At 35.8% G+C, this 72089-nt stretch overlaps 1 protein-coding gene across 2 annotated transcripts; it reads left to right on the top strand.

The window, feature by feature from the left end:
- Positions 1–22662: 22662 nt before the first annotated feature.
- On the top strand, positions 22663–25771 carry run (segmentation protein runt). 2 transcript variants are annotated; one of them, XM_073973435.1, is made up of 2 exons: positions 22663–23704; positions 23893–25771. In XM_073973435.1, the coding sequence occupies exons 1-2, from the start codon at positions 23140–23142 to the stop codon at positions 24840–24842; spliced, it is 1515 nt and encodes a 504-aa protein (XP_073829536.1). In that variant the 5' UTR covers positions 22663–23139; the 3' UTR covers positions 24843–25771. The 2 variants fall into 2 exon arrangements, with proteins under 2 accessions (XP_073829536.1, XP_073829537.1); XM_073973436.1 differs by having other exon boundaries at positions 22700–23695.
- Positions 25772–72089: the final 46318 nt, after the last annotated feature.

The following is a 72089-nucleotide window of genomic DNA, read 5'->3' as shown; positions in this document are numbered from 1 at the left end:
ATTTTATGAGCGCCAATATTTTTTTCTGTGGTTCTAGAAAAAATATTCTGAGTTGTGGGAAAATCTCCACAAATTGAGCAAAAGTTTGATTAATTGATACGCAATTCTGTTTTTAAGAGAATTTTCCGAAGGCTTTTGCTCTACTTTTGTGTCAGATGACAATTTTTGTTTGCATTACAATGATTTTGACAATTACAATATGTTACACGATATTTCTTCAAGCTTCGTTACATTAATACCTACTTTAGACGGAAAACGGGAAGATATTGAAAAGAATAATCGATGGTATAACTGAGTTTTGGATTATAAGTCAACTGAACTAACTTTGAATGAAAGGAGCTTAGACCAGAGAAGCTTTTGCGGATTCTGAAACTACAATGTTCATAAATGAGAAAAAACAAAAAACATATCGCGGCCAAAGTTCACATTTGTAGGGTTTTTTATCACAATGGGGCTATCTCAAAAATGATAAAACCTAGACAAAAATCATAAACGTCAATCTTGCCGAGAATTTTCACAGCTACAAATCCCATTTCGATAAGAGTTGCCATTTTCAAGCAAAATTCTGAAACCTAAAAAACCTACGAATGTGAAGTTTGACCGCAATTTATTAAAAAATTCCTCCGTCGTTTTTTCATTGTTTGTTTTTCATCAAAGAACATTGTAGTTTCAGAATCCACAAAAAATTTCCCAGGTATAAGCTCCGTTCATTTAAAGTTAGTTCCGGCGCACCGTGGGGACCGTAGGACAGTATTTAAAAGATGGAACCTAAAACTTTTTTAATTACGAAAAAATTGAATAACTAGACAAGGCTGTGGCTATCCTGTTTACTGTTTTTCGTAATGCCATAGATTTTTTGAATCGAAAGTTGGACACTGTAGAAAGATCCTGATGTACCTACTCTAAATTATTTGTTGAAAATTAGTGCGATTTTTTGTTCATTATTTAGGGGTGCGCAATAGTTAAAAAATTGTAGTGCAATTTTTGGAAATGCACAATTTCAAACATAAATTATTGCAAAAACAGTAGTTTCAACAGAATATGCTTGAAACTAAACACAAACTGCTTAATTTTAAACACAAAGTGTTGCAAAAACTGCAATTGCAACGGAATGTGCTTGAAGTTTAACACAAAAATTAGTAAATTAATTTATGCACAACAAAAAGTGTGTATTATTGAAGCAGAACAACTTAAAAACACGTGTTATTTGCCCCGGTTCTTTGTTCAAAGCGGACGAATATTGTTAAAATATGGTTGTTTGTTTTTTTTTTTAAATGTAAATCACTGTTAAAATAAGAAGTAAATAAAATGTCATTAAAAAATCGTGAAACGAGCTTAAAAGCCGAAACATTTGTGCAATAAGTGTAAAATAATTTAAATTAATTAAATAATTTTAAAATTGAAATAGGTATAATAAATGATTTTAACTGTCATAAAAGCCCCCAGCAAGATTCTATATAATATAAACAAATTTACTTTTATTAGTACTTTTAATTACATAAATTAAATAAGATATGTTTTTATATATGTAAATAAAATATTTTTTATATAAATAAAATAATTTTTTCCTTGTATTCAAAATGTAGTTTTATTAAACACATTCAGAAATTATGTATACATTTGGGTACATTTGCATACATTTACACACCAAAGGGTAGGGTGTAATATTACAATAAATTGTGTCTAAAATCGCAACTCAAAATGTGTAAAGTTTTAAACACATTTTGTGTAAAATCTTACAAAAACAAAGCTGTTGGAAATTACGCACTTTTGTGTCGCATCTTGCTGTCTATCATTATCATTGTGAAATTCAACAGAAAAAGTTTAGAGTGAGGATATATTCCCGTAATCCTGGGGTTTATACGTAGAAGAGGAGAATCACACGTACTATACATAGACCGAATGATTTCTCAAGAGTCCGGGACCTAAGGGCTGATATCCATCATTGAGGAATGATTATAACACACTCCATGCATATATAATTGTAGCTATCATTGCCGAAAATTCAAAAACAATTAAGCTTACGCATTTGGCGAATAATCTACAGTTCAAATTGTATGAGGTTAAGCTTTTTTAAGAAAATATTTGTGGCTGTTTCATTCGCTTGGTCCTCTTCGAGAACTTCAAGGCGTTACTTCCAGCCGTGCAGTCCCAGAAAAACACCAATCTTTTTAGTAGATCTATTTTCATCTGAGTACACCTTGAGCTACTTTCTGTACACGGGCTGAACGATAACTATCCGGCCTAACGATAAATACGCGAATATTTACTATCAAAAATGGTTTTATTGTTTTCTTAAGTAGTCTCCAGCATGATTTATATACTTTTGCGTGAGCTCAAATCTAATGACGAAGCACTTTTTCCACTCGGATTGAGACACTTCCAGAACATGGTTTTGAACATTTTGCAGCATATTCAGGCGACAAAAATTGTTGACCCCGCCTTTTTTCATGATGTGCTGGAATCAAATGAAATGAAATCATTGGATCCCCAGTCAGGGCTGTACGGCGGATGACCCGTCAATTCCACCTTTTATCCGGTCAAACAGGCGCTGGTTTCAATCAATGTGTGAGAGCTCGCATTGTCATGATGCATAACGATTCGTCTTCTCTTGTTCGTTTTTTTTAATATCTCAGAAGATTTCAGGCAAACAAATTGTAGTGTAGTACTCAGAATTAACCGTCAGAATTAACCTCAAGCCATGTAGTCGCCACGCGGTCAGTTTAGCCGAAGAAACAGGCGACTTTTTAGTTCGAAGTGTTTCTTACATGAACAACTTTCGTTGGATTTGGCTCGTTTTCGAAGACCCAGACGGCCGATTCCTGCTTTGTTTCGGGCTTCTAAGCATAGATCTTAGATTCGTCTGTGATGATCTTATAAACGTCGTTCGAAGCACCGCGATCGATGCACAATTTGTTTGAAACTATCCACAAGAGCCTTTCTTGAGCCATTGTCCAATTTTGCTGGATCTAACGAGAAAAATCCATTTTTACGGCCAGGTGTTTATGAAATGCCCAAAGATGCCTCTATCTTCCTGTATATAACTCGGCGATCTCGCATTATCCGTTTCCGCACGGCATATTTCTTTTCTGGCGAATATTAGGTATACCTTTGGTTTTGTAAAAATTAATAGTTGTAGACCTATACTTATATATACCAGAGATGAGTCGATCTGACAGGTCTGCATTTTTATCGGATCGCCACGAAATTTTTTGGGGGTAGATGAGGATCCCAGAGAGGAAGTTTTGGTTAAAGTTGGATGATATGCAATTTTTCATTTTTGGTATTTCAATTGTAATGACGAATTTCAAGTATTTTGATGGGGACCTTCCATAAGCAATGCCTGACAATGAAAACAGAAAATCTCACCTTTACAATGATGCCAAGTAGGTTGGCTTAGGTGGTCAAACAACATAGATATCGCAATAGCCGGTAATACATGCCATTTTTGTTTTTGATTTTATTGTAAAAACGAATATCCCAGTTTTGGTTGCAGTTAACCAAAAGTTACCAATATTAAAGAAGACATTCGTTTGTTTGCCGTGAAAAACTTATGCATAGGTGTAGGGTACCGTTTCGATTCACGTTCGACTTTTTTAAAGGTATCCATTAATTCCGCAACTGGGTGACCCATGTTGTCTATGTATTTATTTGGCATGAGCATGTGGCTATTAGTCTATATTGGGCCATTTCTTTTTTAAATTTGTATTTCCAGCCGAAGTTGAATAGGTCACACGAAAGGTTGTCACCTTGCCTCTTTTGGTCATCTTACAAAGACAAATGAGTTTTGCCGGGATACTAAATACAGACATGGCTGGAATACGTAGAGGCTGTCCAAAGCTGCTTTATAATCGACAAAAAGTTGGTAGCTGTCCATCTGCATTTCTTGGGTCTTCTCCAGGATTTGCCGCAGGTAAATATCTGGTCAATGGTGATTGACTTGCCAGATATATTTCGTTGACCATAGGCTTTAGCCTATTGCTTACAAATGTCCCTATAGGTAGAGCACACAGTCATATCTCATTTCTTGTGGACGGGACACAGGATGCTCAGGTTCCAATTGTCAGGTTCGCCTTCTTTCTGTCAGATGGTGCAAACTAACTGATGCATACACCATATCAGTGTGTCGCTCCAGAATTAGATTTGCGGTATCTTCGTCGTCTTCGCTAGTATGGGATACAAACATTTGGAAAAATGCTCTTTCCATATTCAGAGCGCACTATCTGTATCAGCTTCTCTACAGTAGAAGGTGCTTGTACAAAATCCATCAGTTTGATGTTTCGCTCTTTGGCAGAATTTTCGAACTTCATTCTGGCTCCTGTATATTTCGATTATTCCATTTCTCTATTTTTCTTGTGGAAAAGACGTTTCTCCTCTCTCCTTTTCGATGCCACTCTCGTGCGCTTGAGTGGAATATTCTCTGGCTATATGTTGTGATTGAAGCTTCCCGACGTCGAACTTCCGTTCGTACTTTATTTGCTACGTTTAATCAGGTATGTACCTTTGCTGCAACGAGGCATATCTTCCATCTACCACAACGTGATCAATTTAATTTCTTGTTTTCTGGTCTGGAGACAGCCAGATGCCTCTATGAATATCGAGATACTTAAATCTGGTACTGCTAACTACCATTTTTTGCCGCTACGAAGTCTATCAGCCCCATTCCCATTCTATGAGATGTGTCACTGTGGAGACTGAATTTCCCTAATGTTGGGTCAAAAATATTCTCCTTTCCTTGGTATTAAAATCGCCCAGAATAAATTTAATGTCATGGGGAGGATAACGATCAAAAATTTCTTCTAGGCGTTCAAAAATATGTCTTTGGTCTGCTCGTCCTTGTTTTCGAGGGAGCATCAGCTCGAATGAAGCTAATGTTGAATATCCGAAAAGATTGGGAACATTAGAGGTGCATAGCATGGTTCTTAGAATGTTTGCGGGGGTCGTCAACTTTAAAGGAATTTGCTTTTTTGGGAGAGGTGGATTACTAGCCCTACCCAAGTTTTTAACGTTCTTATTAGTGAACGCGCGGCATATGTTAGCTCACTACCTTTAATGGGTGTTAAAGGCAGCTCCCCAGGTGATACCACGGGTTGTGTCCACTTGAGATGAAAAAGGGACCAAGATAATTAGTGGGATTTGCCATGATAAAACCGGTCAGGGCCATTGGTATCTTTCATCTCCTATTATAATTAAAATATCAAATAACAAGTAAAAAAGTATCAGTCGGCTTTGCCGACAGAGATATACCCTCAGCCTGTGTATATTGAAACAATTCTTTCCCAAAATACGTATGTATTTAGGGGGTTTTAAAAATGTTGGGCGTTTGAACAGACAAAAATGTTGATTAGGATTAAAGATCAAAAGTTTTGCGGAGGAGATACTAAAAGGGATGGATCGACATTGACCGTTATGGAAGTGGATCTCCAGCCGCAACGTATGGTGCCATAGGGGGTTTTTACACTCTTCGGTTTTCTTGCACAAGAAGTATGGAATTGCCCCTAAAAAAACTTTTACCATCGTAAATGAGGCAGCGAATGCAAGTTGCTTCAACAAAAATCAAAGTGATTCGATTGCAGGTCTTAAAGTGAACTTATCCGAAATTTTGTGTGGGAGTTACCGGATAGAGTAGACAAATATAGTCCATATTTGAACCTGATCTATATCTGGTAGATATATTAGGATGTGTAAAGTATAGACAAATTCGGCCACTCCCTTCAAGAGTTACCGTACGAACAATTTATCCGAACATTTTTGAACTTTTGTGGGGGAGGTACCTTAAGGAGTGGACCGATATGGCTTATCTTCAAACTTAAACTATGTTTAGACAAAATATTACTAAGACCATATTTTGGACCGAATCAGCAGATCCGTTCGAGAGTTATCTTGCGCTACAACCACCTTACACGGTGTCATAGCGGTTTTTTGCAACTTTCATGCTATTTTCTCAGGAAGTATGGACTTGCCCCTGATGAAACTTATACCGTCGTATGGAGGGCAGTGAATACAAGTTGCTAAAACAAAAATCAAAGCGATTCGAGAGATGGCCCTAAACTGAACTTTTCCGAAATTTTGTGTGGGAGGTACCCGAAGGAGTGGACCTATTGAGACCATATTGGAACCTCATATTACTCTGGTAGAAAGTTTACACTATACAAAGTATGGACCAAACCGGTCACTCCCTTCAAAAGTTATCGTGCGCACAAACTTTCCGAACATTTTCGAACTTTTGTGGGGGAGGTACCGGAAGGAGTGGACCGATGTAGCTCATCTTCGAACTTAAACTAAGTTTGGGCAAAATATTACGAAAGCCAAAATTTGAACCGAATCGGTTCTTCCGTTCGAGAGTTATCGTGCGCTCCAGCCAGCAGGACAGACAGACAGACGGACGGACATGGCTAGATCGACTTCAAATTGTCTGAAACACATTTCGTCCAAACATACTTGGGGTCTAAAACCATTATTTCGATGAGGCACATTTTCATCGTATCAAAGTGTATATACCCTCCTTAGCCTAAAGGCTGAGGGTATAAAAAGAGAGATAAATAGCTGAGTTAGCAGCAACTTAAATTTAAACTTTTCACTGTTATTTTTGGGTTACATTTTTACTGTTTTTTTTTTCGATGCTCAAGACAAAATTAGACAAAGTCATTTAATTTGTGGTTTTAGTTTTTTTTAACGCAAAGAAAATATTGAGATGCAGAACCATCAGTGTCTCTATAACATGTACACGACATACGTCGGTTCCAAACATTTTCAAAGCCGTCATTTCAATATTTTCATCAATATCATACACAAAATGTACAGGAAGGGTAAACACGCAGACATATTATCCCAGTTTTTCACCCAATTCAACATCATCAATTTTCGTGTTGAATTTCTTTAAAGATATAGATTCATTGTTGTTCATGATTTTTCTTTTATCTCCAAACAGTTGTATTCTAAAAACTTCACAAATTCATGTTTCTGTTTTTATTTCAAAATATCAAAATCATTTATTAGAAAATTTTCACACCTTACTACTAGCGTTTTAACCCTTCGCTAAATTTGCAACATTTCCAGGAAATTGTCCTCAACAACTATTCGCATCATAAAACTTTCCCCTTTTTTATGACTTAACCTAATAAAAATATGCAATTTACCCACAACCACAAATATTGCTCTAATAAAAAAATATTGTTACAATTTTGCCTGATAATCCGACCAAAAACATAGCCACTGTCATACACACACACGCATAAACTACCTGCTCTAATTAAAACGTGGCTATTGTCCCATATACACTGTTATAAAACAGGTAGATTTAGGTAAGGCGAAAAAATCTAAGCCTTTACTTACAAAAGTCAATCCCCCGCCTAAGGTTCCTCCAAAAACATACGCTAAGCTAAAGGCTTTTTGCTAACTTTTTTAGGAATTTACCTAAGCCTTGCTACTTTTGCCTTTTTTGGAGTTTCTTAATCGCAAGACTGGGAGAGAATTAAAACCCTATCATAAAATGGCTGGCTGGTTGACCAACTTCAATGCTTTTTCCAACCATGTCGCTACATTAGTTCGCACCTTAATCGCCCGCTATAAAACGCTGCTTGGCCAACCAATCATAAAAGAACCGCGGTTTTCCACCAACGTTTACCTGCCTTTTGTTATTATCATAAAAATTGGTTCATTTTATTGGATTGCTGCGGATTGCCATTTTGTGTCCCTGAAAGAAAGAACGAAGGCGAAAAAATGAGGCAGCCAGCCGACAAGCATTAGTCGTGGGTTTAACAAGAAATCCTTGAAGGATTAAATCTCTTGAGTGCGATTTAAATACAATGTTTATACTTAACTAGCGATTTGAAAGGGTTTAACTTGGGATCATCCAGGACTTGGCCATGATTTTCAAAATGAAAATCCAAACATTTGCAAGATTGTGCACTAAACTGAGGGCTTAACAGGAAGATCCATACACAAGAAAAAGTGAAGTATTGGCCGAGACCTTAAAAAAATTTGGCAAGCAAAAAACCGTCGCTATTTTGCTTTCTTCTAAGAAAAATAGAAATTTTGAAAACAATTTTAATAACAATTGGGGATGATTTATTAATCATTTTTCTCCATCTCTTTCACACACATAAATTGATGCTCTCTCTTTTCCTCTTTAGTTTTCAACAACAAAGATTTTGATAATTTGCTTTGTTGTTGTTCTGCGTGTGTGTGGATCACCAGTGATCTTCATACCCCTATAAATTGTTTGTTAAGGAGTGTTCACAGTGCCAGCTTGTTAGTATCTGTGTATTCGTGTGTGCATTACATTTAGGGCGTTTGTTTGTTTCTTCTTGGACATATTCAGCGCCCTAACATTCTGTTCTGTTTGTTTTGCCAGACTCCGCCTTAATTTAAAATATAAATATTTATAGACAGAGGGTTTTTTCGGGAATCTCATTATCCACACAACATAGTAATGTGGCACACTGTGCTGCTATTTGTTTGTCTGGCTGTCGTTTCTTTGGTTCACTGTAAACATCTGGGATTTTTTTCATTTCTTTTATGTTTGAAAAATGAATTGAAATTTTCATCATACTGCATTTTTCAACCAAATTATTGAAACAAATAAAATTGGTAATGTTATTCGAATTAAAAAGAGAAATATGAGATCAAACTAGGAGCAAAGCGTTTAATATTAAATAGGCATAACTTCGGAGTGTTTTTTATAGAAATACCTATGCAACTATTTAAGCTTAGGCGTGACAGACAAATAAGGTGGTGTAGGCCAGCCGATTGATTTTAATCTGTCAACATTTTTGTTATTGTGAATAAATTGTGTGAAAACATAAACAAAAATGTTGACAGCTTGAAGAATGTTTGGTCAAAATTAAGTCGTTGTTGTTCTCTTAACGCGACCTAGTAAATGGATCTTGAGATTTAGGATTAACGGACCATCATTGAAACAATTGAAGATAAAAAACGCTAAATAATCAGCGATATAAAAAGAAAGTAGGTGTAATATATTAGGCCGGGGCGATTTGTATGGAAGGAAAAAAAGTGTTATCGGGCGCCTGGAGTTTCTGATTCTTGGGATTGTACTGAGCAAAAAAGTCAACTAGACCATATGTCTAAGGTGAAAATCGAGCCCCCGGATTTTGACTTGAAGTTTTTTTCAAGGATTTTTGGATAATTTGACATATAACAACCAAACCGCTGATATTTTCGATCCAACGCAAAGACAACAATTGTAACCAAGACAATAATTAAGAACTCTCTACTACATCGCAAAAGCATTGGAATGCTCCTTCAGGTAGTTATGGCCTCGAGAAGGTGCACATTTTTCGGAAAGTATGGAAAAATGACACTGTGCTACAATATGGGACTCAAAGTCAGCTGGTGGAAAATTCCTTGTGGAGATGAAAGCGCTTAGTGAGTGTACTAAGAACCCGAAAGGAAATGTTCACCACAGGTCAAGATCCGAGATATCGCGTGATTAATGGTTTAATTTTGGCTCCTTAATTTGTGAGAAATAAGCTTTATATTTCTGTTAAGCGTTATTGTAGCTTCATTTGAGATTACATGTCTTCATTCAAATCGAATGGTGAATCTATTTGTAGAACATTTCATCCCCCTAACTCAATTCCTTTCATGTCCTTTTCGTCCTTTATTTTTTAAACCGTAGTAAAAGTACCACAAGACGAGATTTTACAGCATCCAAATATTTTGCAAAAATGTTGTTCAGAAGATTTTAGATACGGTTCCCATTGATGACCATGGAAGGAACGTAGGACGGTTAAATCTCAGTGGTACACTACAATTAGTTAGGCTGAAGTCTCACGATGCTCTTGAAGCAACTTAAAATGGAAGGTGCATACACCTGGAAACTTTTTGCGGATTCTGAAACTACAATGTTCATATATGAGACGAATCAAAAAACAACAAAAAAAATAGCCGGAGCGCTTTTTAAATAAATCGCGATTAAAGTTGAAATTTTTAGTGGCTTTTTAGGTTTGCACGACTTTGCTTGGAAACCACAAGTCCTATCGAAATGGGACTAAAAAAAATTTTGTAGCTATGAAAATTCTCTACAAGATTGATCTTTATGATAATTTCGTAGGTTTTACCGTTATTGAGATACAGAAGTTCAAATTGGGACAATGCATAGACTGTGTCGCTACCTTATAAAACAATGTCATACATGGTGCGCCTTAACTACTCGTAACTTTAAGTGAAAACCGCTTACACCTGGGAAGTTTTTGCGGATTTGGAAACAACAATGTTCATAGGTGAGAAAAATCCAAAATCAAGAAAAAATCGCTGGAGGGATTTTTGAATAAATCGCGCTCAACGTTCACATTTTTAGTTTTTTTAGGTTTTCACGATTTTGCTTGGAAACGACATGTCCTATCGAAATTGGACTAAAGAAAATGTTGTAGCAGTGATAATTCTGTACAAGATTGACCTGAATAATATTTTCGTAGGTTTTTATCGTTTTTGAGATATAAAAGTTCAGATCAATCATTCAGATTTTTTTCTCAGGTCTTCAGGATTTTGCTTGAAAACCGCAAGTCCTATCGGAATGGTACTGAAGAAAATGTTGTAGCTGTGAAAATTCTCTACAAGATTGGCTTTCGTATCTCTTTCCTAGGTTGCATCATTTTTGAAATACATATATAAGTTTTAGTTGGGAAATTGCAGTCATGACACTGTTATATAAAGAGACGATACAGTCGGTGCATTGTCCCAATTTCAACTTCAATATCTCACAAACGCTAAAATCTACGAATATCTTGTTAAGAATTTTCATAGCTACAACATTTTCTTTAGTGCCATTTCGATAGGACTTAAGGTTTCCAAGCAAAATTGTTTTTTGATTTTTCTCATCAATGAACATTGTAGTTTCAGAATCCGCAAAAACTTCCAAGGTGAAAGCATCTTCCATTTAAAGCAATGCCGTTCGTTGGTATTGTTGAAGTTTCGAAGTTTTTCGGCAATTTACACACACGACCCGAATGCAAAGAAAGAGCGCACAAAAGAGACCAAATGTTTTAATTTGTTTTTGTTTTGCAGCTTGCGTGCTTACAACCTTACTAACACACTGTCAAAAGCTCTCACACATCTATTCAAACCAGCGCTTTTCTGACCGGGCCGGATGGGCCATCCGCCGTATAGCCCTGCCTTGGGACCGAGCGGCTTCATTTCATTCCCGCACACCAAAAAAAAATGTGTGGTCAACGTGGTTTTCGTCTCTAGAAGATACTGTTGAAGCGTTCAAAAGCCATGTTTTGTAGGTGCCACGCTCTGAGTGGAAAAAGTGCTTCAGCAATTGGTTTGAGCGCATGAAAAAGTGTATAAATCATGCTGGTAGTGTCCAGTGACCAGCAAACTATTTTTGATGGTAAATATTCGCGTTTTCATTTTTAGGCCAGAAAGTTATGGTGCAGCCATTGAAGCTTATAATATCTTAAATGATCAGCAGATTCTGAGGAAGGCCCAGAATACAATCGCAAAAATGACAAAAGACTAAAATCCGCAGGATAGCAGAAGGCCGGACATGTCTTGTATACGAACAGTGCCAAAAATCCTGGCAGGATAGATAGAGTACAGAAGAGTTTGTTGTTCACCACTTTTAATTTTAATTATATTGAAATTTATGATTGATTATTTGCCGAAATATTTTATTTCATTGGAGGAGAGACTGGAGCATAACCGCATGACTAGCAGAGATCATGTTTTATAACTCTTCCAAAGAAAACTCATCCGAAACACTGTAATGACTACCGACTGACTTATATGCCTAAGGAGCCTTTCGCTGAAGATTTTTCTCAAAAGAATTCATGGGGGGATTCTATGAGAAGTCTGAGAAAGAACCCGTGGGGAAGCTCTATATTTAATCCCTACTATCCCAGCAAATGAGGAAGAAAGTTACAGAATTGTTGAAATAGGTATAGCAGCCAATAAGCCGTGATAATGTGTTCACGTTTCACATTATATTCCGTCGCTCCATGATCGACATCATGATAATGTAAAATAAACATTGGCTGGATACGGCGAGTCGTCACAAGAGTACCTAACATCTATTATGACTTTGCAGCTTTAAAGTATAAACGAACTTGATAAAAAAATACAATTGTTTAGCTTTGACGAACAAAATTATCGAACGATGGCAAGAATTTTCAAGGATCGAGTCTTCCATGTGAGAGTTGATGACAAAGTCCTTGAACAATGACCGATCAATTCTTAAGCAAATCGCCTTTGGAAATACATATATCCCAGCAGTGCGATTCTTCAACTCATTTTTTGGGTTCCCGACAAAAATCGGTAAACGCAAAATTATGTATGAAAAGTTCAAATAAATGTTGACAATACTATTGATATCGGTAGGACTTCGGTAACACCCAAATTATAATCATTTTAATTTTACCGACAGTTGTCCGTAACTCAAAAATTGAGTTAAAGAATCGCCACCGTGGTGCAATGGTATGCACGCAGAAGGTCGGGGGTTTGATTCCTCGGCCAAGCAACATCATACATTTTTCAACGGTGGCAAAATACCCCTCAGTAATGTTGGCGACATTTCCTGAGTATTTCAGCCTTAAAAACTTCTCCACAAGTGGTGTCTTAAGACACGCCGTTCGGACTCGGCGATAAACAGTAGGTCCCATATCATTGAGCTAAATATGAATCGGGGTGCACTCATTGATATGAGAGAAGTCTCCCTTGTCCCGTATGGGATGTTGTGGAACAATGTTTTTTTTTTGTTTTGAATCGCACTACAGGCATAAAAGCTGCAGAGGAGGTAATATCATTCTAGAGATATTTTTACAGGGAACAGTTCTCAGACCATGTAATACCATCTCAATATCAGATGAGTCAGAGTTTAATTTTCAATATTAGTTCCATACTCTGTAAATGTATTGGAAATTTATTTCCTTTCTGCCATTCTGCATTTTCACGTTTTAATTCAGCACTCTAATTTATAAGATTCTAATCTGGTTGTGTAGGAATCAAATAAAATAAATAATTAAATTCTTAAAAACACTTTCCAGATCATAATAATATTTTCTTCTAGAATCCAAAATTCTCCACAAGCACGCGCCTTATTTTTTGTCAAACCTTCCAAAAACCATCCACACTTCTTTAATTCCTTCTTCCTTCTTTAATTCTCCTTTAAGAAGCAACAAACAACAGCCAATGAATGCACATTTATTTGTTTACATTTTTCATAATTTCCTCATTTGACGGGGGACACACAAAAATCTAAACTCAATTTGGAAAAATCTATGGCATACGAAACGAAAATTATACGCTCGTTTACAGCTCTAACAAGCTGATAATTACAACACAGCTAAACGGCATGATGTCCAGACGTTGCACACGAAAAATGGACACACATCTCCGAAGCACTGATATTTTTATGCCGTTTCTAGCGTGCGTACGAACGAACAAACGATCGATGCTCACACGGCCAGAGCTCAGCAGTAACTGCTTAGTACGACTTCAAGACACCAAAAATCATAAGGAACAAAAAAATCGAATGCTGCTGCTGCGCCGACGCTGTGTTCAACATGATGACCCATGATGAGCAGCAGGCGGCAATGAATGAAAATTGAAGACAAGCGTGAAAATTGCTCCTGTAAATAACGTACTCCTACTCAAGACGAACGAACGAACGTTCGTACGATCGTTTGTAAGAGCTGCCGTTTATATGACTGCTGCTGCTACTTTTGGCCAACAACAAAAATACCATGCCATGTCTTCTTTCCTAAACTCCGGAAACAATGCAAATGTAGTATTGTGTTAAAATATTTTCTGAGAAATTCTCCTCTGGCTTTTGCCAAGTCCTTTGCCTTTCCTTAAATGATAGAAAAGGACAAGTAATATAGCACCACTAAATGAGAGTGAATGGTGCGGCAAATGTTAATTTGATAAAAATATTAAAGGAACCTTTTTCGAAAGTCCTAGTTGTATCTACATAGTTTTGGACACCATTCCTTTGGTGTCTTGTGAAACAGTTGGATAAAAACTATTGTTGTTGTCATTTGTATGCTATTAAAGATAACTCCTACTGTGCACCTTAAAACGCGTCACGCGACATTGCTCGCGCGCGTATGGACATTCTCTCTCTCGTCCAGGCAATAGTATTTCGATGTTTAACTAATTGTTGTTGAAGCGGAAGATAATTATTAAATTCTTCTTAATTCTTCCCCTTTTCTAGGCTGGAATTAATAAAAATATTATCAAAATATTGTGTTTATCTCTTCCGCTGGATCGAATTAAGATTTGTAGCCTAGAGTCCATTTTAATCTGTTTGGCATCATGTGGTTGATTATCCTTAGAAGATAATTATTAAATTCTTCTCCTTCTCTAGCCTGGAATTATTAAAAATATTATCAAAATATTGTGTTTATCTCTTCCGCTGGATCGAATTAAGATTTGTAGCCTAGAGTCCATTTTAATCTGTTTAATCCTTGAGATTAAGTTTATTAATCCACGCATGTTACATGGATTTGTAATCGTTGGGCAATATTAATCTCTGAACCTGCACTTGGCGATTAAGGAAGGAAGTGATGGCGTGATCCAAAATGTGAAAAGCATTCCGTCTATCTATGAATTTAATCTGCAGCTAATCATTGTGATTAGTCAGAGATTAAAAATCTTGTCATAATGGAATGAATGGAGAGAAACTATTAATAGGATATCTCGACTATAATCCGGCGCAAGAGCAGTATTGATGGAGTGTTGAAGAATATTCTCAACAATATTTTTAAATTGTTCAGTTTTTTATATTGATAGGTTTTCACAGACAAATGAACGAGGGGCATATACAGCAAATCAATGCCTAAATTGTAATTATAAAAAAATTACGTCTATTTTTTGATATAGTGGAAAATGTGACAGGATTACATAAAACTGTTTTTAACCGATCAACCTATGAGATTGGGCGAAATGAACGCTAGAGGTAATGTTTATAACAAAACAAAAATATTTAATACACGATAAAATGTTTAAAATTAAAGAAAACAAAAACAACAGCAAAATGTGGATCCCCACAAATTTGGTTAAAGGACTTGATGCTGTATATTTTATATACTATTACTAATTATTTTCTAAACTATACAAAATATGTATGTACTGTGAAGTCCTGGTTTTTACATAATACGGACAGGGATGCCAGATAAGTTTGGTCGAAAATCGGCACTTTTCGGGTGCCAAAATCGGCAAAATCGGCAGAAAATTTTCAAAATCGGCAAAAAATCGGCAAATTAAAAAACATTTATTTCAGTTCAAATTATCGCTTTATGTAATAAGCATAAGTTTAAAAAATAACATTTTAAGTACAACAAAACAATTAATTCAAAATATGTATGAATTTAAATGGTTTTACCATATACATATGAAGTATGTAATTTAAACGTGAAAGTTCGCGTGATTCTTGCTTTTCCTTTATGTTTATAAAGCATTCGTATTCCTTTATAATGTCGAAAAATTAATCTTCTGTGCCATTTATTATAAAATTTTGATTTATTGAAGCTAGGCACTTAAATTTATTTTCCAAATTAAACCGCTTCCAAATCTGACCACAAAGTTCAATGTAAAAGTTTGTGCAGTTTTTTATTATTTCCACTAACCCACTTTTCGACAATTTCGTTTTTTGAACAATTTCCTTGACGTATATACTGAAGTACACGTTTTGGTAATCAAGAAAATTCAAACTGTTAATCAAACTACTCTTGACGATATAGTTGTCTTTGTTATTGTACCAAATTAGTTCTAGCAACCACAATTTTCATACAAAAACTAAAAATCGGCATTTTAGGGGTAAAAATCGGCAAATCGGCATTTCTATTTTTTGGACTAAAAATCGTCAAAATGCCGATAAATCGGCAAATCTGGCATCACTGAATACGGATAATACCCAGCAAAATTTGAAGGAAGGGGTTCCATGCGATGACGTGATTCCATGGTTCAAACGAAGTCGTGAAAGATCCGATCTTTTCATTAGCATTTGAAGCAATGCAAAGGAAGTCGTGAAATATCCGATCTTTTCATCAGCATTTGAACCCATTCCATCGATCCAATAGAGATGCATTTTGCGTTTTTATTTATACTATTTTTCTAAATATATTAGATTAATTATTTACAATAGGGTTGATGTTGTCGGAGACTCGAAATCACAACCAACGTTGTTAAAACTCTCGTCGTAATGATAATGTCATTTCAAAGCGTTGCTGAAAATGACATTCCAAAGCATTGGTGAAAATGACATGCCAAGCATTGGTGAAAATGACATGTGAATATCATCTTTTGGGGAATGAATGGAGAGAAACGCTCATATAAAATTCATCGATGAAGATGCTAAAAAGATGACATTCTAGCTCACTTGCACCCATGATTGAATAACATATTTTGCATCGAACATTTTGCTGGGTATTAATGGAACATGCTATAGAAAGCTAAAAGTAAGTAAATTTAAGTTAATGATCAAAAAGCTGTATAACATAATTATTGTATTTTTATCGTTAGAATTTCGATTACAATAAAAGTAAAAAATTGGATATTAAGACAGCTTGACTGCTTTTGCTATATGTCTTACGTGTAACCACAGCCGATAACCTACTTGGTAAAGATTTAAAGCTCATCTGGTCTTCATGATTGGCAGAATGCATGTTTTAATACACCAAATATAAGCAGAGATATTTCTCAATAAAATAAAAATGTCAAAATATTAAAAATGGTATAGGTTAAAAATGATATAACTCTGATATTTCACCATAAACACCAATTGATATTAATTTAAATCTCAGACGACTATTACTTTTCCCTGGAATATGGAAATAAATTTCAACGTATGGGAAATTGGCATAGCCAAGGGTTTTTTTATATATATTTGTATTATTTGAGCCCTTTTGGGAACATAATTGGAAGCAATTAAAAGCTCAGATGGTCTCAGGTTAATATTGGAAAATTTTGTTGAAATGCCCCCAATCAAACCTGGAAAATAGGATGGATTTCGAATATTGCGACATCTCCGTTGTTTAAGACCTACGCCAAACTATTTTTCAATTTTCGACAAACTATCAACATAGTTATGATGATTCTCTGCATTGTGGAGACGCATAACAGTGGGAAGTAGTTACTTGGTTTACATATGCGGCTACGAGATTTTTTAAATGTTTTTGATGAATTCGCATTTAAACGAATTCATCGATTACGTTTATTCTTGAGCTCTGGTCGTCATAAAATTGGGGAAGAGTTCTTTGCTTCAATGCAAAGAACTAAGAGAACTGATGAGTCCAAGTGGCGTTGGACGAAACTAGTATTCTCTGCCCTTCCCTAAAGTAAATCAATTTTAACTACACCCACTTTAAAAACTTGTTGTTTTTAAAATTTGAAAACAATAAATATGTGATTAAGCGGGCTTACTTTAAAAATAAAAAATAAAAACTAGAAACATTGTGACGTTTTTTATTGGGATAGCGTTTGCACTTTTGTTTTTTCAAAATAGTCTGGCCTTATCCCATTGTTGTTGTTTTAATATTTTAAAACAACTAGTTTATTAGTGGAAAAGATTTGGCATTGTTCGCCAAGGGCCAATTTTACAAAACTGTAAAGATTAGATTTTCTACTTTGTCGGACTTTTTTTGGAATATAGAAGCGGAGATGTTCGCGTTATAATAAAATGTTGAATATTTCCCCATAGAAGTTCTTTACCGTTCCCACGCCAGGATATTATCCGACCATCACCAAAATTAATAAGTTTCTTGCTTTCTAGGATCTCATCTCTGCCAAAAATATTGTGAAGATCTGCACAGTGGATGCGCCCAACGACAAAAATCAAAAAGTTTATGTCATCATTTTTAGATTTTGGAGATGCAGATCGGTTCTAAACATTCCAAATTATTCGAAACTCAACATGTTTTCTCCATATCTCGCGGTTCTTAATGAGAAGAAGACTTACAAACATGACTTATTTTCGAAAAAAAAATAATTTAAAAATGGGGAAAAATGGTTTGATTATAAGCGAATTTCTGAAAGAATGGAATATTATTCATGTCTTAACTTAAGTTGACTGATTTTGTACATTCCTAATCTTCATTCTAGGTGGTTTCTAGGTGGTGAATTTAATTTTTGGGAATATTTTTGGGCGAATTCACTGTAATAAATAATTTTTCTTTTTTTTGGACATCCCAATGTTGGACCACGCATAAACGTGGATCTGTATTAAACAATTTAAGGAGGTACTACCCACACGGAGAACCAAAAATACATGATTGCAGGCAATTCTGCAGAAAAAATGTGATTAAAGTACCAAAAAAATTGGTGGTAGCCCTATATGGAGGCTGTGCTCAAAAGTGGACAGATATCACATTTTTTATTATGTGGTGTTCTGAACTCTGAGTTCATAATTAAAACTTATTCGGTTTGAATATTTGGTTAACCTCTGCTAACCCACTTAGCGCCGAGAGTTTTTTCGTGAAAATTTAAAATTTTTATATGAAAATTATAGTTTTGAGGCTTTTTAAAAAAATATTTAAAAAAATATTTTTATTTCTCTAAAGCGTAAATTTTTCCTGTAATCGGGCCTTCTTTAAAAAATGACGAAATTTTGGAAGTGTAATATGAAAATCTCTTGTTTTTGATGAAGAAAATACTCTTACTATATTCCTAACATATATTCCTAAATCCCCGACTTTAAATGAATGTAACATTTATGTTAAAATTTTTAACGCATATTTAATTTTTTCGTCAAAAGTAGAAAATTACAAAAAAGTCGATTTCGAAATGCATGTACCGAATAAAGCTTTATAAGCTTGGAATGATAGACAACAGACAATACTATAACAAAATGCTAAATACCACACAAAAATATGAGAAAATACCAGAGTTTTACGTCAATTTTTGCAACCATTTTTTGTGGGGTTTAAACGTCCAGTGGCTTTAAGTGGGTTAAATAAATCGAGACATAAATCATATGAGTAGAATATAAATCAGGGACCAATAATACAATAAGAATTTAAATAATGTGTTCGTAACAGTAATATAATTAAAATCTGGTTTATTCGTTATATGGGAACCACTCGGAAACTTGTTTCTAGGACTGCAATATTTTTGTTAGAGTATTTTTATGTCATATGTTATGTGATAAAAAATTGCACTTCGATATAGTATCTAGAAGTATTTTTGTCTCACTTTCCCATGTAAGTGCCACCACTGTGCATTGTTTCGATGTGTTACAAATTTTTGAGCCAAAAACCAATATATATTACGCTTATCACATAGTTGTGTCGGATATAATAAGAAAATATAATATTCTAATATAATATTCTTCAGCCCTGCTTAATTCGCATTTGGTTACAGTCGCTCTAACTTCTGTGATATTTAAAAAAGGCGAAGACAATGAGGCAGATTTTGTCAGTGTAAAAAAGTCATCCGTGGACTAGCGACTGTACCTCGTTGTTTTTTCTCCAGTTCAGCTGCTTGAAACAAAGTAGGAGATGTGCCTGTACGAAATAAATGGGATTTTGATCTTATATCGGTTATCCTTGCAATTCAGAACATCCTAAACTGTTAGTCTAGATAATCAAAAGCTCGTTCGAATTCGATATGCTACTCTATAATAATACGTACTGTGTGGATGTGACCAACACCTGAACTATTGCTGGCTCGTTCTATGAAAAGCTATTAGGGCAGATCAAAACTGTGTAACATCCTGTATAGATATATTTTGTTTGCATAACTACGACTATTACATCATTCGAGCCACTTGGAAAAGTCCCTTTTTCCTAGATGTTCTTAATAATTGGTGCAAGGTCTTCCACAATGCTGGAATTCTGAAAAATTAGATGTGGCCGAAGAAGAAATCACGCCAACCATTTTTGAGGGTTTCAACTGTCTAAAAGTTGTAAGTGTCGTATATAACGTATTAAAGGTAAAAAAGTTCTAAATTTTGTGATATTCAAAAGATAGAAAAGTATAAACTATCTAAAATTAGTCATAAAAGCATTAAACAGATGAGTCGACGAAAGGAGATGGGAAGGAGTCTTCTTGATATAAAGCATCTATGTGGCCTCTTTTTCATGTTCTTGTCCATATGAAAAATATGAACCAATAAATTGCAACCCTATTGATATATTTGGGCATTAGCTTTCTGATAGTATTATTTTACCCGATTTCAAAGGAATTCCTTTTTGTAGTGCCTGAGTTTTCAACACTGACGATAATCGACACAGCAACAAAATAAGATATGAAGGAAGATATCTTTGAAACCATCTGCATATTAGGTTTGAGAATGATACCTTCAGGATTTCGTATATTGTTTGAGATCTTCTTAGATACAATCTTGATGTCCTGTTATAAGTTTCATCACCATAGAAATCTTCCGGGGTACATTCTTGGATTAGACTAATGGATATAATCTACTAATCTTCTATCATTTTACCTTTTGTCAAGAGCCTATAGGCCTTAGAAAATTCGAAAAAATATATACGTCACACTTTCCGGTAGACTTACCTCAGCAAGTTATACAGGAATGGCTTTCCTTGTGACACTATTGTGGATGCAAGCGTTACGCTGATTTGCTACCTAGAACCGAGCCTGGTCTAAATTCCGATAACCGAATATCTCGATAATAGTATTTGGCGAATTTCATACCAACAGTTATAGCCATCATCTCTTCCTTATAACCGATAGTTAAAAAAAATGGAGACGGTATTCGAACTAAAAATTTCTCACTACCGTCCTCATATCGATTACAATATATTGATTTTTTTCATTTTCAATTTAATGTTTCCTTATTTTCATATCATACTAATAACATCATTTTAATTTAAATATTTTAAGCTAAAACTTCTTAGTATAAAACATCGTGCAATAAAGTTGTGTATTATGTCTTTTTCTCCCATGTTACACAGTAAATATTGTTCTTCATCTGCATTTCTATGTTTATTAGCATTTAACCACAGTAAATCACCTCTTTCTTTCTTTATAAGGGATATTTGTTCTTGACTTAAAAGCATCCTGGCAATGAGAAGGTACAAATTTACAGTTTAGATATTTATAAAATGTATAAGGTATTATCTTTGATCCATCTATTATTTTTTAGTTATCATTTTTATAATCATCTGGTTCGAACTTGAACTCCTTAACCATAGTATACAATTTTTGTTTAAAAGTTTCAATCTGACTACAAACTATATTCCTTTTGATATTTTACTATTTGCTGTTCTATCGGTTCCCGATAATATTTTTGAAAGAATAGTTTCTGAGCAAACAACGACATGTCTAAATTGAAGGAAAATCAATTGCTTTTGACAATTACTTTGGTTTTAGAATGGTCTGAGGTTTTATAATTTTGAATATATGTATGTATGTACATACATATGTGTTTGAAATGAACTGATTAGAGGTGCCATAGGATTGCTGGAGTAGTTTTTAAACTTATTTAACGGGTTTGATCTCGAAGATCATAGGATATTTATAAAACGAAGGCTCTTAATGCGGGATGTATCCCCACAAAACTCTAATATTTTCCTTCAGCAATTCCCAACATTGCTCTTTTCAGAGGATCTTTCCCATTAACTTGAATAACTTCCGTTCCGTAATATTATTTCTCGAAAAATATTGTTGCAAAGTGTTAACAAATCAAACTTAACATTTCCCACCACCATTTAATATTTTCACGGGTCAAAACCAAAGCAGCTACCACAGCTGACCAAAGAATTTACATTGGGAAATTTATGCCTTGAAAAAAAAAAAACACAGAATCTCATACAAAGTTATGTTTTATGCTCGCAAAGAGCGAAAGAGGAGAGCATAAGAGAAATGTGTTGTAAGCTTTTTTTAAATTATTCATAAAAAACGACGACAACAACAACACACCCACATATGCGAGCAGAAAACCATAAAAATGTTCAGTTTTTTAACGGATGACCTGGGCTTTGGCTATGTGTTATGGTGATGGAACGGAAACAAGCAACCTCCCCAACCCAATTGAAATTGATGAGTGAAGCGAGTAAAAAAACACATAGCAAAACAATTTTGCTCATTTGTAGTGGATTTCTACTCCGCCGCCAGGAGCGAGAAATAAAAAACAAATGGTGGAGAATTGGAGTAGCGCGGAAAAACACGAGGAATTTTTCCAGGCTCCAAGTGTTGTTTTGCTTTTTTTCCTTTGGCTGAGTTTTCTTCTACTTTGCCGTTGTTTTTTCAACTTTGTGTGAAGTTCTCAAAAGAGGAGTTTTTTGGCTTGCTGTTGAGGTTTTTTGTTTGAGTTGTTGTTGTTGCTGTTGCTTCCACTTTTGTGGCTCTTGTTGTGTGTACGAAAAAAATGCTATTTTCCCTTCGTTGCCTTGTTAATGTTACGGTGTTGTTGTTGCTGTTATTGTTTTATTGCCATTGTTGTTGTTATATTTGTTGGTGTCGTATATATACCACAATGGAAAAATGGGAAATTTCGATTTTTTTTTCTCTCGTACTACTACTGCTGCTGCTGTTGTTGTGTGGTTGTTGTTGTGGCAATGGTGGTTGCTTGATACCTGCTTTTGGTTATACGGCCGCCTTCCCATGACTGTGTGTGTGTGTTTGCCTGTGCACCCTTAATGGCCTGTGTGTGTGAACCCCTGTATGGCACAAGGGGTCGTTCGCTAACCAACCAACAAGGGTATGCAAGAACAAATGCCTGTCGCTGTGTTGGTGCCTGACGACCCATAAAGCGATTCACAATTTTACTTCAAATACTGCTGATGATCGTAGCAGAGAGTCAGTTCACTCAGCGACTTCAACGTGCTAACAACACACACTCAAAACCGAAAAAAGAAAAACCATTTCGATTTTCCTTTTTGAAAATAATAACAAAAACAACCGCACACACACTCACCCATACAAACGAAACGACTTACGAGAAAATAAATTTAAACGGAATAACAGCATTTTCCTTACAAAACGAACACGCACAATTTAAAGAACAAAAAATAGAAAAGAAGAAGAGAAAGAAAAATCTCATAAAAGTGAATCTGTGTAACAGTGTAAGAAAATTTGAAAACAGTCTTGAAACGATAGTCGAAGTGTAAAGATCTAAACGCGCGCCTTACTTGGATTACCGCTCGCTCGCAACACCACAAACACTTGGATTACTTATTATTTTTTCGAACGTACATTTTTAACAACAACTACAACAAAATGCATTTGCCTGCTGGTCCCACCATGGTTGCTGCCCCCGCCCAGGCTTTGCCCTCAAACAACAACTCCAATAACAACCGCGCCAATTCGGCCAGTTCCACTGGTTCTTCAACACCCGATAACACCTCTAATGCCGCCAAAATGCCCAGCTCAATGACCGACATGTTTGCCAGTCTCCACGAAATGTTGCAAGAATACCACGGTGAATTGGCCCAAACTGGTTCACCATCCATTCTCTGCAGTGCTTTGCCCAACCACTGGCGTTCCAACAAATCATTGCCTGGTGCCTTTAAGGTTATTGCCTTGGATGATGTTCCAGATGGTACCTTGGTCACCATCAAGTGCGGTAATGATGAAAACTACTGCGGTGAATTGAGAAATGCCACAGCCATCATGAAGAACCAAGTTGCCAAATTCAATGACTTGAGATTTGTTGGCCGTTCTGGACGTGGTAAATCATTCAGCCTTACCATCACCATTGCCACCTATCCCGTGCAGATTGCCTCATACACCAAAGCCATTAAGGTTACCGTTGATGGACCCCGGGAGCCAAGAAGTAAGCAAAGTAAGTTTTTAGTTTTTTATCTTTTTTGTTTTTTATGAAAAAAAATAATGCCGCAAGAAGTGTTCTGTCGAAGTTCTTCTACATTTGGCGGCTTTTTAAGTTCCATTCATTTATCACTTTTTTGTTTCTTATTATTATTTCCTTGACCAACTTATACTTATGATTTGTTTTTCTTCTTTTCTTTTTAGGCTATGGATATCCTCATCCTGGCGCTTTCAATCCATTCATGTTGAACCCAGCATGGTTGGATGCCGCCTATATGACCTACGGCTATGCTGATTACTTCCGCCATCAAGCAGCCGCCGCTGCTGTCCATCACCCTGCCTTGGCCAAGACTTCACCCTCTTTGCCCAATGGCCAAACTGTGGTGCCACCACCTCAAGCCGCCGCCGGATCACCAACTGAATACCGCTTGCCCAGCCAAATTACACCACCACCATCCGGTGTCAATGCCATCCCAGCCACCAGCATGATTCCATCGCCACCTGGATCCACCTATAGTATGCCTCAATTCCCTTTCAATCCTGTGGCAGCTGCTGCCGCCGCCGCTGCTGCTGGTCATCCAGATTTGTTGCATGCCCACCAAAAACCCGCTCATGCCCATGCCTTCCATCCCTATAACTTGGCCGCTCTACGTGGTGGTCGTCCATCCCACATGCACAACACTTCTTTGGGATCCCACTCTTCCACCGAACACATTAGCCCAGCTCACATTAGCCCTGCTTCCTCAAGGCCCTCATCATCATCACCAACCCACCAAGCCTTGCACAACAAATTGAATACCTCCGTGGAAAGCAACTCCTTGCATGAACAATCTGGTTCCGATGCCGATTCGGATGATGAACAAATTGATGTTGTCAAATCTGCCTTTGTACCCATCTTGCGTCCCCAAGTACCCAGCCTTAATGGTTCCACTGAAGATTTGGATAAATCCGTTGACTCAGCCCGTTCTTCGCCCGTACAACCCCTCAATCGCCAACGTTGTGACTTGAAAGCTCCCTCCGCCATGAAGCCCTACTATCACGAATCATCCTCCCAACACTCTCGCCAATCCACCTCACCCGAAACCACTTTGCCTGCTGCCACCAAGCTAAAGAATGCCTCCAGCCAACAAAAAACTGTCTGGCGCCCTTACTGAGAAGTTACGATGGCGAAAGAACTCGTCATTGCACTTCACGTACTACGTCTTGCCAAGGAATTGGCATGGAAGCGTATTCTAATGGCCAGTGAAAGCGGCGGCATTTGAGATGTCTGTCTGCCAGTAGCATAGCAGGGAAGAATTGTCCCCCTGACTTCCTCTAAGCAGCAGAACCAAGCGTTCACGTTAAACCAACAAACAGTGATTGGAATTTGTGAAAGCAACTGGGAAAACCGAAAAGCCGACGGCAAAACACTGAAATAGTGTTTGGACGCAACAACCAGGCGCACACACAAAAACACATCACCACCACCAAAGGGTTTGCTTGTTTGGTACTCAAAGGCAAAAACAAAATCATGTGATAAAAAAAGGAGCTTGGACTTCTTCACTAAAACCCCCTATTACTCCTCCTTCATCATCATCAATGCTTGTGATATAGTTATAAGTTCTCCACCAAAGGCATCTGGGATTATTGCAGCGGTCTACTTCATCACCTCTACACATCTTTACTACGAAAATTCTCCTCTTCCTTCTACTATGGATTCCGGCGAATTTTTATGCTCGACTCATAAAATCGTACGTTGAGTTCGTTCATTCGTTCTATCGTCGATGCAATAGTCCTAATTTCGTCATTAGTTAATTATTATTTTTCAATTTTTTTTCTCAACGAATTTGCAAAGAACAATTTTTCTCTAAAGAAAATTGTTTAAAAATTGTATTTGCTCAAAACAAGGGAAGTGTTAGATTTTTTCTTTCTTATTTCTCCTTCTAATGTTAATTTGTTTTGTAAATACAACTTTTATTTTTTTCTTAGATTTTAAGTAAAATTTTAAATTGTATTATAGGGTTAAGTTTAATTGAAAAAAAAACATAGTTGACAATTAGAAAAAAATACAAACGAAATATAACAAAATATTTTTCCAAAAAAATCTTTTATGGTGTTCTTAATGGGAAATGGGAAAATAAAAATGGAAAAGAAAAAATGGCTTATTATACAAAATAAATATGTGGAAAATGGAAATTAAAATAATGGAGACCAGTTTTTAACAATAAAACAACAAGGTACACATTTTTCTATATTAAATAAGATAAAAATGTTGGAAAAGTGATACATTATAAATGACATTCAAGGTGAAATGGAAGTGAACTTTCAATATCTTGAGTTATAAAAAGTGTGCAACACAATTATGTATACCGCTCACAAATAAAATTTACGTATAACTACGATTTAACTTACAGTGAACTATCAAACAAATGAAATACAAATATTTTGTAGAATGAAGTGTAATCAACTTTCCAGTGATTGAGAAAAATGTCCATAGTGCAAATTTATTTAACTTTCATATATAAATATAACATACATATATAGAAAAGTGTTAATAAAACTATTTTATATAAAACACAGCTGCTATCAACATCGCGTGTCCAAGTTTAAATACATATCTTTTTGAAATGTGTGAATCTATCTGACAGAATTTGGGAATAATTGCGTCTATGGGAAATGTGCATTTTGAAGAGATATACAAATTTTTGCTAAATTTTGTTATGAAATATATTGGTCTGTTCCAGAACATGCCAGAATCTACTATCTTTTCTGACAAATTAAAAAAAAAAAAAAAAATTGGTTGTGTAACAGACACCATATCGACACCTCCAAATAATAGTATGCTAAGTCTAAAAAGTGAGTTTTGGAGGAGAAGCTCTCAAATTTGGAAATTTTTTTGAACTTCAGTACTATGCTAAGTCAATATTTGTTTATAACTTCTATACGGATTGACCGATCATTACCAAAATTAGACAGAATTTAAGTTCAAGGACGTTCGACACCCCCAAATAATAGTTTGCTAATTCTGAAAAGCGAGTTTTGCAGGACATGCTCTAAAAGTTTGAAAATTTCTTTGACCTTCAGTACTATGCTAAGGAAATATTTGTTTATAACTTCTGTTCGGATCGTCCGATCATTACCAAAATTTGACAGAATTTAAATTAAAGGACGTTAAATATAAAAATGTAAAGAACTTGAAAACATGCTAAGTCGACTTAGCATACTATTGTTTGGAGGCGTCGATATGAGCCTAACCCCATTTTCAAAAAAATCAAACTATGCTGATCTAACTGGAGCATTTTGCAATAAATACTAAACAACTTCCTATTGCATTGTATAAGCTTAGGTTATACTACATGCTGAAAAATGTTTTCCTTCTATGGAAAGTTAAAAAATGACCTAAGCCGCTTATGCCTAATCAACTGTAGAATATACAAAATATGTGTAGGGTAGGCCAAAAACGAATATTAAATTTAAGTCAAGAGTATGTTTGAAAAAATGTTTGAACTTTCCTGAAACGATAGAACTGGAATGCGTGCGTGATCAATTGGAGCAGATGGACCACACATTTTTGGTATACGGCCACTCATTATTACCATGCAATCAAGGTTTTGTTCTTAATGAAAAGGAGAAAAAATATTATATGGCAATTTTTACGCCTGATGATTTGGATCGTATAATCATAGCGGCAAAAAGGGAACCATTCCACTTGGTAAGGATTACGGTAGATGATACTAAAAATATATCTTCAATCGAGAAACTAGTGACAAACAGAAAAATCTCCACAGGCAACTCTTCAAAAGTTTAATTGCTCACGATTCAGTGGTTTCGAATCCAAAATGTGAAGCCATTTATAATTCGATACAAATTATTATTTGAAATAACACAGATGTTTTATTTCAATAAGTTGATATTTTAAAGAGGACCCCAGCAAATTTGACTTGCTAACCGCTTTATCCTGAAGGAAGATTTTCTGAAGCTGCAATGTTTAAGGATTTACAGCAACTCAAAATTCATACCACCTATAAAGCGTGAATTGTATAATAACACTGTGCTACAGTGAAAATTTACAGGGGTTCTGACGCATAAATTCGGTATTGTGGAAGTCCATGGAAGACGAAAATACTTTTGGTTTCTTTGGGTCGCTTCGTTTTTGATTTTATAACAATAAATGTAGTGAAAAGCGGGGTTTCTTGGATTTTCAATTAAAAACGGACATAAATTCTTTTCTCCACAACGGACTTTTACAGCTTATTTAAAAGGTGAAAATTATGTCTTTCGAACAAGCCATAATTTTTAAAAATCGGGAAACAAATGGCTGAGTGATAGTGATTTAAGTGTGCAAAAATGCATTAAAAAAACAGGAAAATGTTTTCCCCGTGCTCTAGGCTGCGTAGAAGACACCTAACTGGATAATTACTTACTTTTATGAAGAAGGAAATTTAGTTAGCTTTACAAAATGGGGAAAAACAATGAAATCGGTTAAAAAATGCGTGAGTTATGCCAACAAATTATAGCTTGTTCGAAAGACATGATTTTCACCTTTTAAATAAAAAATAAGCTGTAAAAGTCCGTTGTTTAAAAAAGAAGTTATGTACGTTTTAATTTGAAAATCCAAGAAACCCCATTTTTCACTATATTTACCGTTATAAAATCAAAAAACGAAGTGACCCAAAGTAACCAAAGGTATTTTCGTCTTCCATGGACTCCCACAAAACTGAATATATGTATGCATCAGAACCTCTGCAGAAAAAATTTTGTCAACTTCTGTAGCACAGTGTAAATTAAAAAGAAATTGGAGAGCCGAAGAAGAAGATATTCTGGAAAAAGTTGAATAATAATTAGTAATTACTTATAAATTAAAACGCTTAAAATTATATTACTTATCAGAAGAAATTTTGTATGTTTCGAAATATGGAGCAAAATTGGACTAAACCTTAGTTCCTATCAATATAGTTTTTTTGAAATGGATTGCAAAATGGTTTAAGCCACTTTAATTTGTGCATTAACTGTTTAAAACAGTCCTAATCTAAGTTAATTAAGATTTTATGATTAACCTAAAACAATTAATACAACAAATATTTATTTACGATTTATAAAAAAACAACTAAAAAAGTATCAGAGATATACCCTCAGCCTATGAGAATTGAAACTTTCATTTACGGACAGATCGAATGTATTTAGTGTCTTTTCAGAAAATGTGGATTAGGATTAAAGTTCAAGATTTGTGGGGAGGTGGTATATAAACGAATTGACCGGCATAGTCCATTATGGAAGTGGATCTTATTTTGAGAGTCATATCTTTTTTACAGATATCGCGCCCGCTAGTCATTTCAGTGGGTCATCGTATTACTTTTGGGCCAGTATGGCAGGAAGCATGGACTTGTCCACGAAAAACATAATATGTCTATAAACCATAACGAACAGCATCGGTATACTGCAGTTATACACAAATGTTGAACTTTTGTGTTAATTTGGACAATTTCGGTACCCCAAGGAGTGGATCGAAGAAAAAAAAAATTAAACAAAAAGTATTTTAGGAGTAAGCACAACAAAATGTTGGTATTTTTAGGGACAATCACGGCAATTTTCGGCGTTTGTTTGAAACTATTTTCAAGAATCATTATTGCATGGATAATTCTGTATATTTTTTCAGAAATTTGCACATATTGTTTAACTCACGACTTTGTCGATAAAAAATAATTTGGAATGATGGTGGATTTTTTTAAAATATTTTTTCATGGATTTTTACATTTTTTTTTAAGAATATTTTTCACCGACTATTCCACTGTGGCCGTATGCTCCTTATGGGAGTTTAAAGGAATAAATATATCACAAATATTGCCAATTATTTCAATTCCATTTCAAAAAAAGGTTAAATTTTTGTTCGCGCTACATCAAACATTTTTGGTACATAGATTAAGAAAAAAATCCCTAGTACGAATCTGCTGGCGAGACAATTGTTGGTTCTTGCGGACAAAAGTTTTGGCGGTTTAATGCAGGCTTTAAAGAGAAAAATATTATAAAAACTCTAGTTATTTTAATGAGCACAATTGTTAATAAAAAGTTCTCTCGAAGTGACTTCAGCGAGTAGATTGCATAATACATGTAAAATGTTACACAGAATTCGCGGAATGTACATAAAATTGATTATTTATTGAATATAAGTAAACATTTTTCAAACTAAAATCATAAAATTACATAAAAACTTGTTGTGGACAAAATTTCACTTCGAATCAAATGAGACTAAAATCATACGTATTCTAGTATTATAGTTTCGATGTTACAACAAAATATTTGGGTCAAAAAAGATATTTTTTTTTAATATTTTTCACGTTTATTATGTAGTTGAAAATATTGGAAAAATCTATAGCAATACTTCCTTCATTTTACTTAAATCTCCCAATCAAATAGACGGATTTTTAAAGCTATCCCATTGAGGAAGATGATTGGGTTGCTGAGGATATATCTCAAGGCTTCCGAAATGGAAATAGAGGTCAATTAACGCTTTTTAAAATACGTGTAAATCGAAAAATTATAAACATCATTGTGTCTGCATATGATTTTCATGCATGTACAACAAGATCATATCGGCCATTTACTAAAAGAGTGACATAACTAAAAAAATGCGTTTTCTGAGTTAGCAAGTTCTATTTTTTGTATGACTTCTACTTTATGTTGTGTCAAATTTTCATGTTGATATCTCTAAAACTCAACAATGTGATCAAACAACGAAAATATCACCATAGTCACAAATAAAACCCAAATTTTCATTTTTGCAGTTTTAATTATAATGACGAATATCACAGCTTTGGTTGGGGACCTTCCAAAAGCAAAGCCTGACTATGACAGTAGAAGATTCCATCTTTACAATGTTGCAAACTAGGTCGACGTAAGTGACCAAATAACGGCCATTTACTAAAAGAGTGACATAACTAAAAAAATGCGTTTTCTGAGTTAGCAAGTTCTATTTTTTGTATGACTTCTACTTTATGTTGTGTCAAATTTTCATGTTGATATCTCTAAAACTCAACAATGTGATCAAACAACGAAGATATCACCATAGTCACAAATAAAACCCAAATTTTCATTTTTGCAGTTTTAATTATAATGACGAATATCACAGCTTTGGTTGGGGACCTTCCAAAAGCAAAGCCTGACTATGACAGTAGAAGATTCCATCTTTACAATGTTGCAAACTAGGTCGACGTAAGTGACCAAATAACGGAGATATCGCAAGAGTCGGTAATACATCCCATTTATCATTTTTTTTTTTTTTTTTTTTTGGAAATCACGCTACAGGTCGCAATTTGGATCGGATCGTCACGAAAATTCGAGGGTTAATGGATGTCTCACAGAGGAAGAAGCCTACTGATGTTGGTGATGGTCGGATAATATTTTGGGGGCGGAATGAGCAAAACATTTATTTGGAGAAAAAGTCAACATTTTATTCCAAAGCAAATATCTCAGAGTCTATAAAAAGCATGACCTAGCATGGAAAGAAGAAAATATCAGCTTTACAACGATGTAACGTACGTTGTCTTAGGTGGTGAAACAACGAAGATATCGCAATAGTCGCTAATAAAACCCAACTTTTCATTTTTGCGATTTTAATAATAATGACGAATATCAAACCTTTGGTTGGGGACCATCTAAAAGCAAAGCCTGACTAAGAAAGTAAAAAATCCCATCTTTAAAATTATGCAAAGTAGGTTGGCGTAGGTGGTCAAATAATAGAGATATCGATCGCAATTGTCGGTAATACATCCCTTTTTTCCACTTTTTCTGCAATCATACTACAGGTCGGAATTTTAATCGGATCATCACGAAATTTTCTCACAGAGATAGAAGCATATTGATGTTGGTGATGTCGATAGTAGTGAAGTATAAAATTAAATATTAATTATTTTGGTTCAGTTCGCCGTAAGTCATTTGGTATAAAAGCCAGATAGGTGAAAACTTTCGTATCTCCCTAAAAGAAATATTTTCGAGTGAAAAGAGTATGCACAGCGGTAGTGGTGTAGGGTATCACATAGTACCGTACCGACTATAGCCTTTTCTCACTTGTTTAACATATGTATGTTTATTCACAGCTTCCACACAAATTGTCTTTTAAGGCAAATATTTTTTGCCACGTCCAAAAACATTCCATTTTATCCAAAAATATTTACTTTGTATAATATACAATCACAAGTCGCGTGTTCTAAAATGGTAAACCTTGGCTTCAGCTATGTTAATTATTCAAAAATATTGGAGATTCATATAAATATTCCACGAACTATTAGAGTTCTTTAATGTTATTTAATGGATTGTTTCGTGAGAATTGCGGATTTATAAGTGTTGTTTTATTTATATGTTTTAAGACCGTTCTACGAATTGCGGAATAAAAAAATGCGATTCATTTAAAACTATTGGTTTTCATTCATATTTACTACTAAGAGACGGGGATTTTTAACAATATTTTTTCTCAATGATCACAATACCATCCAATACCTTTTGGACATTATTAGAGAAAATAAATGAGTAATTAGATTTTTGAATGTTCTCTTTAGTCAATTGGCTAATTATGTCCGAAAATTACATACTAAGAACTTTTTATGCCTATGAAACACTTAACATTATTGTTTTTCACTAAATAGCAAAATTTGTCATTCTGTGACAACCAGCGCCACCTATTGTACAACCAAAGAACTACAATGCCATACTATGCTTGAATTCATTGTATTGCATTTGCATCCCTCTCAAATAATTTTCTCTTTTCAATTTCATTCATAACATTTTAATATTTTTATAATAGACCTTTAATCCTCTAAATACTAAATCTTATAATTTGGGAAAAAGGAAAAACAAATAAACTAAATATTGCCTTAAGGCAATATTTGCTATAAAATAGTTCGAAGCAAGACAGACAGAGTAACACGGCCATTGTTAATCAAAATGTAATTTTATTCAACATTTTTTTTAATATTTTGTTGTTGCTGTTGTTGTTGAACAATGTCTAAGCAAACACACATCTTCAGGGTATCAGTGGAAAACAAAAACAAACATGAGGAGTTTAGTTTTATGGGCCCTTCAAATTACAAATATTCACCCCTTAATAAACAACAAGAACAATAATAACAATAACTACAACAACAAGAACAACAACTATTATAGGATAAGATACAGTTTTAAGGGTAGTAAAACAAATGAAGTGACTTCTGATGTATATAAAAATATAAGTATGTATGAATGTATAAACATACATGATGCAGTCAAGCAAACAGACAGTTGGACAGACGACAGACAGACGGACATGTCGGTCTACTCGATATCTGCATTTGCCGCAAATGATGAACTCCATTTTTACCAAAAAATGTTTTTTTTCGCTTCGCTTCTTGTTTGTTCGGCACGTTATGTTTATGAACAAACGTTATGCAAACACACACCACATAGACGATGGATGGATGTATCCTTTCATTGCCTCTCATCTCAACAATGGACATTGTGAAAGACAAGAAGTCCTTTTTTGCCCTGCCAGCCAGCCGTGAGAACTTCATAAATTTAAGGAAATTATGGAAACACAATTTTTTGGTTGTTGCTGCTGCAAAGATAAAAAGTGGAGCATTAACTGTTAGACTGTGAGTTAGTACGTAAGCAGATATGATGGTGGTGTTTGTTGGCATTGTTGTTATGTTTGGACACTTAAGGATACTCGTTGTCGGCCACTTGATACAAACGAGTGTTGTAATAACAATTTAAAGGATTCATGTTACACTTTTTGTCATAATCATCATCATCATCAGCAACTCAGTAGCTGTTTGTTGTAAGGGGTAATGTGAGAAAATTCATCCGCCTTAAAAAATCATTTGAGACTTGTCACACATTTTCATGGGAAGTGCTGGGTTGGAAAAAACAAGGCATAATATTTGTGCACTTTCAAGTGTTAAAATAATTATTATTGGAAATCAATTTCCGTAATGGGATTTTCCAGGAAACACTACACAAAATGGGTTATCTAAAAACGAGGAAATTTGTAAAGGAATTGTAGCGCAAAGGAATATTTTTTGAAAGACCAATAGAAAAATATATGTGAATTTTTTTGAGAAACATTTTCAAGGACCCTCACACCTATAATCGTGGATTTTTAAAGAAATATTTTTCAAGGACAATCAAGCCAATAAACGTGGATTTTTAAAGAAATATTTTTCAACGACAATCAAGCCAATAAACGAGGATTTTTAAAGAAATATTTTTCAACGACAATCAAGCCAATAAACGTGGATTTTTAAAGAAATATTTTTCAACGACAATCAAGCCAATAAACGTGGATTTTTAAAGAAATATTTTTCAACGACAATCAAGCCAATAAACGTGGATTTTTAAAGAAATATTCTTCAACGACAATCAAGCCAATAAACGTGGATTTTTAAAGAAATATTTTTCAACGACAATCAAGCCAATAAATGTGGATTTTTAAAGAAATATTTTTCAACGACATTCAAGCCAATAAACGTGGATTTTTAAAGAAATATTTTTCAACGACAATCAAGCCAATAAACGTGATTTTTAAAGAAATATTTTTCAAGGACAATCAAGCCAATAAACGTGGATTTTTAAAGAAATATTTTTCAACGACAATCAAGCCAATAAACGTGGATTTTTAAAGAAATATTTTTCAACGACAATCAAGCCAATAAACGTGGATTTTTAAAGAAATATTTTTCAACGACAATCAAGCCAATAAACGTGGATTTTTAAAGAAATATTTTTCAACGACAATCAAGCCAATAAACGTGGATTTTTAAAGAAATATTTTTCAACGACAATCAAGCCAATAAACGTGGATTTTTAAAGAAATATTTTTCAACGACAATCAAGCCAATAAACGTGGATTTTTAAAGAAATATTCTTCAACGACAATCAAGCCAATAAACGTCGATTTTTAAAGAAATATTTTTCAACGACAATCAAGCCAATAAATGTGGATTTTTAAAGAAATATTTTTCAACGACATTCAAGCCAATAAACGTGGATTTTTAAAGAAATATTTTTCAACGACAATCAAGCCAATAAATGTGGATTTTTAAAGAAATATTTTTCAACGACAATCAAGCCAATAAACGTGGATTTTTAAAGAAATATTTTTCAAGGACCATCAAGCCAAGAAACGTGGATTTTTAAAGAAATATTTTTCAAGGACAATCAAGCCAATAAACGTGGATTTTTAAAGAAATATTTTTCAAGGACAATCAAGCCAATAAACGTGGATTTTTAAAGAAATATTTTTCAAGGACAATCAAGCCAATAAACGTGGATTTTTAAAGAAATATTTTTCAACGACAATCAAGCCAATAAACGTGGATTTTTAAAGAAATATTTTTCAACGACAATCAAGCCAATAAATGTGGATTTTTAAAGAAATATTTTTCAACGACATTCAAGCCAATAAACGTGGATTTTTAAAGAAATATTTTTCAACGACAATCAAGCCAATAAACGTGGATTTTTAAAGAAATATTTTTCAACGACAATCAAGCCAATAAACGTGGATTTTTAAAGAAATATTTTTCAACGACAATCAAGCCAATAAACGTGGATTTTTAAAGAAATATTTTTCAACGACAATCAAGCCAATAAACGTGGATTTTTAAAGAAATATTTTTCAAGGACAATCAAGCCAATAAACGTGGATTTTTAAAGAAATATTTTTCAACGACAATCAAGCCAATAAACGTGGATTTTTAAAGAAATATTTTTCAAGGACAATCAAGCCAATAAACGTGGATTTTTAAAGAAATATTTTTCAAGGACAATCAAGCCAATAAACGTGGATTTTTAAAGAAATATTTTTCAAGGACAATCAAGCCAATAAACGTGGATTTTTAAAGAAGTATTTTTCAAGGACAATCAAGCCAATAAACGTGGATTTTTAAAGAAATATTTTTCAAGGACAATCAAGCCAATAAACGTGGATTTTTAAAGAAGTATTTTTCAAGGACAATCAAGCCAATAAACGTGGATTTTTAAAGAAATATTTTTCAAGGACAATCAAGCCAATAAACGTGGATTTTTAAAGAAATATTTTTCAAGGACAATCAAGCCAATAAACGTGGATTTTTAAAGAAATATTTTTCAAGGACAATCAAGCCAATAAACGTGGATTTTTAAAGAAATATTTTTCAAGGACAATCAAGCCAATAAACGTGGATTTTTAAAGAAATATTTTTCAAGGACAATCAAGCCAATAAACGTGGATTTTTAAAGAAATATTTTTCAAGGACAATCAAGCCAATAAACGTGGATTTTTAAAGAAATATTTTTCAAGGACAATCAAGCCAATAAACGTGGATTTTTAAAGAAATATTTTTCAAGGACAATCAAGCCAATAAACGTGGATTTTTAAAGAAATATTTTTCAAGGACAATCAAGCCAATAAACGTGGATTTTTAAAGAAATATTTTTCAAGGACAATCAAGCCAATAAACGTGGATTTTTAAAGAAATATTTTTCAAGGACAATCAAGCCAATAAACGTGGATTTTTAAAGAAATATTTTTCAAGGACAATCAAGCCAATAAACGTGGATTTTTAAAGAAATATTTTTCAAGGACAATCAAGCCAATAAACGTGGATTTTTAAAGAAATATTTTTCAAGGACAATCAAGCCAATAAACGTGGATTTTTAAAGAAATATTTTTCAAGGACAATCAAGCCAACAAACGTGGATTTTTAAAGAAATATTTTTCAAGGACAATCAAGCCAACAAACGTGGATTTTTAAAGAAATATTTTTCAAGGACAATCAAGCCAATAAACGTGGATTTTTAAAGAAATATTTTTCAAGGACAATCAAGCCAATAAACGTGGATTTTTAAAGAAATATTTTTCAAGGACAATCAAGCCAATAAACGTGGATTTTTAAAGAAATATTTTTCAAGGACAGTCAAACCAATAAACCTGGATTTTTAAAGAAATATTGTTCAAGGACAATCAAGCCAATCAACGTGGATTTTTAAAGAAATATTTTTCAAGGACAATCAAACCAATAAACCTGGATTTTTAAAGAAATATTTTTCAAGGACAATCAAGCCAATTAACGTGGATTTTTAAAGAAATATTTTTCAAGGACAATCAAGCCAATAAACGTGGATTTTTAAAGAAATATTTTTCAAGGACAATCAAGCCAATAAACGTAGATTTTTAAAGAAATATTTTTCAAGGACAATCAAGCCAATAAACGTGGATTTTTAAAGCAATATTTTTCAAGGATAATCAAGCCAATAAACGTGGATTTTTAAAGAAATATTTTTCAAGGACAATCAAGCCAATAAACGTGGATTTTTAAAGAAATATTTTTCAAGGACAATCAAGCCAATAAACGTGGATTTTTAAAGAAATATTTTTCAAGGACAATCAAGCCAATAAACGTGGATTTTTAAAGAAATATTTTTCAAGGACAATCAAGCCAATAAACGTGGATTTTTAAAGAAATATTTTTCAAGGACAATCAAGCCAATAAACGTGGATTTTTAAAGAAATATTTTTCAAGGACAATCAAGCCAATAAACGTGGATTTTTAAAGAAATATTTTTCAAGGACAATCAAGCCAATAAACGTGGATTTTTAAAGAAATATTTTTCAAGGACAACCAAGCCAATAAACGTGGATTTTTAAAGAAATATTTTTCAAGGACAATCAAGCCAATAAACGTGGATTTTTAAAGAAATATTTTTCAAGGACAATCAAGCCAATAAACGTGGATTTTTAAAGAAATATTTTTCATGGACAATCAAGCCAATAAACGTGGATTTTTAAAGAAATATTTTTCAAGGACAATCAAGCCAATAAACGTGGATTTGTAAAGAAATATTTTTCAAGGACAATCAAGCCAATAAACGTGGATTTTTAAAGAAATATTTTTCAACGACAATCAATCCAATAAACGTGGATTTTTAAAGAAATATTTTTCAAGGACAATCAAGCCAATAAACGTGGATTTTTAAAGAAATATTTTTCAACGACAATCAAGCCAATAAACGTGGATTTTTAAAGAAATATTTTTCAACGACAATCAAGCCAATAAACGTGGATTTTTAAAGAAATATTTTTCAAGGACAATCAAGCCAATAAACGTGGATTTTTAAAGAAATATTTTTCAACGACAATCAAGCCAATAAACGTGGATTTTTAAAGAAATATTTTTCAAGGACAATCAAGCCAATAAACGTGGATTTGTAAAGAAATATTTTTCAAGGACAATCAAGCCAATAAACGTGGATTTTTAAAGAAATATTTTTCAAGGACAATCAAGCCAATAAACGTGGATTTTTAAAGAAATAATTTTCAAGGACAATCAAGCCAATAAACGTGGATTTTTAAAGAAATATTTTTCAAGGACAATCAAGCCTAAAAACGTGGATTTTTAAAGAAATATTTTTCAAGGACAATCAAGCCAATAAACGTGGATTTTTAAAGAAATATTTTTCAAGGACAATCAAGCCAATAAACGTGGATTTTTAAAGAAATATTTTTCAAGGACAATCAAGCCAATAAACGTGGATTTTTAAAGAAATATTTTTCAAGGACAATCAAGCCAATAAACGTGGATTTTTAAAGAAATATTTTTCAAGGACAATCAAGCCAATAAACGTGGATTTTTAAAGAAATATTTTTCAAGGACAATCAAGCCAATAAACGTGGATTTTTAAAGAAATATTTTTCAAGGACAATCAAGCCTAAAAACGTGGATTTTTAAAGAAATATTTTTCAAGGACAATCAAGCCAATAAACGTGGATTTTTAAAGAAATATTTTTCAAGGACAATCAAGCCAATAAACGTGGATTTTTAAAGAAATATTTTTCAAGGACAATCAAGCCAATAAACGTGGATTTTTAAAGAAATATTTTTCAAGGACAATCAAGCCTAAAAACGTGGATTTTTAAAGAAATATTTTTCAAGGACAATCAAGCCAATAAACGTGGATTTTTAAAGAAATATTTTTCAAGGACAATCAACCCAAAAAAACGTGGATTTTTAAAGAAATATTTTTCAAGGACAATCAAGCCAATAAACGTGGATTTTTAAAGAAATATTTTTCAAGGACAATCAAGCCAATAAACGTGGATTTTTTTAAGAAATATTTTTCAAGGACCATCAAGCCAATAAACGTGGATTTTTAAAGAAATATTTTTCAAGGACCATCAAGCCAATAAACGTGGATTTTTAAAGAAATATTTTTCAAGGACCATCAAGCCAATAAACGTGGATTTTTAAAGAAATATTTTTCAAGGACCATCAAGCCAATAAACGTGGATTTTTAAAGAAATATTTTTCAAGGACCATCAAGCCAATAAACGTTGATTTTTAAAGAAATATTTTTCAAGGACCATCAAGCTAATAAACGTGGATTTTTAAAGAAATATTTTTCAAGGACCATCAAGCCAATAAACGTGGATTTTTAAAGAAATATTTTTCAAGGACCATCAAGCCAATAAACGTGGATTTTTAAAGAAATATTTTTCAAGGACCATCAAGCCAATAAACGTGGATTTTTAAAGAAATATTTTTCAAGGACCATCAAGCCAATAAACGTGGATTTTTAAAGAAATATTTTTCAAGGACCATCAAGCCAATAAACGTGGATTTTTAAAGAAATATTTTTCAAGGACCATCAAGCCAATAAACGTGGATTTTTAAAGAAATATTTTTCAAGGACCATCAAGCCAATAAACGTGGATTTTTAAAGAAATATTTTTCAAGGACCATCAAGCCAATAAACGTGGATCTTTAAAGAAATATTTTTCAAGGACCATCAAGCCAATAAACGTGGATTTTTAAAGAAATATTTTTCAAGGATAATTATGCCAAATAATCGTGGATTTTTAATGAAATATTTTTCAAGGATAATTATGCCAAATAATCGTGGATTTTTAATGAAATATTTTTCAAGGATAATTATGCCAAATAATCGTGGATTTTTAATGAAATATTTTTCAAGGATAATTATGCCAAATAATCGTGGATTTTTAATGAAATATTTTTCAAGGATAATTATGCCAAATAATCGTGGATTTTTAATGAAATATTTTTCAAGGATAATTATGCCAAATAATCGTGGATTTTTAATGAAATATTTTTCAAGGATAATTATGCCAAATAATCGTGGATTTTTAATGAAATATTTTTCAAGGATAATTATGCCAAATAATCGTGGATTTTTAATGAAATATTTTTCAAGGATAATTATGCCAAATAATCGTGGATTTTTAATGAAATATTTTTCAAGGATAATTATGCCAAATAATCGTGGATTTTTAATGAAATATTTTTCAAGGATAATTATGCCAAATAATCGTGGATTTTTAATGAAATATTTTTCAAGGATAATTATGCCAAATAATCGTGGATTTTTAATGAAATATTTTTCAAGGATAATTATGCCAAATAATCGTGGATTTTTAATGAAATATTTTTCAAGGATAATTATGCCAAATAATCGTGGATTTTTAATGAAATATTTTTCAAGGATAATTATGCCAAATAATCGTGGATTTTTAATGAAATATTTTTCAAGGATAATTATGCCAAATAATCGTGGATTTTTAATGAAATATTTTTCAAGGATAATTATGCCAAATAATCGTGGATTTTTAATGAAATATTTTTAAAGGGTAATTATGCCAAATAATCGTGGATTTTTAATGAAATATTTTTCAAGGATAATTATGCCAAATAATTGTGAATTTTTAATGAAATATTTTTCAAGGATAATTATGCCGAATAATCGTGGATGTTTTTCAAGGATAATTATGCCAAATAATCGTGGATTTTTAATGAAATGTTTTTCAAGGATAATTATGCCAAATAATCGTGGATTTTTAATGAAATATTTTTCGGGAATAATCTTGCAATCTTGGATGTATAAATAGGGGCTCCAAATGGCGAAAATTGTCTAGCAACAACAACATCTAATATGCCTGAGGATGTTAGCCTAACCTACTAAAGAAGCAATCGTCGCATAGCGGTTGATGTGTGTAGGACTTCGCTAGATATCAATTTTTCAATGTAATCTCCTTAGGTCATAAAGCTCGTTTAATTAAATTAATTACGCCAATAATCGAGGAGTTTTCAAGATCTGTTTCCTTCTCTTTGTTTAACGTACTCACCAAGGGCTCTCATTAATTTCAAATATCTTGCTTGCGGCCTACCTCCAGTACTAAATACCATAATGACATTAACTCAATCTTAAATCGTTTGAAATTGTTAATAAATTTACAACAGAATCTATTTTGGATAAACTCAACGGCAAACCTCCCACTAGGCTCTCTAAGTTGACTTTGGATAACCACATTGTGCGTGTATGTGTGTGTGTGTGAAAAATCAAAGCAGATGCATTTAATGCAATAACTGTCATATTTATCCATAACAAACCTTCAATGCTGTCACTGCAAACAGTCAGCCAGTCAGTTAGCCAACCAGCTACGGCCACATTAATGTGGCCATTAAAGGTCACATTAATCCCGAGAAAATTGACCACCAATAATATGACCACATCATAATGAGCATAACGAAAAAAAAGATTACACAGCCGACACTGACAACGTGGGACACTATAAATTGAAAACAATTAATACAGATAATCACCAATTATGGATGTGGAAGAATGCATTGAGCGGCGATAGGCAGGGTTCCAGCTAAACACAAATGTTATGTGACAGAACTAATTTGCAGTGGAACCAATAAAACAAAACCCACCAACAGCGAACATCATCGATTCACCATCTCTGTCTATAGTCCAGGGTCACATATGGGAAACCAACAGCAGACCACACCAGAATTCCGCAGAGCCAAAAAACACAGCAACAAATCAACTTCGCGATAACACATTTTAACGAACCGTGAGGACTGACTACTCTTTATCAGTTGAAACTATGGAATTCATGATCCACAAAGGGACCTGTGGTGTGGTGTAGGAGACAATTGTTGTAACAGCAACAACAAGACACAAAAAATCGTTAATCCAATAACAAATCGCAGCAGTGGACAATTAGTTAAACAATGCAACTCATTAATTAGTATAACGACCTCAATTAACGACTCCGAGCGAGAGTGTTGCGAATGACAATAGATTGATGGTTAGGAGAACTCGTAAATGTCCCATGAGTCGATTTTGACTCACGACATGATTCCCTCCATTGAGGTTTCCTCTGGCCGTTGTTATTTTTTTTCTTCTGTTCATAGTTTATTTGAAACTATTAACTACGCAAATAAAGTTGTATTAAGGCATAACGTAATAAACCACACAACATGACACATTTTGTGACAACAATTTTGGGTGAGTTACACCACCAACAACAACACAAAACCAATGAAGGATACAAATTATCGATTAACCAAAAGAAAATCATGCATGTCAACAGTCTTGTCGCCATGTCCTTGACGGCGAACTGCATTTTGTTGCCAATGCCCACTGACTGCTTGTCTTTTTGTGTGTGTCCAGCGCGTAAATCAGCTGTTAAACACTTGCTAACCTTGTAATTGCTGAATATCCTTGCATTGCATGGTCTATGAAGACGTTTAAAAAACAAGGCGAACAATTTTGTGGTTCACCCCAAGATGTTGGCATGACCTTCATGACAACGTTCTTTATCTAAAAAAAAAGGATTTTTTAAATTGTGTGTTAATGTGAGTTTTAATGGTTAATGACATTAAAGTGACTTTTGTTAAGAGTTGTCATTCATGTTGTTTTTCTAATGTAAATGGATTATTGTCTACTCAAACTATGTATGTATGTATGTGCATGAATGAAACGATTTTTAAATTTAAAATTTTAAAAATGTTCATTCCAATAATCCTTGGAAAAAGTGTTCGAATAAAATCCAAATTTTTATAGGAGGCTATAATAGAACTTAAGACTTACTTGTAAGTTCCTCGGGTTTATGTGCTTTTTAACTGGCAGTAAGTTTTAAGATTTTTTCAGGGGCAAGTCCATATTTCTTGAGAAACCAGCCCGAAAAGGGTAAAAACCCTCCATGGCACCATGTAGTGGCTGCAGAGCACGACAACTCTCGAACCAAATACTAAGTTGATATTTCTTCGAATATTAGATGAAATTCGAAGGCGCTTCCTTCCGGTACCTCCCCCACAAAAATGCGAAAATATTAGCTAAATAGTACGCGTGATATCTCATAAACAGAGCAACCCGACAGGGACTGTGCCAGGATCCCCTGAAATTTTTACCTAGTGGTCCTGTTTACAGCGATATCATGTTTTTAGTAGGCAAGTACATGATTCCTGATATAATGGTCCAAAGCCTGCGAATTATATGGTGACCAACTGAAACGACAGGTGGTCGCGATATCTTTCGAGGGGAATGACACCCAAAATAAGACCCACTTTCAAAATGGAATATGTCGGTCCATTCCTTTCGATACCTTCCCCGCAAAACTTTTTGAGATTCAATCCAAATCCATATTTTTGTCGAATCATACGCAGGAAATTTTGAAATTCAATTCACACAGGCTGAAGGTATATCTCACTCGGCAAAGCCGACTGATCCGTTTTTACTTGTTTTAATATAATTTTTGCCAATTTGTTCCATATCAAAGATGACACAAATGTAAAATATTGTATATCACATGAAACAAAGTGACAAACAAATTTCCCATCTTTGCCTCAATAACTTCAATCTTTCTAAATCTAAAATTAAAGTCCTAATTTTTTATATTTGTTTTAAAGTTTGTAAATTAGAGCATTGCACAGTGGTCCCACTTGTATGGAAAAGAGTACCAAAAATAGTTCTAATGGAGCTACCGCGCCCAAATATCAAACGTAGGCTTATAACAAGCCAAAAAGGTAGAAAACCATTTTTAGTGGATGTAGGCCCGTATTTGAGTATAGCTCTCATGGAAAGGTAACGCCCGATTTTTGGTATTTTGGCGATTTTGGCCAAATTTACCAACCTCCTTGCAAAAAATATTCCATATAGGTCCACGTTTAGGTATATCCCCCATATAAATGTACCCTCATATTTTCGGTATTTTGACAATTTTAGCGAAATTTTCGAACTGATATGGCTGTAATTTGGCATTTTAAGGTTCTGAGTAAACCAAAAAAAGCAAAACATGGTCAATATCGGTCTACGTGGAGGTATAGCCGCCATATAAACGTACCTCCTGATTTTCGAAAATTTGAAGATTTTACCCACAACCGATTTGGCTGTAGTTTTGCATTTTGAGTTCTGAGTGAGCAAAATACCTCCTTGCAAAAAATGCTCAGTATAGGTCCATGTTTAGGTATAGCTCCCATATAAACGTACCACTCGATTTTCGGAATTTTGACGATTTTACAGATACTGACGATTGATGTTTGGGTATAAAAAGTTTTTTGTCCAACGCGGTGGATGAATGTCTTCAATCCATCACAACGAGATCAATTTGCTTTTTGTTTTTTGTTTAGGACTCAGATAATACTGATGCTGAAGAATTTAGCTCTTATCCGGATTGCAGCAAGTCTTTGATCCACCGGGGTGAAAGTGGATACAACCTGTTTTAACCTCCGATTTAGTAAAAATAAGCAAACAAACTCGTGTTGTTATCATTTCAGCTATAATTCCATTTGGTGTTGTTGTGACGTCTTTCATATTTTCTGTATGCCAGTAATAGCGGTTTTGTACTTTGCAAGGATATCTGTCAGTGCTTAAACTGCACCTAATCTATAAAGAGTCCGAGCATTCCTGGTGGAGATTTCAGGGTTATTACTGGGGTTATCCATATTAGACCAAGGGTTGTTTCTAAATTTTATTGCTTTTTCGTAGTAGGATGTTTTTCCATTGGAGTGGATTCCCAACTGGACACTCAACCCAAGTTTTTATCATTATAATGGGTGAAGCGAGCCTTTAGCACTTTACATTAAACGGGTGCTATAGGAAGCTGGCTAGGGGAGGTCAGTGTTAAGATGTTAAAACCGATCAAAGTCATTCTTTTTATCCCGATTTTCGGTATTTTGAAGGTTTTAGGCTCATTATCACACCGAAATGGCTGAAATTGGGTATTTAGTATTCACTGGGGGTATAAATCTTTCACCCAGCAACACACCGAAATTGCTGAAATTTGGTATTTAGTCTTTGTTGAAACTCGTTGGTATAGGCGTTTTTTTTTGAAATAGCTATTGCAATCTTGTTTATTGAAAATAGTCTGGCTTAATCCCATTGTTGTTGTTTTAATATTTTAAAACAACTAATTTATTGGTGGACAAAGTTTGACATTGTTTGCCAAGGGGTAAGACAGTATAAGGTTTGGCTTGTTTTGCAAACACTTTCGTTGGGGTTGTGTAAAGTTGCCAAAGAAAAACTTCTCATTGAAGTTTTTTTTTTGTTCACCCTTATACTTCGAGCTGACGATTGATGTTTGAGTATAAAAAGTTTTTTTGTCCAACGCGGATTATGAATGTCTTAAATCTATCACAACGACATCAATTTGGTTTTTGTTTTTTGATATTGTCTTAGGTTGGGTATTGGATTCAGATAATACTGATGCTGAATTGTAGCAAGTCTTTTATCCACCGGGTGAACATGTGGTCACGCCATGTTTTAACCTCCGATTTAGTAAAAATAAGCAAACAAACTCGTGTTGTTATCATTTCAGCTATAATTCCATTTGGTGTTGTTGTGACGTCTTTCATATTTTCTGTATGGCAGTAATAGCGGTTTTGTACTTTGCAAGGATATCTGTCAGTGCTTAAACTGCACCTAATCTATAAAGAGTCCGAGCATTCCTGGTGGAGATTTCAGGGTTATTACTGGGGTTATCCATATTAGACCATTTAGTCTTTTTTGAGTTTTGAAATAGCCTCAAAGAACGGTAGTTACCGAATTTCGGTATTTTGAAGGTTACCCACATTGTTTTACCGAACTTGCTGAAATTTGGTGTTTAGTTTTCTTCATAAACGAAAGCGAACTTATTGTTCAGTTTTATTACAATGCATCTCGTGGTGTGGTGCACAACAAGTTCGGCCGGGTCAAATTTAACGCCGTTCTTACTTGTTCCTCTTTGAACCATAGGATTTTCACCAAGCATCGCCTAGTTGATGTTGTTTTTGTATCTTTCCTTGTAGAGTTGTTATGTCTTAGTTCTTGTTCGTCGTCAGGTGTTTCATAGCCTTATTTTTTGTTTATGTTAAGTCCAACATTTCGAGCCAGTCTATCCTGGTCTTCTGATTTTGACTGCATGTACGATATATTATGCAAGAGACAACAGAGATCATTCGCTTAATTTAATTCCTCGAATTGTGAGACTCCATGCTATGCCTCTTCTCTAAAATTGTGATCATTAGAGGTGACTGAGTGCGCCCAAGCTTTACTCCCGCGTTTGTGAAAAACATGGCTTATGTTCCCGTTTTGAAGACAGTTCTGCATTCTCTCTTATTATTTTCTGGGTTACTCCCTGTTTGCTCGATGCTTCCCAAATTGCTGTTCGATTGATTGTTGTTGTTGTTGTAGCAACGCATATATGTTCGTTCGTGTATTATTTCAGTTATCAAGTTCCTCCGTATCCAGACTCAAGAATTCTGCAACCTGGACTGGTTGCGTCCATAAAGAATGAGGAGACAGGTGAGTGGGGTTAGCTGGGCAGTTGAATAAATGCAGAGTATCGTGTGGTCTCAATCAACATGCTGGGCATATGTTGGGTATCGTGGCGTCAATTCTGGCCCAATACGAATTGAGGCGGCTGCATCGTCCGGATCTTAACTGAGCTAAAACAACTCGTGTTTGCCTTGGCAGCTGGCGTTCTTCTGCTGCGATGAATGGGGACGGTTTCCAAGTCCGGCATTCACACTGTATCTTCGTACTGCTTGCGCAACCATGTTGGTGTGAATGCGATTCAAGCCTGCCTGATAGGCTCGTTGATCTAGCTGTTCTATTTTATACCATTGGACCTCTCTCTCTAGATCATGAAGGTCTCTCCTGACGTGTCTGAGTGGGGGGAGCCTGCCCATTAAATCGTGACAGGGATGCTCACTGCGATAACACCCAAGCAGGTACTGTCGACAACATCTTATTGTGCTGACGCACCGGTAAAACCTTCGCCTCCTCATGAAGATGGTCCACTGGTGTCATGAGGAGGCACCCTGTTGCAGTCCTCAGGGCGGCATTCTGGCAGGTTTGAATCTTCTTCCACTGCGATGCGGTAACCTTTGCGGACCACGCTGGCACCGCATAGGTTATCACAGACCGGCCTATTGCATTGTAGGTTTCTTTATCGGCACACCAAGTGCTGCCGGCCAGCGACTTGAGAACCTTGTTCCTACTTCTGATCTTATTGCAAATATCTGTGGCATGCGCGGACGACTTGAACATGCTATCGAACGTTACACCCAGTATTTTAGGATAGTTAGTGGACGGAATCAGTGCACCATCGACCAATATGTTCATGGGAGCCTCATCTCAGCCATCCATGTGGTTAACAGCGTGGCTGTGGATTTAGCGGCGGATATTTTCATATTCCTCAGATGGAAGAACTGCACTAAGTCAGCTATGTAGACATTTAACCTATCACATATGTCATCGACGATAGGACCCGACGCCAAAATCGTACAATCATCCGCATACATCACGATCTCTATGCCGACTGGAGGGTGTGGAATTTCAGAAAGTACGGCGTTCAGAGGTTATGAAGTCGGGTGGTCTGTTTAGGGAGACGATGATAGGGAGTTGGTCCGAACTAAGGGAAATGACGGATTGCCAGGATACGTCATTTATCAGACCTGGTGCCACAATGGTGTTAGCTGGCGAACTGTGGCAGTTTACTCTAATCCTCGTAGCAGCGTCTTCATTCACCTCGCAAAACGTGGAGCTATCGATTTGCTCTACCAGCGCTGGTCATTACCTAGGACGGAGTGCCAAAGCTCATGATGAGAATTTAAGTCCCCTATCACGGGGGATGTACACATTAAGCAGCTCTACCTCGGCAGTACCACACTTTATTGCTACCCCCATACCCTCCATATATGGGTCACTAGAGCCAAGCTCAAGCGAGATAGGTCTGTACTGGACAGACTGGTGTATTAGGAAGGCAAGTCCTCCTCCTCCGCTTCTTGTGCGATCCTTCCGCAAAACGTTGTAACCATAACAACGTAAACTACAGGTGGCGGTGAGATTTGTTTACAGTATCGCGGCGACCATGATGTTTTTCCGACTCATAAAGTCTACAATTTCACTGACCTTATTGCGGAGATCGTTGCAATTGAATTGCAGGAATGATGCATTTCCGGGCCGTTGAACAACAACATGTGGTGTTAGATGCTGCATTTGTTGTTGTTGTTGGGGAGACTGCGGGGGCGTCTCGTATTCCGACGACACTGGGTGATGTGCTGACGCAGCAAGCAGCAACATACCTGTCGCTGTAATCCCGGGTGCTACTAAGGCCAGAGCACCCACGAAAATGCACCCATTCCATACATCCATTACATCTCACCATTGTTGACATGTGGTGGATGCGGATCGATCCCGCGACGGCCGGTTCTATGCACTGGATTGACTCGGAGGAAAGGATGTTTGGTGTTGCAAATGGGCTATATCGGTCCACGTTTTGATGTAGCACCCATAGAACGGTACCACCCGATTTTCGGTGTTTTGAAGGTTTTAGTTTCATTATCACACCGAAATGCCTGAAATTTGGTACTGGGGGTACACAACTTTCCCCAACGCCTTCTTATAGCCCCCATAGAACTGTACCTCCCGATTTTCGGTATTGAAGGATGTGGAATCAATATTCCTTCGAAATGGCTGAAATTTGGCATTTAATCTTCGTTGGGGGTACGAAACTTTTCCCCACGCCTTAATACAGCCCCATAGAATGGTACCTCCCGATTTTCGGTATTTCGAAGGTTTTAGCTTCATTATCACATCGAAATGGCTGAAATTTGGTACTTAGCCTTCGTTGGGGGTATAAAATTTCCCCCCAGAATTTTGTTGGTATGGATACACACCTTTATATAGCCTCCAAAGAACGGTATCTCCCGATTTGCAGTATTGTGACGGTTGTGGCCTCAATATTCCTCCGAATTTTGCTGAAATTTGGTATTTAGTTCTCATTTGAGGTATAAACGTTTCCATATGAAATTTGCCGGTATAGGTCCACGCCTTTATATAGGTCCAATTAACCGGTACCTTCCGATTTTCGGTATTAAGAAGGTTGTGGTCACAACAACCCACCGAAATGGCTGAGATTTGGTATTTAGTCTACGTTGGAAGTATCACCATTTCCTACTGAATTTCGTTGTTATAGGTCCACGTTTCGATATAGCCCCCATAGGACGGTACCTCCCGATTTTCTTAATAGTGAAAGATGTGACGTCAATATCCCACCGAAATGACTGAAATTTGTTATTTATAATTTCATGGGGTTATAAAATATTCCAAAAACCAGCAAGGAAAGGATCAAAGTCGGGCGCGGCGGACTATATGATACCCTACACCACTGTAAATATGTAAAATATAAATCGGAGCTATATCCAGCTCTTAACCGATTTTGATATAATTTGGCACATTTATTTCCAGACCGAATTCAGTCACACATTCCAAATATTATAGAAATCGGACTTATATATCGTGTTTGGAGCAGAAAATACACGAAATCGGCCAAAAATATATATGGGTGCTATATCCAAATCTGAACCGATTTCGAATATAATTTGGCACATTTATTTCTAGACTCAATTCGGTCACACATTCCAAATTTCATTGAAATCGGAAATATATAGCGTGTTTGGTACAGAAAATACGTGAAATCGGCCGAAAAAGTATATGGGAGCTATATCCAAATCGGAACCGATTTCGATATAATTTGGCACATTTATTTCTAGACCGAATTCAGTCAAACATTCCAAATTTCATCAAAATCGGACGTATATAGCGTGTTTGGTGCAGCAAATGCGTGAAGGCGGGCGAACATATATATGGGAGCTATATCCAAATCTAAACCGGTTTCGATATAATTTAGCTCATTTATTTCTAGACTGAATTCAGTTACACATTCCAATTTTCATCGAAATCGGACGTATATAGCGTGTTTGGTGCAGAAAATACGTGAAATCGGGCGAACATATATATGGGAGCTATATCCAAATCGGAACCGATTTCGATATAATTTGGCACACTTATTTCTAGACTGAATTCAGTCACACATTCAAAATTTCATCAAAATCGGACGTATATAGCGTGTTTGGTGCAGCAAATACGTGAAATCGGGCGAAAATATATGTGGGAGCTATATCCAAATCTGAACCGATTTCGATATAATTTAGCTCATTTATTTCTAGACTGAATTCAGTTACACATTCCAATTTTCATCGAAATCGGACGTATATAGCGTGTTTGGTGCAGAAAATACGTGAAATCGGGCGAACATATATATGGGAGCTATATCCAAATCGGAACCGATTTCGATATAATTTGGCACACTTATTTCTAGACCGAATTCAGTCACACATTCAAAATGTCATCAAAATCGGACGTTAATAGCGTGTTTGGTGCAGCAAATACGTGAAATCGGGCGAAAATATATATGGGAGCTATATCCAAATCTGAACCGATTTTCCCCAAAAGCAATAGCGTTCTTCCTATGGCTAAACAAGTTGTAGTCCTCAATTTTCAGCGAAATCGGTCAACAAATGCGACCTGTATGTTGCGAACGGACGGACGGACATGTATAAATCGACTCAGAAAGTGATTCTATGTATATCCCTAGAAGGAACTATGGGTCTATCTCGCTTCCTTTTGTATGTTACATACAAATGCACTAACACATAATACCCCTTACCACATAGTGGTGTAGGGTATAAAAAAGAATTATCAGTAAAGGTCCACGTCTTCCTATATCCCCCATAGAGGTGTACCTCTTGTTCTTTGAGTCAAAAAACGTTACGCCACAAATTTGTCGGATTAGATCGATGTTTTGATATAGCCCCCATAGAACTGTACCTCCCGAATTTTGAATTTTGATATTTTGAAGGATAGCGACATTGTTTAACCGAAATTGCTGAAATTTGGTATGAAGTCTTCGTCATAAACGAAAGGAAACTAATTGCTCAATTTTACTTAATTACCACTTGTGGTGGAGGGTATAACAAGCTCGTTCCGGCCGAACTTAAAGCCGTTCTTACTTGTTTTAGCTTAGTTTTCTACTTCCAGTGGCCATAAAATAACTAGTTTTTATAGTGGTCGTAGAATAACTAGTTATTCAGTGCGACATACCCTGGTTAAAATAATGGGTTAGTAGAGGGGTTTTCTAAGTAGTTACGACTACCAATAAGTACTATAAAAACCCATTATTTTGTAAGGATTTGTTTGCTGGGCCCTTACCACAACGTGGTGTAGGACATGAAAAGTACCCCAAATAAGTAGCTACCCAGCAAAATAAATTGGAAGTAGTGCAATGTAGACTAGTTCTTTCACGGCATATTTTTATGCAGTTCAAACGGAGTCGTGAAAAGGGCACTCCATTCCTCACATTTTAACCGTATTTGGATGCAATCCAAAGAATCACATCCACTTGTCACATTTTAACAACATCCGGGGGCAGTTCAACGGAGTCGTTAAAAAGGCACTCCAATTCCTCACAATTTAACAGCATCCGGATGCAGTGCAAACGGAGTCGTGAAAAAGGCACTCCGTTCACTACATTTTATTAGCAGTTGTTAGAGATCCCTACCTGTAAATAAATCAGTTTGTACATCTCTACAGGCAGCGGAATACATTTCCAAAGAGAGATAATCGTGTTAACATTTCCAAACATTTGTTAACACAAACTAAATAATATTTAATTTGTGAACATTTTTCCGGTAACTCACGAGAAGAAAATTTCCCAATGGAGTGCTGTTGGAGTACATGTCGAAATCTTAACTGGTGATGGGAAGACAATATCAAACCCATTTAGCAGATGAAGCAAAAGCACTTAAGCTTGGATTAAATGAAGAGCGGAGGAAACACACATGTTTGCGATTGAATTCAATAGAGAATTTTCATAATTTGTGTTAATTTAATAAAGTTATTAATATTTTTGTTTTACACAAATAATAAATGCATTTTATTTTGTTATTCAAAACACGTGCTCTGGACTGCCTCCTATTCTACCCCAAAGGGTCAGTTAAAATGCAATGCCAAAGGGTCAGTTAAAATGCAGTGCCAAAGGTTCAGTTAAAATGCAATGCCAAAGGGTCAGTTAAAATGCGGTGCAATGGAGTGCCTCTTTCCAGGGTCACTCCCTTGTAAAAATCATGAGTGAAAATGCATAATTTGATGCACTTCCAAATCACTTGTACATATCATTTAACTGCCTCTTTGGAGGCAAACTTTTCGCTGGGTAGGGTCGGAGACACAATCAGCGTAAACCCGCATAAATAACGTTTAAAAAAACAAAACGTTTAAAAAAAAAACATTACATATGGGAAGTGCCTCGTCCCCTCCGACAAAAATGCGAGCAGTCTTTGCGGAAACTTTTTTCATGGTACGGGGAAAAGTGACAACATATTTCTTAATATTTTTATTTCTCTACGCCGCTATATATGGTACCACCATACATTTTTTTTTTTTGTAAATTATATTTGCAAAAATTGCAAAAAGTTAGAACCCTATCGTAGTAGTCCTGAAGACGGCTAAAGGGTGTGAAGCCTCAGAAGTGCACATATTCCCTACATCCAATACACCTCACCGATGTCGACATAATGTGAATGCTTTCTGCCAAACGGAGCAGATCCATGACTCGAGGTTCTTTTCTATGCCGGCACTGACCAGAGGTGCTCGGAGCAGGCATTCCGGGATATATTGCCGCTGGAACAGAAGCACAAAATTGTTGAGGTGACGACCCCTTGTCGGACACTCCTACACGGAACCATATTTCATTTGCTTTATTTAGTGCCTCTTTGCTAATAGTTTTCTATCAAATAATTAAATTTTTGTTAAACATTTAAATATTTTCCAAATTGCCATAAAACTTCTTGACTATCGGATACTCCATGGCAAAACAAACAACTGAAATTATTTGTTTTTAAAGCAACATGACAAAAAACCTCCTCCTCCTCGAAATGAATCAATGAATGAATTGTAAAACTTAACAAACCAACAACCGTTAAATTGTTGGATGGGTCGTCGGTCATAGGCTTAAATCAGTCAATGATTGATTCATTACAATTTCAGCATGAAATTTCATGTGGATGGATATACTGACCACGGCAATCTTTGCTGTTGTTGTCCACAACTCATTGTCCAATAGCAGCAACAATAGCAGCAAAAAGTTCATAGCTAAAGTAAAACAGCAGCAGCAAAAAATTGTTCGTATTATGGTCATCAACATTTCTGGCCACTGCACTGAGGCCAATATGGGTCTCAACTGATATTTTACTGGCAATTTATAAAAATGTTAACCAAACTGTTGGCGGTTGATGGCTGGTGGTGCTGGTGTTGGGCGGTGCGGTGTGTTACCTATAATGGTTGGCAATTTTTTTGTTGTTTTTTTCTACTGCCACTACAAATTGATGGTTGATGTTGGTAGTCCACATTGTTGTTGTTGTCCGTGTTGTTATAGTTTTTTGCTGACTTTTAGAAAATATTATTGCCTTTATTTCACATGATGTGATGCTGCTGCTACCGGTTCTGCCGCTTATTCATGTGTTGTTTGGCAACACTTGAAGGATTTTCCGCTTTAACCAAATCCTAACAATTTTTTCCCACTTGATTCTTTTGCATTTTTCCAATATCCTCTTCATCAAAGTTGGGTATTTTTTGTTTTTTCTTGTTGATCTGCAATCCTTGTAAGGGTTTTTGTTCGTTTTCATTCTGATTGTTGTGGAGTTTTTTTTTTGCTTGGTTTCTGTTGCTACTGCTGCGTAATATTTTTTGAGGAGCAGAATTGGAACCTGACTTTGTTCGAGTATCAACGCCAAGTGTTGCTTATGTCGAGTTCGAGAGTTTATTTTACGTTTCCAGTTCCACTTGAAATGTTAACTGCTGCTAAACGTAAATTGTCAGTGTTTATTGCCATAGATTTTTTGTTGTTCGTGTTTTCGTTTTGTTGTTTTTTTTTCGTTGAGCCTCATCCACATTTTAAGTGTAGAAGTTCAACAGCATCGGAAGAGTTTGTTTTTGTGATTTTTGTCGATTGACTCGTTACATGGTGTATGATATAGACAATTTTTCCTGAAAAGCTTAACCCGTTTCAACTAAACGAGGATGGAGCGTTGCGATGAGGACTATTGAACGGTGAGTTGTTGATAACATGTTCTTGCAGGAAAAGCGAGCTCTTTCGCCTTTCAAACTTAACGCTCGGGGTCGACATCCTGGTCACACAAAATCAAGTTTGTCAGCTGTGGCAAAAAACATCAGCTTATTGTGGGAATGTCGTCCCGCTCACTATTTCCCTCAAGTAAAACTGTCTTCAGGGTCGCAGTTCGGACTCGATGATAACAAGTAAGAAATTCATCAGTCAGCTGACGGATGAATTCCCTCAGCCTCTGAAAAAACAACAGTAATTATGTCGTGTATAAAATATATTGACTTCGTATGACGGGTTTGCTTCAGAATTGGTGGAATCTGTAGGTAATGTAATGTAATGTGATTTGGTGTATTTACCAAATTTTTTTCTAAGCAGACTTCTGATTCGGAGAGAGAACTCAAAATATTAAATTACGTTAAAAGAAGTTTGGAAGAAATTTATGAAAAGGTTTGAGAGTATGAGCCGGCAGGGTTTGGTCCATTATCTCAGGAAGTATGGACTAGGGTTATGACTTTTTTAGAACCTCATATCCCTGTATGATATTTTGATGAGTTTTTTCCAAAGATTACATAAAATCTTAATTATAAAGTGATTCGATAAAAAAAAGCTTCCATACAAAAAGCTTTTAAAGTTTTTATTTTTCAGAATTTTGAAATTTTTTGAAGTCACTGTAAGCAGATATTTAACTGAAAACAAGGTATATGGGCACACGACATATTTAAAATGACATAACCGTTTGTTTCTCACTTATTTTATCATCGTTTTAAATTATATATATAATTTTATATTATATATAACTTTAGTTCATATACCATAAAAATTAAAAGTGGTTTGTGCGGGACCTTACTTAACATTTAAGTGGAATAAAAGTTATTTTAGTCGTTAATAGGTAAAGACCATCCGACAGGAAATAATTTTTTGAGAAAAGTTATTTTTCATTTCATAGGATTTTTTTCAAAAAAAAAAAAAAATCAAAGTGGTTTGTGTGGGAAACTTTTTTATAATAAAGTGGAATGAATGCTATTTTAGGCATTAATAGGCAAAAGTTCATTCATTTTCACTACAGGAAATCATTTTTGGAAAATTTTTTAAAAATTTCTGCAAATAATTTCAAATAGATCCTAGACGAGTGCTCAATCTGCACTTTTCCCAAATGTGGGAGGTATCCGACGGACAAAAAATCCATATTCCCCCCTGATACATATTTGGATGAAATAATACGATATGCACGGTTTGGGCCAATCAGAAGATCCCTGTGAGAGTAATTTTACTGCACCCAAAGGAGTGAACTGATATGGCACATCTTCGAACTTAAACTAAGCTTGGGTAAAATATTACGAAGAGCAATGTTTGGTTCGAATGGTTTGATCCGTTCGAGAGTTATCATGCTCACCAGCAGACAGATAAACCGATGGACACGGCTAAATCGACACCAAATTGTCCGAAACGAATTTCGTCCAAACTTACATGAGGTCTAAAACCATTATTTTTATGAGGCACATTTTTGGTCGCATCAAAGTGCACCCTCGTTCATTTCACATTTTCATAGAAACAGAATTGAGCCTCAGGTCTAGCAATGAATCTACACCAATGGATTGTAACCTCGAGGCTACCAAAATTAGTTGAGTAGGTTTGGAAGGGTAGTTGAAAAGGTCAGTGTGTCGTGCGAGTCTGTACCCTATGCTGGGCAGATGTTTTGTACGTATAAATCAACCCTTGCCCTATAGAAATTGGGGCGTCTGCAGTATGCCGAAGGTAGTTGAGTTAAAATTACTCTGGTTTGTTGTGACATCTGACGTTCTTTTGCCTTTGAATGGTGGCTGATTTTCTCGGAGGACCACCGTTTTCTGCCTGATAGGCTAGTTCTAGGAATGTGGTCGTATCTGTGGGTTGTAACCGCATACAGCTCCGTGCAAAATAATAGCAATGCGGAACTGCTCTGTACGAAAATTGCAATAATGCTGCTACAAATCTACTGTAGCTACTGGACTTAGTTGAGTAGGTTCGGCAGTTCGGTTGAAAAGGTGCAGTGGTTAGTGTGGGCTTGTACAGCATGCTGGCAGATGTTTTCTTGTCCTAAAGGAATTGAGTCTTAGCTGGCCCATTACAGAACATTTGTTCTATAGGCCGAACTATGAAAAGATCTCCATTTCTCTCTGTCTATTGCTTCTCTTTCTGGAATACCGCGCCTTGTCATCTCTTCATCCACTTGTTTGCGATATATATTCGCCAAGCACTGCCTTATCTGCTTGCGCAAGAACCCAGGCTTCGGAACCATACATCAGCACGGGTAGTAACAGTGTTTTGTAAAGCGTTATTTTTTGTTTGACGAGATGTGGCTTTGTTTTTAAACTGCTTACTTAAACCAAAGTAGCATCTGTTGGCCAATACAATTCTTCTTTTTATATCGCAACTTATGTCGTTTGTTGTGTTTACGGCGGTGCCGAGGTATACGAAGTCTTTTACTACCTCAAAATTATAGGAACCAACTTCAACAGTTGGTCCGATCTCAATGGACGCATTGCGCGTCGACACCATCAGCTTGGTCTTCTATGCGTTTACCGCCAGACCCACTTTAGCAGATTTTCCTTCAACCTTCATATAGGTATAGGTTACTTTTTTACTGATCGTCCCATAATGTCTATATTATCAGCATAAGCAAGTAACATGTGGATATTGGTGTAGATTGTGCCACTTCTTTTGACGTTTGCCTCTCGTATAGCCTTTTCTAGCAGGATGTTGAAAAGATCACACGAAAGGCTGTCTCCTTGCCTGAAAATTATTTTGGTACAAAACTCTTCGGAGAGGTTCTTTCCTACTTAACTGAAGATCTTGTGTCAGTTAGAGTCATTTTACAAAGCCGAATGAGCTTTGCGGGGATACTAAATTCAGACATGGCTTGGAATACCTTTGAACGTAGCGGGCTGTGGAAGGCTGCTTTATAATTGACAAAAAGGAGGTTAGTGTCGATCTGCATCTCTTGGGTCTTCTCCAGGATTTCCCGCAGGGTAAATATCTGGTCAATGGTGGACTTGCCTTGTCTAAAGCCGCATTGGTATGGCCCAATTATCTCGTTGACCATATGCTTTAGTCGTTCGCAAAATATCACTGACAAGATCTTGTAGGCAATCGGGAGTAGACTTATGCCCCTATAGTTAGAGCATACGGTCTTCACTCTTTGGTAGAATTTTCGGACTTCATTCTGGCTCCTGTACATCTCGATTTGTTCACACTCCGGCTTTTCCATCTCTCTCTATTTCCCGCGGAAAAGACGTTTCTCCTCTCACCTTTGTACTTCAAGTGCTATCGACTAGGGATTTCAGGACCTTGTTCCTTCATCTCAGGTGGTTGCAGAAAGCTGTAGCGTACTCTAGAATCTTGCGGTAGTTCTCGGAATTCTGTTACCATCATGGAACAAGACATTCATTTCTGTATTCATCTTTGCCGTCCACGTGGCCGCTGAAGTAGTAGTCGAGCGGAATATGGTTGTAATCAGAGCTCCGATTTGGACGTTTTTACTCGCTAGTGAGTACTGGGGTGGTCGGAAGTTCGGAGTTGTGTGGTTGGAGGTTTGGAGGAGGGTGGTCGTAGGTTAGGAGGAGGGTGGTCGGAGTTTGGGAGGTGGGTGGTCGGAAGTTCGGAGATGGGTGGTCGGACCACCCACATTCGAACTTCCGAACCTCCGACCACTCTTCTCCGAACAACTCGCCCTTTCCATCTTCAGTCCACAGCAACATCAAAACCTGTTCGCCACCACACACACACGAACACACAAACGGTCAACAAATAAATTTTTTCTACTCGATTATACTCGATTTTACTCTTCGAGTACTCTCGTACTTTATTTCGAGCATTTTTACTCCCACTCGTTTTTTCTTGCAAAACTCGTACTCTTCAAGATCTCGTACTCGCAAACACATTTCACTCGCGAGTAAAATCGAGCAAGTCTAAAATATGCTTCGCGAGTGACGAGTAAACATAGAGTACTCGATTTATTTTTTCTACTCGCGCGAGTACTCCCGCTCGAGTATAATTCGAGCGAGTATTTCGGAGCTCTGGTGGTATTATCGCTTAAATATTAGTTCAGCCTTTCACAAATGGCATTATTGAAGATGTCCGATCCCAATAAGGTCTACTGTTTCGGAGGTATCATATTGGGAACTTTTTTCTAGCGTTCACACATATAATTGATTATCCATTGTTTCAAACTTGGCCTCAAAGTCCTCAAACAGTGGGTTTCTTCACAGTAGCAAAAGAAATATTTTTAGTTCTGCTTGAGTCCCGTGCTATGCTGTTACGAAACCCGCGCTAATGATCTCAGGTCAAAAATAGCTATACAGAATTTTTACCCTCGTCGAGAAATAAAGACTCAAGGGTCTTTGCCACGGGCGACATTGGTTCGTAAGATTAGCCTTTACTGGCACCCTGTTGGTGGCTAGCGACAGATTGAGAACATAGCTGAGACACTCAACTGTCGGTTTATACAGCTGTTTCAGCATTACCATGCAGATTTCGTCGGGGCCCAACTCTTTGGACAAGTTAGCCTTTCTATTGACATTTGCAAAATCATCTATTATAAAATGTGGTGGTTCCAGAGATCAAATGCTACGTAGTACGCTTCTCTTCGCCTTGTCACTCCCGGGGTGTTCGATAAATTGTCGATCAAAATAACTTGCGCACTTCTTCAGATCAGTCAGTCTAACATCACCAAACATGACTGATGTACCATCTTCCTGCTGTCCAGGTTCGAATGAAATTATTTTATTTTATTTTATTTTATTTTATTTAATTTTATTTTATTTTTTATTTTGTTTTATTTTATTCTATATTATTTTATTTTGTTTTATTTAATTTAATTTTAATTTTTGTTATGTTATTTTATTTTATTTCATTATACCCTACACCACTATGTGGGGAGGGTATTATAAGTTGGTTTTGGCCAAAAAGTTTGTAACGCATCGAAATAATGGTCGTAGACCCATACTTATATGTACCAAAATGAATGCCTCGACGAGCTGAGTCGATCGTCCGTCTGTCCGTCCGCCTGTCCGTCTGTCCATCTAAACCTTGTAATCACGCTACAGGTCGCAATTTTGATCGTATCGTCACGAAATTTTGGATATTGATGGTGGTCCCGGAGGGGAAGAAGCCTATTGATTTTGGTGATGGTCGGATAATATTTAGGGGTCAGAAAGGGCAAAAAACTTAGGTGGATAAAAATACAAGGTTTTTTTCCAAAGCGAATATCTCAGCTTCTATATGGGGTATACCAAAAGCAAAACCTGACAATGAAAGTACAAAATATAACCTTTCTAATGATGTAAAGCTGGTGCTCGTAGGTGATATCACAACGAAGATATCACAATACTAGCAAATAAAACCCCGATTTTCATTTTTGCGATTTTAATTATATTGACGAATATCACAGCTTTGGTTGGAAACTTTCCAAAAGCAAAGCCTGACTATGAAAGAAGAAGATCTCGTCTTTACAACGATGTAAACTTGGTCGGCGTAGGTAACCACATGACGGAGATATCGCAAGAGTCGGTAATACATCCCATTTATCCATTTTTTTGGAAATCACGCTACAGGTCCCAATTTTGATCGAATCGTCACGAAATTTTGAGGGTTAATGGGGTCTCACAGAGGAAGAAGCCTGTTGATTTTGGTGATGGTCGGATAATATTTAGGGGTCGGAATGGGCAAAAAACTTATTTGGAGAAAAGTCAACATTTTATTTCAAAGCCAATATCTCTGTTTTTTAAGAGGTATATTAAAAGCAAAACCTGGCAAGGGAAGTAGAAAATATCACCTTTACAACGATGTAAAGTAGGTTGTCGTAGGTGGTCAAACAACAGAGATATCACAATAGTCGATAATGCATCCCATTTTCCGATTTTTTTGTAATCACGCTACAGGTCGCAATTTTGATCGGATCGTCACGAAATTTTGGGGGTTAATGGGGGCCCCACAGAGGAAGAAGCCTATTGATTTTAATGATGGTCGGATAATATTCAGGGGTCGGAATGGGCAAAAACTTATTTGGAGAATGGTCAACGTTTTATTTCAAAGCCAATATCTCTGTTTCTTTAAGAGGTATATTAAAAGCAAAACCTGGCAAGGAAAGTAGAAAATATCACCTTTACAACGATGTAAAGTAGGTTGCCGTAGCTGCTCAAACAACAGAGATATCGCAATAGGCGGCAATGCACCCATTTTCCGATTTTTTTGTAATCACGCTACATGTCACAATTTTGATCGGATCGTCACGAAGTTTTTGGAATTTTATGCGGGTCCCACAGAGCCTATTTATTTTGGTGATGGTCGGATAATATTCAGGAGTCGGAATAAGCGAAAAGCTTATGTGGAGAAAATTCAAGGTTTTTTTCTTATGCGAATATTTCCGCATCTAGTAGGAGTATTCCAAAAGGAAAGCTCGCCAATGGAAGAAAAAAAGATGTCCTTTATATTGACGCAAAGTATGTTGGCATAAGTGGGCAAACAACCGAGATGTCGCAAAATATATTATAAAATATAATATATCCAATTTTTCCATTTTTTGTAATCACGCTACAGGTTGGAATTTTGATCGGATAGTTACGAATTTTTGGGGGTTGATGGGGGCCCCACAGAGGAAGATGCCTATTGATTTTGGTGATAGTCGGATAATATTAGGGATCGGACTGGGAAAAAACTCATGTGGAGACGAATTCGATATTTTATTCTTTGTGAATATATCGATTTCTAGTAGGGTTATTTCAACGGCAAAGCTTGTCAATGGAAGAAGAAAATATTACCTGTACATTGGTGTAAAGTAGGTTGGCGAAGGTGGTCAAACAAGGGATATACCACAATAGTCGTTAATGCATCCAATTCTTCCATTCTACAGGTCGAAATTTTGATCGGATGGTCACAAAAATTTGGTTGCTTATGGGGGTCCCAGAGAGAAAGAGGCATATTTTTTTGATTAAAAACCAAAATATGTTTGGTGGTAGTCGGATTATATTCCCTAAAATAAATGTTTACCAGTGAAAACCTTGTGCACAGGGGTAGTGGTGTAGGGTATCACATGGTCGGCCCCGTCCCGACTATAGCCTTTGTTTTACTTGTTTTATTTTGTTTTAAGTTATTTTATTTTTATTTTTTATTTATTTTATTTTATTTTTTTAACATTATTTTATTTTTCTGCTTGTGCTTACCGAACAACATGTTAACTTCCCTTCGACTATGGGTCCCCACTGAACCACTGTTTCGACGACCATTTACTAATTATATCGCCTCTGTCGGAAAATTTGGTCTCAACTCGGGTATTCAACCTGCAGGTATATCAAGCGTCTGCAGCAGTGCTTATATCTGCTACACGAAACATAAGTAGTCTTCGGCAGTTCTCTGAAGTGGTGAACTCTTTGAAACTGAGTCAATTAGCTTTCCCATGACTGATGAAAGAGCGATGCTCAGAGGTGATAAATTCGGCTGGGAAAATCCCCTACCAGATTTGGTTGAGTGTGCCACAGTTCGCCAGACATAACCATCGTTGCACTAGGTCTGATAAATGAAGTCACCTTTTTGAAGGTTTTACCGGTTTTCAAAGGGTTAACAATGATTGATTTTTGTTGTATCATCAACACACACACATCAGGTTTCAGCTCTCAGCTGTGCAACACAGCCGTAGATTGTTGCTGATGATGCATCAATAAATATGACCATCATTAATTTCCACATCACTTGCTAAAATTTCTATGGTCATTGAGAATTATTCTAAAAGTTGGGCAAATAAACCAAAATAAAAATAAAACAAAAACAGAAAGCCAAACAAAGTTCCAATAAAATGGAAATAAGAAAAAAGTAAACAACATTTGAAGTGTTGAGTATTAACTTTGTTAGGACGACAGACAGAGTATTTAATCTGATGATAAAAGTTGCATTAAAACTCAAACTAACAATTTACAGCCAAAACAAAGTAGGCAATGCAACTCTAAATCTTAGCTTTAAATACATTTTAATGGCAAGTTTCACACAACTTGTCAAAGCAACAACAAGAATCACAAGAACTAAAGACAGTTTTACATGAATTTTCCTTTAGTTAGAATTTAGTTTCACTTGTTTGGAGGGTGAATTTTCCACACACATACAACAAAACCAACAACAATGTAATTGACAAATTAAATGTTTACAACACAGATTTAATACGAAACCCCAACTAATGCGGCTTAGTTGTTCAATATCTATGACATTTCTAATGGTGGTCTGTAACTAATACCAATCCGACCAAAAGAAAAAATACTGTGCCCTCCTAGGTCTAAGCAAATACTTTGCTGTATTTCTTTGCTGTCTTGGAATCAGTGGTTAAGAGCATTAAAATACGTAACCACATGTGGGGCTACCACAGTATTGACCACCACCACCGCCAATAGCAAATGGTTTTGTAAAAGTTACCAAGAAATAATACTTTTACAACAAAATTCTATTGCACAGCTAGACAGAATGGAATGTTAGGCTTTTGCTAATTTGAAGGTGACACACAACGACTCGATGAATGATGTGCAGTTTTAGTACAAGTGAATAAAATGATAAATGCAAATATACATATTCATGGTTGCCTAGATTATATAGAACATACACACATACATATATAAAAATGTTTCTACAAATATCCTGAGAGGGCAAGGAAGACTTATCCCATATCAATTAGTGCACCCCGATACATTATATAGATATATACTTCCCACTGACAAGCCCGAACGGCATGTGTAGTTGCAGACAGTTTTATTTAACAGGAAAATTAATCCATACTTTTTTAAATAGAAAATATTTGTAGGCGTTACAAACATAACGACAATCGGAGCATGCCTTCCTTTGCATAGTTTTGAATATTTCATGTGTTAACTTAACATCGACTTACAAAGTAATTAAGCTTAATATCCGAACAAGGCTCCATGTTACCAGACATGCTCAAATTTACAAGACAATTAATTTTCTTTGCGTGACCGTTAAGACTTTCGCACGTCGGCAAACATGTAGTTTCTTTTCTCAAATAGAAACAATTAAATTCTTTGTCGTGTAGACAACTATTTTAAACAATAGAATTAAAACTATTTAAATGAATAATGCCTTTAAACTGGAAAATTAAAATAAACACTTTAAATAATCTCTAGATATATTGAATTGGCGAAATGGATGATACAGATACATTTGAATCTTCACAGATTGCGACAAATGCTATTAAAGCGGCGCACAGTGGTCGAAATCACCGACCTAGCGGCGCAAAATTAATAACTTGCAAACGAACGGAGATATGTAGAGTTCTGCCAAAGGAACTATATGGAACTATATAGTTCACTTCGCAGTTCGAATGGCCCATATTTTTTTTCTCTGAACAAACTGCGTATAGTTAATATCTCACGTATATTTATATTATATTTCATGATGTTACTCATGAGTTTTGGAACTAGTACATGGAACTAGACAACCCAACTCAAGAGATATGTTTCTGAAATTTTGCACAAACGTAGTATTTGTCCGTTGGTAATAATGGACTAAATATGAACAATATCGGCTAATACTATTTTGTAATAGCCCAAATATAACGGTACCTCCTGATAATCGGTATTTTGAGGATTTAAGCAATCCTTTCGCGGAGAAAAAAAGGCCTCCATACAAACATATATTTGTTTGCAATCAGTCTCAAACATCACAAATGTTTGGGTCCTGCAAACAAATGTATGTTTGGGTGCAAACAAATACAAACCCAAAAGCCACAAAAAACAAACACATGCACCAGTGGGCGATATGTATGCTCACTGGCTCTAAGTAAGCGCTCACAAGCTATCTCTAACATATACACACATTAATAAATGGTGGTGGTTTATTGAAAGGCATAGAAATACCAAACAGGAGCAACAACAGACACATAGGTACATAAAAAAAAATTGCAAAAAGTACATAACAGACTTTAATAAAAAAACTGAATGAAATATTTTATAAAAAGTCGCACTATTAAAAAGAAACAAGTAAAAAATTATCAGTCGGCTTGCCGACAGAGATATACCCTCAGCGTATATGAATTGGAACTTTCATCCACGAACAGATCGAATGTATTTAGGGTCTTTTCAGAATTTTGTGGCACTTTTTGGACATTTGAACTTGCCGACAAAAATGTGGATTAGGATTAAAGTTCAAAAGTTTTGCGGAGAAGGGAATGGACCCCCATAGTGTATAACGGAAGTGGATCTTATTTTGGGAGTCATATCTTTTCGATAGATATCGCGCCCAGTAGTCATTTCAGTGGGTTATCGTACACCTGTTGGACCAGTATGCCAGAAAGCATGGACTTGTCCACGGAAAACATATATGACTGTAAACAGGACCACAAAAAACATCATCGGTATAAATTTGCAAAGGATCTCCGAACCTAAGTTTGGACAAAGTATGACGAAGGTCACGAGCTGTTCTTAAAGCGAACTTATCCGAAATTTTGTGTGGGAGGTACCCGATGGAATGGGCAAATATAGTCCATATTCAAACCTGATCTAAAGCTGGTAGATATATTAGGATGTGTAAAGTATGAACCAAATCGGTCACTCCCTTTAAGAGTTATCGTGCGCATATTTTTTCCGAACCGACTCCAAATTGTCTGGAACACATTTCGTGCAAACATACTTGGGGTCTAAAACCATTATTTCGATGAGACAAATTTTGCCCGTATGCTGATGGCATAAACATATATAGAAAGAAACATCGTTGAACGCTTTTCCTTAGTTGTGGAATAAAACACATTTTCCTCAAAGTTGAAATCATCAGCGGGAAATCGGCATCTGGAATCAAATGATTATATAATGTAATAATTAGGTACATCCATATTTCAAATATGTATGTATATGAAAAATGTTTTGATTTTATTACCGTAATTCCTTGTCCAATAAAATATTTTGATTCAATTATAAAATGTGTTGGTCATTTAATTATCAAAAAGCACAATTTCTTTAAGAAACCACAAAACACTGATTTATTCACTCACTTTACCGTCTTTACTCAACGACTGCATTTAGAAAACTGAAGAAAAAAGAACAACATAATTAACACAATTTTTTTCTTTTCATCTTCGCTTGCTACATGTTTGACCGCATACACACCACCAAAGCTTCTGCGTCTTATATTACACCATACACACAGCTCTTTGTTTTAAAACAGCATTCCACAGTCGCGAGAGCCCTGTTGTTACTCTCGTTGATCCTCTCCACCCATAAAAAATATGTTCTAGCATAAAAAAATTGGTACCCAAACAAATAAAATTGAGATATGTTACAAAATGTTGCAATATATATTTGTTTGGACACAAACAAATTATGTTTGGAGCCGAACATATATTTGTTTGCAACCAGTCCCATACAAATATTTTTTTGGATCGAAACATATTTCTAACATATATTTTTCTGCGTGTTCCTCCCAAATAAGTTGCAATTTGGTACTTAGGGTTTCTAGTGGTCACTATACTTTTCCACCAAAAATTGTGGACATAGGTCCATGTTTTGGTATAGGTCCCTTTTTAGGTACCTCCCGATTTTCAGTATCTTGGGGGATTTAAGCTACATTTTCCCCACAAATTAGATGTAATAGGTCTACTTTTTGATATTGCCCCCATATAACAGTACCTCCCAACATCTGGTATTTTGGGGATTTTGTCTAAATTTTCAGTTTCAAATAAGCTAAATTATGGCATCGGAGAATCTCGTTGGTTATACATCTTCTTCATCAAAAAATGTGAACATAGGTCTAAGTTTTAATATAGCCCCCAGAAAACTATACCGCCGATTTTGCCTATTTTGAGGATTTAAGCATTAAACATTTTGCAGGCATTTATCAGCAAGAGTTGCAGCTAGTTACAGACACATTTTGGTTATTCGGAATCTAGGAAGTCCAATTTAATTTGTAAAAAAATCAGACTACTTTGGAGCTAATCTATGCCTGGAGGAAATATTACGACGTGAAAATATTGAACCCAATTATTACTCCCTTCGAGAATTATCGTATCATCTTTCATATGTAAACATTGTTGAATTGTTATGGATGTAGGCAATGGGTGCAATTCTTTAGTTGATGCCTGCTGCTGCAGAACATCATTCAGCGTGTCCCCACCTTCGTCGTCAGTAGTATACGAGACTTCTCCATAGTCTCCCCAGCAGCAACAGATATCACATGTTTTTGTTCAGAGCTCCTGAAATGCATTATTCTTGCAACTCAGTTGCTTATCATGTGCATTGTCATTCAGACCTGGGTAATAACCAGAGGGGTACAGCGAGCAAATTTATAGCTCCAAATTTAGCACGGTGGGCGAAGATAAGAAGAAATTGGAGTGATAGATGACTTTTTGTGGCAACTAGTCATTTCGCTTGGAGCTGTCTTCTTTCCTGCTTACTTTTCTCAACCATGCAAACAATCTTTGGCACGGATTTAAAGAAATTACCGATTAGCATTTCAGAAAGCAGCTCATTCACTTAGATCCGTAAGTACTTACTTATTTTCTTAGCTGGCCCATTACAGAACATTTGTTCCATAGCACTATAGATAATTTGCCCAGTTTTTGGGGCAAAAAGTCGATTTTCCAACATTTTATAATAATAATTTTTTAGTTGGCATTGAAAAAATAACATGTCAAAATTTATTAATTTGAATGATATTTTTCAAAATAGCGGTTTAAATTGCAGTCAAAATGAGAATTTCGAAGAAAAACTAAAAAAATATATATTGTGAGGCATATTTCAATGTATTTAAAACCGCGGAAAAATAAACCAAATATAAATATATGTAAAATGGAATAGATTGGCAATTGCGAGAGGAATTTATTTAATAGATAATATAGTTTAAAAATGTTGGGTAGCGCCCAAAAAACTCAAAAAGTCGGAAATAAATATTTTATTTTTTTTTAAAATCATTTCATATAGACTTACACTAAATTGGCCGTGTTTGGCCGTGATTTTGCAACCTAGAACACATTACTGAAAGTCTTCTGCATTGGTATTACTAGGTTTCAAAACCCGATTTTACCCGTTTTTTGATATTTATGAGATTGTTTTAGGTTACTTCTCAATAAAAAGTTTTAAAATTGTGTAAGTTTGGTTTGAGGAAATAAATAATAAAAAGAAGAAATATTGTTGTTTACAATTTCATTGCAAATAAAATAAGTAATGACGACAAATTGTTAGGTATATCCGCGGTTTTCTATAAACGGTGCGGCAGTAGTAAGCTTTATTTTATCTCTCTATTACATATTAATCATTGATACGGTTTAAATGAGTACTAAACTCGTCTTTATTAACGTATATTAAAAAAAATATACAAAACTGTAATAACAACTCGTTGGAAAATCTACTCGCGGGGACAAAATTGGTGTTACTTACTACCGTGATCGTTTTATCAGTTTGTTGTGTATAAGAAAACTAATGAAAATGGCATCGGAAGAAATAGCTTTGTTCGTTATATACGTAGTTGCTTATAACCGTTGTTCCTTATATCCGATTTTTTCTGTAAAAATCTTTGTTTTATCTCACTTTTACACATAAATAATTTAAAATGTAAAAAAATCCTTTAATTCCGCTGTTATTAATTTTTGTCTCAAAAACGGGGCAAATTACCTATAGTGCATAGGCCGAACTAAGAAAAGATCTCCAATTCTCTCTATTTGTTGCTTCGCACTGTGGAATACCGCACAGTAGGAAAAAATACCGATCTAGCGCGCCAAAAGTCAAAAAAATCACATACGCCAATTTAAAAACTATTATTGCAGTATTAATCTAAGATGTCCACAGAATGCAACGGCATTTAAAATAATTTATTTTGCATCAGTCTAAGCGGAATAACGGTCCATTTTTGGTTGACATTTAGTGAACTAGTTTTCATAATATAGTTTAGTAGTAAATTTATGATCGTCGCAAGCACTCTTCCTACAAAGTAATTTTAAGGCTTTACTGAATTTAACATTTCGTGAAGCAGGTGATTTAAAAAATGTTGAATATAAGATGTTATTTATTGCAACTCGGATTTTACACTTAAAACATGTGACATTCGATTTTTTTCTAAATTGCACACTTTGTTAAAGCTATTACTAAGGAGTGTCGAGGGATGGCGCGTAGATTTTTTATTTTATTTTTAGTACACATAGTTCTTAACCAATTTGTAAAATTTTAGCTGCAACAAACTGCAACATTTTATTTTATTACTATTTTTATTAATAGTATTTTTTATGTAAAAATGCTGAAATTAGGGGCGGTACCTTTCTATGGGAGCCATATCAATGCGTGTACCTGTGTCGAAAATTCTCCGTCGGAATATTTTATACCACCAACGAAGACTAAATGTCAACTTTCAGCTATTTCGGTTGGATAATGTGACTAAAACCTCAAAAATTACCGAAAACGGTCTATGGGGGTTATATGAAAACGTGGACCTATACCGAAAATGTTTATAGGAGTGTATGCATAACCCTCACGGAGACTAAAACCAAATCCTAGCCGTTTCGGTTGGATAATGTGGTAGAAATCTTTAAAATATCGAAAATCGGTAGGTACCATTCTACGGTAAAAATACAAATTTACCAAATATATTAATAAATGAAGTAAAATTGTCAATTTATAGCTGTTCATATCGAATTTATGGGCAAACATGCAAAAAAACATAGGTTTGTACTTTTGGCGTGCTAAATCGGTACTTTTTTCCACTGTGTACCGTGCGTATTCTCTTCATCCACTTGTTTGCGCCATCCATTCCTTGGCCTGCCAATTCTGCTTGCACCGCCAAGCGGTTTGTATTTAAACGCCTTTTTAGTGGGTTCATCATCGCTCATTCTTATAATATGACCTACCCAACGCAATCGTTGCTTCTCGATACGTTTATCTATACTGATGTCGTTGTATAGGAGATACAGTTCGTGGTTCATACGACGTCGATATTCACCGTCAACACAGATTGTCCCGTAGATCTTTCAAAGAATTTTTCTCTCAAACACACCAAGCACCTTATCTGCTTGCGCAAGTACCCAAGCTTCGGAACCATACATTAGCAAGGGTAGTATCAGTATTTTGTAAAGCGTTGTTTTTGTTTGACGAGATGTATGTAGGTGGCTGTCGAAGGCTGCCTTATAATCAACAAAAAGCTACCGCAGGGTAAATATGTGGTCAAGGGTGGACCTGCCAGGCCTACAGCCGCATTGGTATGGCCTCTATACCTCTATAGTTAGAGCATACAATCTTGTCTCCTTTCTTGTGGACGGGACGCAGGATACTCAGGTTCCAATCGTCGGGTACTCGTTCTTCCTGCCAGATTTTGCTAACTAGCTGATGCATACGCCTTATCACACCTGCCGGTTTAATGCTGACTTTACCTCATCTTGGCTGGGCGGTATACATCTAATACCATCTTCTGGGATTGGATCTGTGGTCGTCGTCTTCGCAACTATTGGACACCAACAGTTTGGAAAAATGCTCTTTCCATATCCTCACACACTATCTGTATCAGTTACCAAATTACCTTGCTGGCCTTTAGAGGAGGATGTGCCTGTACCAAAACCATCAGTTTGATGTTTTACTCTTTGGTAGAACTTCATTGTGGCTCCTGTACATCTCGATTTTTTCACACTCTTGCTTTTCCATTTCTCTGTTTTTTCTGCGGAAAAGACGTTTCTCCTCTCTCATTTTCTCCCGATACCTCTCTCGTGCGCTCAGCGTTGCAGCTGAGTGTAGTGTATGCCGCATTTGTCTCTTCGGTAGCAGCACGACACTCCTGGTCATACCATGGATTCCTCGGTGGAGGTCTCTGGTATCCGAGTATGGATTTTGCGGTTGTGTGCATGGCATGGATAATACTTTGCCACTGTGCTAATAAGTTAAAGGGACAAGGAGTGATTTGATTGAGCAATTGGGACAGTTGAGTGGAATATGCTGTGGCTATCTGTTGTGTTTGCAGCTTACCGCTGTCCAACTTCCGCGTTGTATCTGTTCTTGCTTTATTTGCAAAGTTTAGACGGGTACGTACATACCTTTGCTGCAACAAGGTAGTGGTCCGAATCTATGTTTGCTCCTCGGAAGGATCGTACATCCAACACGCTCGATGAATGTCTTCCATCTATCACAACATGATCAATTTGATTACTTGTTCTTTGATCTGGCGACAGCCAGGTGCCCTTATGCTTCTGCTAACTACCATGTTTTTTGCAGCTGCAAAGTCTATCAGCCTGATACCATTGTCAGATGTTTCACTGTGGAGACTGAATTTCCCGACTGTTGGGCCAAAGATATTCCCCTTTCCAACTTTGGCATTAAAATCGCCTAGCATATTTTTAATGTCATGGGCAGGGCAACGGTCATATGTTTCTTCTAAGCGCTCGTAAAATATATCTTTGGTCTGTTCGTCCTTGTCTTCAGTGGGAGCATGAGCGCAAATAAAGCTGATGTTGAAGAATTTTGCCTTTAATCGAATTGCAGCGAGTCTTTCATTCACTGGGGTGAAGCTGGAGACCAGATGTTTTAATCTCCGACCAACTACAAATCCGCAACCAAACTCATGTTTTGTGTCATGGCAGCTATAATACAGAGCGCCACCTTTAGGTGTTGTTGTGACGCCTTTCCCAATCCATCTTATTTCCTGTATGGCAGTAATGTCGGTCTTGTACTTATCAAGTACATCTGCCAATGCGTAAACTACACCTTCTCTATAAAAAGTGCGAACATTCCAGGTACAGATTCGCAGATCATGGTCCTTAAAACGTTTGCGGTGTTCGTCAACTTTAGAGGAGTTGGTTTTTCTTTTCTTTCGTTTTTTCATAGTAGGCTGTTTTTTCTAGGGGAGGGTTACTAACCCGACGCCCAAACCCAAGTTTTTACGTTATTATGGGTGAACGTGCGACGCATTTTAGCTCACTACCTTTAACGGTCAGGACCGTTATAGGGGATGGTAACTTCCATCCCCTATATCTACCAGATATAGATCAGGTTCGAATATGAACTATATTTGTCCACTCGCTCGGGTACCTCACACAAAAAATTTCGGATAAGATCACTTCACCTGCTCTCGAATTACTTTGACCTTAGTTGAAGCAACAGAGGAAGTCCATACTTCTTGAGAAAACAGCCCGAAAGGTGTAAAAAACCCTATGGCACCATATGTAGTAGCTGGAGAGCACGATAACTCTCGAACTGATCAACCGATTTGGTCCAAAATTTGACCTTCGTTATGTTTTGTCCAAACTTAGTTTCAGTTAGAAGATGGGATATACCGGTCCACAACTTCCGGTACTTCCTCCCAATAATAAAAAAATTCTCTAAAATGGTAAGCACGATATCTCTTGAACGACGCAATCAATTTGGTCCAAACTTTGGATCTCCTAAGATTTTGCCCAAATTTAGTATAAATTCTAATTGGTCCTCTCCTTAGGGTACCTCCTCCACAAAAGTTCAACATTTGTGTCTAAGTGCATTTAGGCTCTGTTCGAAGATTATTTTGAAATGTATACAGATGCTGTTCGTTGTGGTCCCATTTCAGCGATATGGTCCAAACTTTGGATCTCTTAAGATTTTGCAAAAATTTAGTTCAACTACTAAAATGGTCATTATTGGTCCTCTCCTAGGGATAACTCCTCCACAAAAGTTCAACATTTGTGTCTAAGTGCATTTTAGGTTCTGTTCGAAAATTCTTTGGAAATGTATACCTGTGCTGTTCGTTGTGGTCCTATTTGCAGCGATATTATGTTTTCCGTTGACAACACCGTGCTTCCTGACATACTGGTCCAAACGTTATACGATGACCCACTGAAATTACTAGTGGGCGCGTTATCTATCGAAAAGATATGACTCTCAAAATAAGATCCATTTCCATAATGGACTATGTCGGTCCATTGCTACAAGTAGCACTTCCGCAACGCTTTTGAACTTTAATCCTAATCCACATTATTGTCGGCAAGTTCAAATGTCCAAAAAGGGCCACAAAATTATGAAAAGTACTGATATTTTTTACTTGTGTTCATAGTATGCTTCATTTCTGAGGGATGGGTTACTAGCCCAACCCAAGTTTTTAACGTTCTTATGAGTGAACGTGCGGCACATCTTAGCTCATTTCCTTTAACAGGTCTTAATGGCACCCACCCTCCAGGTGACAACACCGGGCCGTCAGTCAGGGACGTACT

This window comes from Musca autumnalis, unplaced genomic scaffold (assembly GCF_047663935.1).
Source record: "Musca autumnalis isolate F117 unplaced genomic scaffold, ASM4766393v1 scaffold_3, whole genome shotgun sequence".
NCBI lineage: Eukaryota > Metazoa > Arthropoda > Insecta > Diptera > Muscidae > Musca > Musca autumnalis.
The sequence above is the reverse complement of the archived record's forward strand: the minus strand, read 5'-3'. Positions and strand labels throughout refer to the sequence as shown.

Coding starts and splice junctions, on each gene's coding strand:
- run (XM_073973435.1), top strand. CDS start 23,140: ATGCATTTGCCTGCTGGTCCCACCATGGTTGCTGCCCCCGCCCAGGCT. Junction 23,705..23,892: donor GGAGCCAAGAAGTAAGCAAA/GTAAGTTTTTAG, acceptor TTTTCTTTTTAG/GCTATGGATATCCTCATCCT.